The sequence below is a fragment of the Mustela putorius genome, unplaced genomic scaffold, assembly GCF_011764305.1.
Source record: "Mustela putorius furo isolate JIRA1106 unplaced genomic scaffold, ASM1176430v1.1 tig00003853_pilon_pilon_pilon, whole genome shotgun sequence".
Classification (NCBI taxonomy): domain Eukaryota; kingdom Metazoa; phylum Chordata; class Mammalia; order Carnivora; family Mustelidae; genus Mustela; species Mustela putorius.
The window spans coordinates 15,704,861-15,776,949 of record NW_025422005.1 but is presented as its reverse complement, the minus strand read 5'-3'; the positions used below and the strand labels follow the sequence as shown (position 1 = coordinate 15,776,949).

Below are 72,089 nucleotides of genomic sequence, written 5' to 3'. Positions count from 1 at the left end.
TCACTTCTTCACTATATGGAAAATCGAGGAACTCACTGTTCCTCTCTGGGACTTATTTTCTTCATTTGTAATATGGGCCTGCTCCCCCTGCCTCAAATTCAAGTGAGGCTAAATAATAACAGAACCAGTTTCTTGGGGATGTTAAATCAAATCTGTAAAGTTCAACAAATGGCAGCTACTATTATAAATATTATTCCCTTTTCAGGAATGTCAGAGGCAGTTAAGGTGGCTCTAAAATTGAGGGGGCCAGAAGAGGAGATGGAAGAGGAGGAAATCAGAGATAGTTGAGGGCTGAAGACAGGTGATCCTACTTTGGCCCCTTCCCCAAAATCAGAAACAGACAGATGTCTCAGGACAGAGATCCCAAGCCAGGAGACAAGAGAACCCATGGGGTCAGAATAACCAGGCAGCAGCAAGCAAGGCAATGGCAAGGCAGCCCAAAGCGCCAGCAGGAGAGGCCGAACCAAGTTCTCAGTATGGCTGAGAAGCAGAGCCAGGACCGGGAACAGGAGGAGGAAGGAATGTCAGAACTACAGGAAGCCTATATAGTGGGGCCCAGAGGCTCCGCCTACGAGCATGGAAGGCTTTCAGTACTCCCAAGCACTGTCAGCTCACGGAGAGCCAGTGTCCAGATCCATTCTCGACAGCTGTCTGTCTCACAACTCAGGCCTGAAGGTGTCTGGGAAAGCAGAGAGACCATGATAAAGTGGACCTCCTTCTCAGCGCCTGCTTGACAGCAGAGCTGTCTGGGGAGACCAGGGCCAGGGTGTGAGTTGGGTCTTGGGCCAAAGAAGGGCCAGAGAACACAGGCAGACAAAGGGTAGAAGGAAGTACAGGGTTTTGGGCAACTGAGAGGGGCTAAGAAAGCTGAGGAACAGAGTGAGGGAAAGCCAGAAGGTGGGAGGACAGACACAGGAACAGAAACGGAGACGGGCAAGGGAAGCACAGTGCTGAGGGACCAGAGGGCATCTCGGGCAGAGGAGCCCAGCAGCTGCCTGACAAAAGGAGAAACTGCTGAGCTTCAGAAGGCATCTGACTCCAGAAAGGGGGAGGGGGTCTAAGGGATGTGGGGGAAGGGGCGAAGTACGGCCTGGCCTGGCCTGGCCCAGGCAATGACTTCATAGGCATCTCCCCCCACTCCTTCCTGAGCCGCCAGCCCTGGTGACCCCCTGCCCACATCTCAAGGGTCTAGGCCAAGCAGGCGCTGACAGGGGAGAGAAGGGGCCCTCCTGGGCTGGGCCCCCAAGCCTGGCATAGTGCCTGCTGGGGAGGAGGGGCCTAGAGGCCCAGCCCTTGTCAGCATCCCGGCCGGCACTTCGGAGGCAATTAGCAGCCCAGCTGAGCTAATCCCCCGCCTGGCGAGGCCAACACAAACAGGCCCAGGCCGGGTGCACACTCGCCTCCCTGTTTGCTGAGGGGCCCAGTGGTCCGCCAAGAATAACACCAATAACCCGGGGCCTTCTCTAGGTTAAGAGGAGGACCAGGGCTTGCTGAAGAGCTGACAGTGCCCGACAGAGCATACTCTGGCCAGGCGCCCTGGCTGCCCCAGAAAGGCAGCCACTGTTCCCAAGCCTTGGGCCAGCCGGGAAGAGGAAGCTGGACACAAGGAGCCATATACTCTGATTCAGCACCCATCCCCACCTCAACCCATGCCACCTGTGAGGGAGAAGGGCCAGCTCAGGCCTGTGCTGCCTTGGCCAGCCTGGCAACAGAGCATGCTGGACACAGGAGCCCAGAGGCAATTCAGACTTACACCCTGCCCTCAAGGGGTTCACGGTCTAGTGAGAGACCACACTGTGTATGACCTTGGAGCAGGGCCAGTCTCTAGTCCCATAAGCAACACCCCCAGACTTATTAAGAAGGCTACGGTAGAAGCCCCACAACTGAGAAGAGCAAAGGGGACCCCAGAGAAAATAAAAACTGAGCTCCAGAAACTGATAAATGGGGGACACAGCACCAAGGGAGACAGGAGGGATCCAGAACAAACTCTGGCACAGACTGGTCCTGGACCAGGAATTACTAGACATAATTAGTTCAACCCAGCAACCACACTGGGAGAGCACAGGCCCAAGACAAGACCCTACTCCTACCCCCCACTTCCTGATTCCACCTCCCAGCCTTCAGCAGGACAGCATCGCCTTTTTGAGCCAAACCTTCTATTCTCAGTTTGGTTCCTCACCTACCCAGGTTCTTCTGGACTTTGTAGCAACATCAAGAACTGCAGCCTCCTTGGAGCTTCCACTTGGGAAAAGTGACACAGCCTCCCGAGATGAGCCAGGCCCCTCAGGACACTGTGTCAACCATCAGAAAGAACCAGCACCATCGCTCACTGAGAATCTGCTGACTACAGGGTCATGTCCACACTAACCATCACCCACCAGCATTACCCCACAGCATGATTACAAGCAAGCAATGGAACATATGTATTTCCTATTGCATAAACCAGCTGAGAGGCTGGTGTGTGACTTAACCCCATTTCACGGATAAGGAGACTGAGACCCACAGGAAGAAGAGACTTGCGTACAGCCAGGGCCCACGCCTTCAGGCTCCTAGTCAGGATGTAGTGTGTCACCAGGCCTCTTCTCTAATCCCACAACCATCTCCACCTTCCCTCACCCCACTGCTGGCCTAGATTGACCTTTGATAGTCCTGGGCCAAAGGGCCTCAGAGCCTTGAGCCCAGCACTCCCCACAAAGCAGCATTATGTCTCTGGCTGGGCTAAGGTCAAGTCTATGACTCTGCAGGAGACCTACACATTGTTCTGTAGGTTTCATGCCCCAGCTTTCCCTGGGGCAGAGAGTGAGGAAGGCTGGAGTCACACTGCCAAGGCTGACAAAGCCAGAGCCGGCAATAGCAGCCCAGCCCTGGCTGGTGTGGCAGAAGGTATAGGTCTGGTGCCCAGCCCCCCAGACAGGCTGTTGGGTTCCTAACCACATGCAGAAGGGGCTGAGAATCCACAGCCTGAACTCTCTCCGGAGTATTCCCATGCCTCCTCTAGAACACCTAACCTGGACCAAGGTATAGAAGATGGTATAGAGGGCTCCTCATCCCCTTCAGTTCAGACAAAAAGGGAGGTATTTTTCAAAAAGATCTTTGACTAAGAAACTGAAGAAAAGCAAACAGATCGTAAGCACACAAAAACCAATGGATTGGGGTGCCTGGGTGGCTCAGTGGGTTAAAGCCTCTGCCTTCAGCTCAGGTCATGATCCCAGGGTCCTGGGATCAAGCCCCACATCGGGCTCTCTGCTCAGCAGGGAGCCTGCTTCCTCCTCTCTCTGCCTGCTTCTCTGCCTACTTGTGATCTCTGTCAAATGAATAAATAAAATCTTTAAAAAAAAAAAAAAAAAAAAAAAAGCCAGCCAGCAACCAGAAGATTCCAAGGCAGAACTTAAACAGCCCCTAACCAGACCCCTGTAGGTGCCGCCTCTCTCTCCCTTCCCGCCACGTGCCGTCTCTCCCAGCCATCAGGACCCCGGGTGTCACTCTAGCTCCACTGCTGACAGCCTGGGGAATGTGAAGCAAGTTAAAACCTCTGAATCTCATCAGTTAAAGAGAGGTGAGGACAATGGCAGAGCCAAAGTGGACCCAGTTCTGATTCCAAAGCCTCTACTCTACACAGCCCTCACCGCAACCCTGTTATTCTGGAGAACCAACTGCAACACTGCATGGGGTGATACTAACGTTTGTCATCAGCCAGCACCTGGCTCTTTCTTGAAGACAGAGGGAAACTGTGTGCTAGGCTGAGAGGACAGCAGTTTCCTGGCCCCAGAAGGGTGCAGTGACACTCCAGTGTGCTGGGTCTCTCTTCTCCTGGGAGTCTTTCCATTCCCTCTCCTCCCTTCTCCTGCAGCCTGGGCCGCCTCCTCGCCGCCATCCCGGACAGCGGCGGGAGCCACCTGGGAAGCCTCAGGGACGGCTGATGGTTATCGCGGCCAGGACAGGGCGAGTCGCTGCCCCTCTGATTCATCACAGAGCTGGAATAAATCCAGAGAAGCGACCCAGAGGATGCAGGGCTGCTGCTAAGAATTCAGACTGCTTCAGTCTGGGAAGAGGGAGGCTGAGAGAGAGGGTAGCTCAGTCACTCATCAGAGGGGGTTCCGGGGAGGGAACTTTAGACTCATTCCTCAGAAGAGCAGGCACAGTGTGGTGTCAGAAGCCTGAGCACCAAAGTTGCACTGATCTGGGAATGAGTCTCCTCAGGCCTCTTGTGAGCTGGGTGACCTCAGATAAGTTAACCCCCAACAGTCCCCACTACCCCTCCCCCCATGCCATTTCTAAGGCTAGTGTGCGAAATGAAGTGTAATATAGACAGTGCCCAGTCAACAGTCGCCTGGCCCATTACCCACATGCACGTTCTCCTTCCCACCGGGCCAGGTAGCACAGCCATACGTGTGATGAGAGCAGCCCCCCCCCACACACACACCCCACCCCTGTCTGCTCTCAGGCACCCACCTGCAAGCACAGCAAGAGTCAATGGGACAGGAGGGCCCCAGTATGGTGGCGAGAGAAGCAGCTTACGCCCCTCCAACTTGCTCTCAAGCATCAGAACCCCCCTGTCTAGCCTGCCCAGCAGAAGTATCAGTTCATTAGCAAGAAAGGGGTTCTCAACGTTTAACCTACACCTCTTGCCTTTAGAAACAAAACCCTCACGTTATTACCTCCAGCTGACATTTTAAAATAAATCTGGTATCTAACATAAGCCTTTCAAATTACATGTTATTTGTTTACCCCGGGGGGGGGTTCAGTACTTAAAAGCCCTGGAGTCATGTAACCCCAGCTTTACCACATCCTAGCTGTGTACCATGGGTAAGTCATTCCACCTGCTTCCTTGGTTAGAAACTGAGCTACTGTGTAGATAAAACACGAAAAGCACTTAGCTGCCTGTCACACTGCTGGTACCAGGCTATTAAGCTAGCACTATTGCTGTGGACATCACAGAATGCTCCTGTGGCCACTCCCTCGCCCACGATTCCAAGCCTGGCCAAGCCAGATGTTTCAGGGTGGAACCCCTGACTTCCGCTGGGCAGAGGACACACTTGACAGAAAAACAGGCAGGCACCCCTTTTGCAGATCTGCACTTCCCGTGAAGTACACGGCACACAGAGCCACACACACTACTGCTTACACTTTCATATCCTCCTTCTCAGACTGGGAGCTCCCACAAGGTGGGATCCAGATCCTCTATTTTAAATGGGCAAGGAGGGGCAGGGAAGCTGTTGTCGGCCATCACTAAGTAAGTTTTCGATGAACCAATACAGAAAATTATGCAATGCAGCCATCTGCTGAGCCCCAGACAGGCTCGAGGCGGACTACCTGAGGGCAGGCTGCGCTGGAGCAGGCGCACAAGTGAACACCACAGCTCTGCAGCTGTTATTCTGCACTCCCTCTCCAGAACAAGAGAGTCAGGCAAACAGACGAAACCATCTTCATCTACCACTATGCCTGGATTGCAGGACCCCGCACCCCTTTCAAGGCCCCAGAGAAGAGCCTCAGCCGGGGTCCAGAGTCCTGGTCCCTGTGCAAGGCCTCCCCGGAGGGCCAGCCCACAAGGCCTCATTATAAATGGTGCCCTGGACAGCCATCTGACCCACTGTCTCCTGGTCCTCTCATCCCCGCGTTCCTAAGCCTCAGCCAAAGACAACAGTGTAGACTCATTTCTTTGGGGCCCAGAGCAGAAGGCTCCCCAGCACCTGGGAGCAGCTGGAAGTTGGAACTCAAGGACTCATCGCCGCTGGTCTCCCCATCACGTGCCAAGTGCATCTATAAACAACCCTTCTCAATGGCTCCATGCAGCTGTTCCCAAGGGGACACAAGGGAGAGAAAGCAGCTAGAATCAGGGAAGCCCATGGCTTACAAGTCAGATCTGAGCCAGGCAGAGCTTGGTCTGGAAGATGCTCCCTGGGTACAGCCAGACCTGCGCTGCTGGCCCTGTGCCTAGAGTCTCAGATGGTTCCATCACTGCCCAGCATTGCTGCCCCGTGCCAGGCTGCTGGGACCCCCAGAGGCATGGGGCCCATGTCACACTGCTGTAGGTCCCACTGTTTTACAAGCTGGCGGAGAAAGAGCTTGCTGGGGCGGAGATGCCTGGATGCTGGGCTGTTATGCGTGATCCTGTTTGCTATAACACAGCCAGACATTCCTAGGACCTGGAATCGCGCCGAGGCCGTGGAGCTAGCTTTCCCGGCCATATATCTCCAGGCGGGGGACAGGCCTGAGACATCTGAGATAATAAAGACATGATTGTCTCAGCCCTGGGGCTTGTCTCCCCTTTGTCCCAGGGCCCAGCAGCCAACACGAAGTTTAAAGACATCATCCCCCTTCTCCTGGGAAAGTACAAATGCACCAGATTCTATCGCCCCTGGGGTGAGCTTCCCAAGAGCTAGGCCTGGGATTCCTGCTCTCAGCTCACCAGAGCAGAAAGCAACCAAGGGTCCATCCACTGGCAGCACCCAGGAGACTACAAGTAACTCGGACGCATGAGAGCCACTCGGGGACATGCTTCTCTGTGTACGCATCTCTGACTTCCCCCCAGCCCTACAACACAGCAACTGTGCTGCTTTAGGGATGAAGACACTGAAGCTGAGAGAGGTGCATGGACTCATCAGAAGTCACAGCTGTTCGATGGCACAGATGGTCTGAAACCCAGATCTGTTCTACTCCAAAGCCTGCAACTTCCTTAGTAGCTCTAAAATTCCCCGCACACACGCTTTCACATGTTGCTGCTTCCCCAGAGTCCTACTTTTCAACTCCACTGGGAGCGGCTTAACCTTGAACATCTGAAGGGAAAACTTCAGATGACTGAAGCAAAATGCAGGCTCCTTAATCAGCAAACCAAGCCACCGCCGCTGCCAACCTGGTCCCCAGTGAATCACGCCCACCTGAGTATGACCACGGGAGAGCCAACAACCTGCCCAGCGGCCCGGAGCTTCACAGAAGGAAAATGGACGGCAGAGGTGCTAAGGAGGAACCTTATCCATTTTGTGAATTTGTGCAATGTCAGTCCTAGCTCTCCTAATCACAGAAGCCACTTGGTAGAAAAGGGGCACCATCACAATGAGGGAGGGGCTCAAGCAGAGAGGAGCACTGGCCTCCAAACCAAAGGCTCTGCTTCCATCTGTGAAATCTTATAGAAGCTGAACTCTACGCCAGTTTTCTCACTTGTAAAATAAACACCTGCTCTACTTGCCTCACAGGCTTCTTGGAAGAAGAAAATGAGATGGCATTATGACCCGTGCGTATTTCTTCCCCTGCTGGATTCTTCGGCACTCCTGACTGCCCCCTCTTCTCCCTGCCTCTCTCCTGTGCAGTCATCTGAACTCACTAAGTGCTTCACACCGTGCTGGATATACGAACAGCCTCATACACAGGTTAAGAAAAGATGACCGAAACATATGAAGATTAGACGGTAGGAGACCAGAGCCAAATGCCTGCCACTGAATGGCTGAGGCCAGGCCACAGTCTGTTTTAAGTTTCAGCCTGACCAAGTCCTCTGAGCTACAGAGCCTCAGGACCAGAGGTGTAGCCGCTCCCCACCCCCTCCTGCTGCTTCACACTTCCATCTGCCCACAGGAAAGGACATGGGCCACATGATCTTTGACGGCTACCTTCCAGCCCAGAAGCCCATCAATCTGCCTCTCTCTACTTTTTCCATCCTCTACTTAGGGGCCCTTGCAAACTGGGGAGCCTCAATTCTATTGGATATAAAAGTTCCCTCCCTGAGGGCAAAAGCGGGAGGAGGGGGGAAGAAACCAGTCAGTAGAAAATCTTTCTGAATAACCCAGGAAAAAGCTGAAGATTCCCCTTGCTCACCCTTCCTGGCCATCTAGGCTCAGAACTGTGAGAAAACGTGGAGGTCATCTGGCCTAATGGCCCAGTCCCAATGTATGCCTTTAAGAGGACTTCTCTGCTTGCATACATTCCAACCAACCTAAATCTTCTCCACAGCTCTGAAGTAAACCAATTCCCTCCAACGCCCAACCCACACATGAACATTTCACTCTTCCTTGGCAGCCTAAACTTGATTCTGATGCTTGGAGGGACAGAATGTGTCTGTCCATAACAAAAGATATCTACAAGCTCCCCAAACAGAGTCTACACCAAAGCTTGGCTCATGATCCGATTTTTTTAAATGGGGAGAATAAAGACTGATGCTTGGTGAACTGGAAATCACGATCACTGGCTCTGGAAGGTAGTAATGGTTCTAAGAACTACAGTACAGGTTAACGGTATGAGTGACAAATGACTGTGGGCAGTGGGCTCTTTTCCCAGCAATTTGAAAGTTTGTACTTTTTTCCCAGGGGCAATGAGAAAGACAGAAATTCAAGAAACCTTTCTAAGTCCCAGGCACACAACCAATCTGGTATTTCTTGCTATTTTTCTGCCATCTAGTGGCTCCTCTGGAGCATTACAAGTCTACCTCTGGCCATTTTCCTCTGTCCATCCCTCCATTATCTTCCTAAATAACAGTACCACTTAGCCAATCAAGCATTATGCTGGGTGCTTCACTTGCATTACTGCTACTCTTCCGAAGACTGCATGATGGGCATTAATTCCATTTTTCAAACAGGAAATCCAAGGCTCACAGAAGTAAAGTCACGTGTCCAGGGCTGCACTGAAGGTCAGTGGAAAATGTGCTACCTAAGTCCATCCCCATGCCCTTGCATTGTTACTGCTTGTCCTGGAGGAATGAAGGCCCCAAAACTAAAGATAATCTCAGCTTCTCCACAAATCGCTATATGCTTCAAGCTCCTCACAGTTGGCTACCCTTAAGCAGATGACAGCACAGCCTCCTCCAGCCCCAGGATACACTGGGCACAGCAGTGAGAACTTCATCTGAACACTGGAAGGCCACGCAAAATTTCTCCATCTGAATACTGGAAGGCCAATCAATTTCTCCATCTGAATACTGGAAGGCCACACAAAAAACATACACACAATTGTTCACAGAAGCACTATGCGTAATAGCAAACCCAAAGGCAGAAACAACTCAAGAATCAATCAACTGATAAATTATTTAGACAAAACAGACTGTATATCCATACAATGGAACAACAGTCATAAAAAGGAATGAAGTTCTGATATATGCTAAAATATAAAGAAACATTATGTTAAATGAAAGAAGCCAATCACAAAAGACCAAGCATTGTGTGATTCTGTTTATATGAAATTTTCCAATTTCTACAAATTTTCAAATTTTCTACAGCAAGAGAAAATAGGCCAGTAGTTGCTTAAGGATGGAGAGACTGGGGGCAGGGGAGGAGGGTTTAGGAGGTGAAAGCTAAAGGGTATAGGGAGGGTTTCTTTCTGAGGTAAAGAAGGTAAAGATGCTCCAAAATATATTGTGGTCATAGCTGCACAAGTCAGTGAATATATTTAAAAAAAAAAAAAAAAAAAATTATTATACATCTTAAGTGAATTGTACGGTATGTGGATTATATCTAAATAAAACTGTTGCACCCCACACCACCCCCAAAACAGTGAGGGCTGGGCTAAATAACCTCCAAAGGTCCTTCCAGGTTGGCCCTTCAATGGACGGAGCCATCTATCGTTGGCAGTCCCAGCACTGGTAACTTGGCCTGAACCACTCAAACTCCTATTAAGACTAGTCCCATCAAAGGCCACCTGAGAAAATTTGCTCCACGCCCTCCCCTCAAGCCCCTGGGCAGCCTCTGTCTCCAAGAGGTGGCCACTCTGTCTTCCAACCTTAAGATAGCCAAACCTCAGGCATCTACACACCCAATGACTCTAGGAAAGCAAAACAGAACAGATGTAGCCTGCCTCTAGTTCTGGTCTTTTCTCCTTTTACAGAGGTCTTCCTAAATTTAGTGTGACTCCTGCCTAAGCTCAACCTTTCTAAGAATATTCATTCACACTTGGGGGGATGGGGGGGTGCTGTGCAGCACTATGGCGGGAAGCCCATTGGCTCTGGAATCAGATGGATCTGGAGCTGAATAATGGTTTCATCTTTTTCTTTTTTTTAAGATTTTATTTATGCATTTGACAGACTGAGGTCACAAGTAGGCAGAGAGAGAGGGAAGCAGTCTCCCCGCTGAGCAGAGCCTGATGCAGGGCTCGATCCCAGGATCCTGAGACCATGACCAAGTCAAAAGCAGAGGCTTAACCCACTGAGCCACCCAGGCACCCCGGTTTCAACATTTTGAAGCTCTGGCTAGAACAAGTTCCTGAGCCTAAATTTCCTGAAAAATGGTTATAAATAAGCTCTCACTACTGTTATGGAAACAGCATGTGTTATCATTTGGGGATCATATCACAAGTCAGACCACTGTTCAAGACATCAGAAATCCACCCTCGTCCTGTGAGCCCTGGCTTAGTAACCGAGTATTCTTTGAGACAACCTACTGGAAAGCACCCCCTAACTGATTATTCCCCTCACTTTACAGTCTTCCAAGCACTTGAGTAGAGAGTATGATGGCCCTATAAGCTGTGGGGCAAAACTCCATCATGTCTGCAGATTTCCTGTTTTACTGTAACGTATTAAAAACTAAGTTTGGTACTCCTCACTAACAAGAACTGCTCATCCAGTCATTTAAAAAATGGGTATCCTCTGGGGCACCTGGATGGCTCAGTTGGTTAAGCGTCTGACTCCTGATTTCAGCTCAGGTCATGATCTCGGGGTTGTGAGATCAAGCCCTATGACCGGCTCTGAGCTGGGCATGGAGCCTGCTTAAGATTCTCTCTCTCCCTCTTATCCCCACACCACCACTCTCACTCTCTTTCTCCCTCTCAAAGAAAAAAAAATAGAAGTGAGTATCCTCTTTTGTTAAATAGAAACAAAGTCCTACATTGTATATACTGTTCCAGGTTGTTTCTGCCACTAAATGTGGTATATGTGACTTTGAGTAAGTACCCTCTATAACCTTAGATCTCTTCTAGGTATAAAAGATCCACCCTAAAAACATGTGATCCCTAATACCAATCTGTTTAACAATCAATCAAGCAATTCATCTAAGTAAGGTAGGAAAGAGGTCTGTAACCAGAAAAATGCTATCAGGTCAGACTAGCCACTCACTAAATTTTTATCCATATATATTGGTACCTTACTACCAGACCCGCTCTCTGTGCGCTCTAACTTTTCTCTTTCTACAAGACTCAAAATGGACTTGTCATCGTTCTTTTAATAAACTCCTGAGAGGCGCCTGGGTGGCTCAGTTGGTTCAGCATCTGCCATCGGCTCAGGTCATGATCCCAGGTCCTGGAATCAAGTCCCGCAAGCCAGCTTTTCCCTCTACCTGCCCCCCACATCACTTACAATCTCACCCTCTCTCTCAAATAAATAAAATCTTAAAAAAAATTAAAAATAATAATAATAAATAAACTCCTGAGGAGGTAAGTATTACTGTTATCCTCACAAGGAAAATATCAAAGTGAAATAACTCAGCCAAGATCACACAGCACATAAACAGTGGATATAAGATTCAGACACAGGCAGTCTGGCTCTAGAGTCCCTGTTCCTAATTACTCCTCTATACTGCCTGCTGCAAAATAGACAAGATATAAACAAATGTTCCCTGAAATGAGCAAACACCAATGAGCAAATCACACTCGGTGACTTATCATTTTGTAACACAATAACATAAAACTGATGCTTTTCTATGCGAATTCCCTAACAGACCAATCTTTGCCCTTTGTCTGACTGTATGTTCACTGGGGGGTTGAAGATATGTTACCCGCTAATCCTTATAACAACTCTGCAAAAGGTTAGCAGGTATTATCAGCTCAAGTTAAAGACGTGTCAATCAAGACTGAAAAGTTAAAGCAGTTTGTTCAAACACAGGCAGACTGAACCAAACTTTAGAATCTCTCAAATATATCAATGAAAGCTAATTCTTAAAGACTCAATAGTCTATTTGTATATTTCATATACAGATTTCACAGATTTTTATTAACTACCTGCCAACAATAAAAAATTCTTAAAGCTGTAGAGATGATCCTGTACCAGTGAAGTTCACATCTCTAGGCAGAGCCCTAGAAGGCCCACAGAGGGGCACAAAGCATGAGCATCTGCACTGGGGAGAAAGCAGCAGTGGGAGAGGAAAAACTGCTTGCCTGGCTTCAACCCCAGCATCTCTGTTCCACAGGACACCTTTTTATTCCCCTCACAGCGCCCTCTCTTAAGATTTTATTGGGAAGAAAAGAGGTTTACTGATAAAAAGACACAAACCAAAAAGGAATAGAAAAGCAGTTTTATCTACAAATGTGGAAACTGAGACCCAAAGACGTACAGCAACCTGTCCAAGGAAACTGCTGCCCAACTAGAACCTGGGTTTCCAACTCCTAATCCGGAGAATTATATTAGTATCATGGGAGAAACGGAGAGAACATCAAACACTGTAAAGAAAGCTAAATGCAAAAACAGGACTCCATTTGAGTCACGCTACCCTTACCAGGGGCCAAGATCCCTGCGGGCTAGGGAAAGACTGGTCTTAGAGCACACTTGCATCTAAGATGGGGAAATTTCTGCAAACTCAGCACCCCCTGAGGTGAAGTCATTCTCACATGAGGCAAGTGAAGAATTCACAGTGCCTGCCCACCCCTCACCAGCTGCTAAGGGATGCACAGAACTCCCCAACAGCAAAACAGTTGTGAAGCCCTCAAGTTATGGAGAAAATGGGGCAGCTCTTCAGGGAGTTAGAGATTCAGAATCAAGCCCAAAACCTCTCTCCCATCAGACCAATGCAGACTTTCCAAAGCTTTACAAAGGAGATCCAGGAAACTGGAAATGAGGCTCCACTGTGGGTCTGGAGCTGCAAAGGGCCAGCCCAATCACAGAGTTGGTTTAAAAGAGGAGAGGTAAGGGAGAGTAAGATAGACTCTCGCACTACCTGAAAGTCTTTTCCTGTTCCTAGCAGGGGGACTGAGGGCCCCTCACTTTATAGCAGCCTAAGACCCAGAAGCCAGCAGAGTTTTCTGGCCCTAGTTTGAAGAGAACTAATGAGGATGAGGATGACAATGGCGATGATCCCTTCAATCCATTCCACTGACCGCCTAGCACCTCCTACTTGCAAGCACTGTGCTAAGCGCTTTACACAGTGTTTCATGCAACCCTCATAACTCAGGGGTAAAGCTTGATATAGCTACTTCCATTTCACAGAGAAGAATGCAAGGCTCAGAAGGTTTAGGTTACTTGACTAAGGTCAAAAGATCAAGTTAGTGACAGAACCAGAACTCAAATCCAAAGCCAGTTATGCATTTTTTAGCACACAACGCCAAGCTTTTTAACCTCAGTCTTGCCGTCTGACAAATGGTACCATCTGTCCCACCTCCCCTACAGGGCTGTATTAAGGATCAAGTGAAATCACTAATACAAACATGCCCTGAGGTTTCTGAGTCTACCACCTAAACTCCAGTATGAAAACCCCTGACCTTTGTGGAGGAAAGATGGAGGACAGAATCCCAATCACCTCACTTTATTTGAGTCAAGCTAATGAGATTTTGTGACCTAATAATGAGGTTCCTTTCTCCTACCAATCAGGCCCATATTAAATATATGGAAAACAATGGTGCTATTCTGAAGGCCATCCTGTGGGATGGTAAGGAGAAGAAGGAAAAGGTGTCAGGTTTCAGAACCAGCACTCCCATCATTGCCACAGCCCTGGGCATTCACTAAGGTCCAGCTTTCTCATCAACAAACTCTGCCCTGTCCACTCATAGGATGCTATAATGAAAAAAAAAAAAAAAGGGCAGTTGAACAGCTGAACTTTTCTCTTTCTGTATGTAAGACTCAACATGATTTGTCATCCTATTTTTAATAAACTCTTGAGGAGTGCCTGGGTGGCTCAGTCACTTAAAGCATCTGCCTTCAGCTCAGGTCATGATCCCAGGGTTCTGGGAGCAAGTCCCACTTTGGGTTCCCTGCTCTGAATTCTTCCCATTGCAGTGAAAACCTGGTAGCTGTTAGTATTTTCATAGCACTTTTGCATTTATGAAATATGTTCACCTACATGATCTCATTTAGTCCTCACACTCAGCCCCAAGATGTAGATATTACCATTATTCCTCATTTACAGATGAAGCAAATGGAGCTTAGGGAAATTCACTGACTTATCCAAGATCACGTGGATGGTAAGGCTCGAGTCAAGACTAAGGGCAATTATTTTTCTAAAGCAGACACCATCCTGAATTTTAAATTCTGATTGACTATATAAAGCCTCTGGCTAACCCTTAAAAGCCGCTCCTAGACAATTCAGAGTCTCCCCCATCCATCAGTGTACTGACTCAGCCTCTACTCCCTTCTACCTAACCATCTTCTGCCCACACTTCTGCCATCTATAAAAACCCCATAAGGAGTGGTGTCCAGATAGTAGGTACAGTAGTGCACTATAGATTCAACTGCCAGTTTTAACTTAAATTCACCACTAGGTGGAGCTAATCTCAACAATCCAAGAAGCTCATGGATTAGCACACTGGAACAGAGCAGCGGAGCCAGAGTAAAAAGTAGCTCAATAAATAGATGGCACGGTACTGGCACAAGTTTGCCCACCTTTTTGAGGCTATGTCCCAGTAGCCCATAATCAGGGAGTTAAGAAAGAACTGTGCTTATGGCTCAAAAGCACTGAATATCTGCAAAGCCCTCTCCAACTCCTTCCCATTGAGAAGACTGGCCACGTTTACAGCTCAACCACAAACCAAGACACAGAAACTAAGACCCTATCCAATCAAGTGTTAAGTCATCAATACCAAGCCAGAACACAAAGGGCCACCACTTGTTTACTCACTCAGACTTAGATCAATCCACCCAGAACTAAATATTCACTGACCAAAGGGAGAACCTACAACCCGCCAAAAAAGGTCTGACAAAAGCGTGCACATGCATGCAGTGGCAGGGGATGACACACACAAAGGACATCTACATAATAGGAACAAAGGAACCTTGACCTTGTTTTTAAGTTAGCAAGAGACTTCATCTCCTACAGGTCTAATTTATTAGGCTGTTGGAATAACTTCAATTTTATACTCATTTCTAGTACTAACTTTACACTATTTGGTTCAGAGTACTCTCTGCAGGTCAACTGGAATATTCATGAGGGGAATGAAAAAGAGACCCACCACCAGTGAAGCTACACTTGTCTTGAAATTATCAGAGAAATATAGCTGCTTACATTCTAGGTTTGAGATAGAAAACCATAGTTCATCTCTAAACTCCGGTAACTGCTCTCTCTCACACTACTGTCTAAGAAATGTAATTACTTAGGCATCTGCCCAAACTATCTCAGTGCCAGTTCACCAATAAATTATATGACCATGAACTCTCTACATGTTCTTTCCTGGTTAAGGAGTCAAGAACTGAATGCTGGTTGGAACCACGAGTCTGGAAAATCTCATTCCTCAAAGAACAGTTAAGCTGAAGACTTGTGACACAAAATTATTCTAAAATTCATGTCAGATATAAATGAAACCTTAAGAAATCATTTAGTGACATCTTTCTCAAACCTGGAGGAACACTAAAATAATGTGATGAGATTTAAAGAAGTGATGCCCCTCAAAACATAATTTGAAAAAAATAATTTAAGTGATAAAATTAAGTGACCCTATCTCCAGAGACTGCCTAAAATGACTTCAGGCATTATTTTCATTTTTTAAAAAACTAGTTCCCGGGCGCCTGGGTGGCTCAGTGGGTTAAGCCGCTGCCTTCGGCTCAGGTCATGATCTCAGGGTCCTGGGATCGAATCCCACATCGCTCTCTGCTCAGCAGGGGGCCTGCTTCCCTTCCTCTCTCTCTCTGTGATCTCTTCCCTTCCTCTCTCCTACTGTGATCTCTCTCTGTCAAATAAATAAATAAAATCTTTAAAAAAAATAAAAATAAAAAAATAAAATAAATAAAAAACTAGTTCCCTAAGTAACATTCACACAACCAGAGTTAAGAATCACTGAGGTGGGGCATCTGTGTGGCTCAGGCAAGCTACTCAGGTCATGGTCTCTGGGTCCTGGGATGGAGCCCCCTTCACGCTCCACACGGAGCAGACAGTCTGCTTGAGATTCTCCCTCTCCTCCTCCCCCCACCATGAAGGAAGGAAGGAAGGAGAGAGTGAGCCACTAAGGTGTGCACTGGTCCCCAAACATATCTAACCAAGGTTCTAACTGGGAAGCTTTTAAAAACTGAATTGAGGGACGCCTGGGTGGCTCAGTTGGTTAAGCAGCTGCCTTCGGCTCAGGTCATGATCCCAGCGTCCTGGGATCGAGTCCCACGTCGGGCTCCTTGCTCAGCAGGGAGCCTGCTTCTCCCTCTGCCTCTGCCTGCCATTATGTCTGCCTGTGCTCTCTCTCCCCCCCCCCTCTGATAAATAAAAACTGAATTGATTCCCAGGCCCCACTCCATACCTATACATTCAAAATCTCAGAGGAATCTTTCAAGTTTCCCACTAATTACTGACCAGCCAGCCAACAGACTTGCCCTTAAGGCCCCAATAATTTAGTCAAATGCATAATTATGTTACAGATAAAGAACCTGGGAGACTGAAAGCTACCTGCAAGCTGGGTTAGGGCTGTCCTGCTGCAGTATCTCCAGTGCCCAGTATGGAAACAAGCCTTCTGACGAACGTGTGCCATGGGCAGGCACACACAGCCAATACTTTTACTTTCTTGATAGCCTTTCCAAGGGCGATGAGATCAAATGGTTATTCAAAAAAACTATCAAATTTGCAAGGAAAATTCCAAGTAGAAGACAGGATCCCCATCTATTTTATTCTCTGTTTTATCTTCAGGGCCTTATTAAGTGCTTTTTCAAAAAAAAAAAACTACTTTTGAATTGAAAGAATGAATGAATGAATGAAGTGGTACAGATTAGGCTTGACTATACGGAATCTTCTGCACAGTGAAATATGAGAAATTAAATGCGCTTGACCTTGCACCCCCTTTGGCTCACCAGACTCACCATGAGAAGTCCGCTCTTAGAGAGCTACTGCTTTCTGGACAGGCTGCAGCATGAGAAGCTTGGAGCCAACGTGAGCCAAAGCTGAAACCTGGAAGCAAAGCCCAACTGACCCATCAGTGAGAGAAAAATAAGCTTGTGGTATAAGCCAGAGGGTTGGGGTGGTTTGTAATACAGTACTAAGCAAAAGCTAAAGAAATGAGGCTTAAGAAAACGGGAGGGCATTTGGGAAAAAACTCCCAAGTAATATACTGTATAAATTTTAAAAGTATTCAAATAGTTCCAGAAAGAAAATAATAAGTTAAGGTTTTCTCTTGTTCTATGTTGTTAAAGGATCAATGTCTAAAGTTGGGGGAACTCAGGGTAAGGCCTACAGGTAACAAGGACATATGAATTAGAAATGTGATTTCAAACTACTTCCCTCACATGTCATTCAAAGTTACACTAACCAGGAAGAACTCAGCCTCTCCTCCCAAAAGATAATCAAGTTCCACTTCCCCAAAGGTTACACACTAATCTCTAACAGCGGGTCCGCTGCACCCAGGGGGACTATGTTCCAATCCTCCTCAAGAAGCAGGACCCTTGCGTACCAGAGTCTCTTAGCACTGTGTACCCAAAATACCAATAATAATATCAAAATGGGAGTAAAAAAAAAAAAAGAAAGAAAATAGTCCAAATCTAACAATGAAGAAAAAGATATACCATTATTTTTATCCATCCTATGAAGATAGCAATTACGATACTAGAGGGTTTAATGACAGCTTTTCAAAACAAAACCCAAAAAAACAAAAACAAAAAAATACTACTACATTAACTGCACAAATTTTAAGAGGTATTCAGACTACAACAGGAAGATGGAGGACAAATGCACCTTAGAATGAAGGAAATACTGCAACTAATTCTTTCACATCACCATTCTCCCTTTCCCAGTAGAATATGCTCCCCTACCAGCATATGATCCAGCTCCAAGAGGCGCCTGGGTGGCTCAATGGGATAAAGCCTCTGCCTTCAGCTCGGGTCATGATCTCAGAGTCCCGGGATCGAGCCCCACATCAGGCTCTCTGCTCAGCGGAGTGCCTGCTTCCTCCTCTCTCTCTCTCTGCCTGCCTTTCTGCCTACTTGTGATCTGTCAAATAAATAAATAAAATCTTTAAAAAAAAAAAAAAAATCCAGCTCCAAGGGTACAACTTTAACAAATTACTGAACCTATTTCGAAGACCTAAAGTAAAACACCTGGTATTTTAGAATACCAGCGATGTATTAGTATCATACTAGCCTAATTGTGTATTTTGCCACAACCCAATAAGCCTGCTGAGGACTGTTTCAGATAATCCTTTTCCAAACTCTAGATGACACTCCCTGAGTAGTATGAATCACTAAGCCAAGATAATGGACAAGTTTGTTAAGTCAAACAGAAAACAGTATTTAAATAGAAAAACAATATTAACTTCATCCATTTCCTACCCACGTTCTTCTGATACATGAAAGTCAAATTAAAAATATTTAATTAGAGGGGGCACCTGGGTGGCTCAGTGGGTTGAAGCCTCTGCCTTCGGCTCAGGTCATGATCTCAGGCCTTGGGATCGAACCCCACGTCAGGCTCTCTGCTCAGCAGGGAGCCTGCTTCCCTTCCTCTCTCTGCATGCCTCTCTGCCTACTTGTGATCTCTGCCTGTCAAACGAATAAATAAAATCTTTAAAAATAAAATATTAAAAAATAAATATATATTTAATTAGGGATGCCTGGGTGGCTCAGCTGGTTAAGCTTCTGACCCTTAATTTAGGCTCAGGTCACAATCTCAGGGTCATGAGATCGAGCCCCGTGTTGGGCTCCACACTCAGAGAGGTATCCACTTGAGATTCTCTCTCTCTCTCTCTCTCCCTCTCCCCACCCTCCTTGGCTAATGTTCTCTAAATAATTAAATACACAAACAAACAAGCAAACAACTAAAATCTTTATAAGAAAATATTTAGTTAGAACACTATTAGCTTAACTCAATCCCCTTGTCTTTGTTGCTCTTCTGATGTATGGTTATTTCGCTGACACAACCATGTGACCTTTATTTCACTCATTCACTCTTGAAATCATGTACCATCCAGTGACTACTTTTAGAACCATCTCTCATGTGTCAAACGCTACTCTAGGCCAGGGACACAGCAATAATCAGGATGGACCTATGTGCCACTATAGTAAGAACAAGGGATTTACAGTCCCTGCTCCCTAGGATCTCAGAACACAATCCCAGTACCTCTCCCTGGCATGGTCAACAAGGAATAAGAAACATTGGTTAAAACAGTAATGCTTAGGGACGCCTGCATGGCTCAGTTGGTTAAACAACTGCCTTCGGCTCAGGTCATGATCCTGGAGTCCCGGGATCGAGCCCCGCAGCAGGCTCCCACCTCCACAGCGAGTCTGCTTCTACCTCTGACCTTCTCCCCTCTCAGGCTCTCTCTCTCAAATGGATAAATAATATCTTTTAAAAAATAAAAAATAAAAAAACAGTAAAGCTTAGAGATCAGCTTCTTCTTAACACCTTCCCAACCAAGCCATGCAGCTTAGCTCCAGCATAGCACAGAATCAAGCCAAACATGATTCCACTTAGAAAAAACCACCAAAATGAGGTTATGCTGTGCCAACAGCTCTTAGTTTCTAAGACTCTCCTACAGATCAGTACAATTCCCTTAAGGTAAATGAATCATTCCTGTCACCTAAAGAAAATCTGTCCCATATTCAGATTCACAGCACAGAATCTGGAATCTGATGGAAGCAGTCTGGGTAACAAACTAGGAGCAATCCTTCTCCAACTTGGCCGTGTTCTGGAAATACATGGAAAGCCTTTAAAAACCCATTGCTCAGTAAGCAACAAAGCCTGAAAAGCACGAATACAGAAAACTTGAGGGAAAAACTGGTTGTTTTCCAACTAACCAATGGATGAGAGAGATATGCTGTCACTGCTTCCCAACATGAGCAGTGAGCTTCCTGGGCATCACCTTCACTAAGGACTGCTATGAACCCACTTTGGTCTTTTTTTTTTTTTTTTAAAGATTTTACTTATTTATTTGACAGACAGAGATCACAAGTAGGCAGAGAGGCAGGCAGAGAGAGAGAGTGAGAGGAGGAAGCAGGCTCCCTGCTGAGCAGAGAGCCCGATGCGGGGCTCGATCCCAAGGACCCTGGGATCATGACCAGAGCCGAAGGCAGAGGCTTTAACCTACTGAGCCACCCAGGCACCCCGAACCCACTTTGGTCTTAAAGAAGGGGTCTTTGCGGGCTACCTGCCAATCTTAGGGAAGAAGGCACAAACCTGAACATACTGAGGGGAAACCATCACCTCAAACGGAAGGCCAGAAAAGGAAATACATTAAAAAAAAAATAAAGCTTTATCCCAAAATGTGTTAGATTAAGAGTCAACTTCCCACTCCTAAGTATCTAAAAAGAGGCGGAGGGAAAAGAACAACCCCCAGGCTGGCTTGTGAAGGGTTTTGTTTGTTTGTTTAATACATCTGAAAAGAATGCATATACAAAGAACTGAGACATGAGAAAGCATTGGTTCGACACTAATGAATCTACAAGAATTAGGATTTGGGGAAGGTGGAGAAAATTATCTAAACATTTTTAAAAATTGGAAACTGCAACGAAGGTAAGTGAATAAAATCCCTATTAACACTTATGAAGAGTCTTCATAAGACTCTATGATTTTTTTATTAAACTAGAGAGCCTTAACGAGCTACTCCAGGGTTCCTCATATGTAAAACAGAAATAAGGGGATTCCCCTGACTGGTCCCCATGTTGTTAAATGTTCTCCCCACCCCCACCCACACCCCCAGCTTCTTCATGAAGCAGGTCTCCATCCTCCCCACTTGAAAGAGGATGTGCATCATTCCAGACATCTGTCTCCTAGCGCCACCCCTCAAATTTCCTCAATTTACCAGGTCTTCAGCTGTGTTCTAGGAACACTACATCATACACTATTAGGCTGGACATTTCTATGCTAAGCATATAAGACAATGACTGACAGGGGGAAAAAAAGTTTTTTAATTACGTACTCAATCCATTTGGTGTATTTCAAAAGGTGCAATACTTTTCTTCATTTATCAGTGAAAGAAGTTAGAAATTAACTTCAAAAAAAAAAATCAGCACATGGCAAACAAATTTCCTTGAAAGTCACAGTCACATATATAGTGCATCCTAGAAAAGAGGAGGGGCAAGACAGGTTCCACCCACTTTCATGAGTTTCATCAAATACTGGACCTACTCAAGGGTGGAGAGAAAAGGCAACTTTCAAAAAGGAGTATGTTATTAAATGAGGCATTTACTATACTCCTTCCTAAGAGCACCAGGTGGGGAACAAGTTTTCTAAACTAGATCTAGGAAGTGGAATGTGGAATCAATCAGTCCTCCTCCCCTTAAGGGCTATCCAATGGTTAATGAATTTAAAAAACATAACTAAATAAAAACAAACCCCACACACACTCCCCGCACCCCACCCCACCCCCGCAAAAACAAAAACAAAAACAAAAAACCCTAAATGTCCCAGATCATTCTCCAGAGTGGATGGAGCCCGGGAGCAGCTTCAACAACCCAAATTAGTCTGTTACAGAGTCATCACAAGCATGCCTTGCTTTTAAACAAAAAAAAAAAAAAAAAAAATTGAAACAACAAAACAAAAACTAGTACTAATCACTTTTCTGACAATACACAATTACTCAAATTAACTAGTACTGAGAGGGGGAAGGGGACCATACCTACGGGCCTTGTCTCACACGAGTGCATGTGGGTAGGTGCAGGGCATTTGTCATTATTGCAAAAACGAATTTTAATCTTTAATCTTTAGTTTGATTTAACATTGCTTTTAGTATGATGCTGACACCAGCTGTGCGGAAAGGGCTCTGGAGACACGTTCATAGCAGCACACACCTGCGGCTCTTCTTCGGTTCGGGAGGCTCCAGGGCAGCCAATATTGCTTCGTCAAATACATTCTTTAGGCCTTTCTGAAAAGGGGTAGAAAGAAAAAAATGGGCAGTCTGATTTTCAGTATAATAAAGCTGAAGATCAAATTAAAAACATTCAAGCCCCCAAGAGCCGGCAAAGAACGAAATGCTAAAAACAACTCTGAATCTCGACACAATCATCACACTTCACCAAGTTTTGTCCAGGCAGGACACTGGAAGGATCCAGCAATTCAGGAGCAGAGGAGTGGATATTCATGAATGAAACAGTGGTCCTTTGAGAAAGCTTTTTGCAGACCAATGTATGTCACAAGAAGCGAACAAGCCACATGTGTCACTTGCTCATTCAATGAGTTGTGTAATATGCTGCTGAAACATTTTACATAAACACAAGGGCAGCAGCTCTGCATTCCAATGAAACAGCGGAGTATGGAACAGGACCAAGAGCGCCGGCAGCGGGCAGTGGCATCCTTGTTACATGGAAGGCGCAGGCAAGGATGGAGAGCACGGCTACCGCAGCTGAGTCAAAGACCTTCACTCTGAACTCCCTGCATCCCACCAATCAGACAGAGCCAGGGGGCTCAAGGAAGCAACATGTGGGCACCTGATACATAGGTAAAACTAGAACCAGTCAGTGCAACAGGAATAAAGTTTCATCAGGCATTTATACAAACAATTGTATATTTTTAATTTCAAAATTCGAAGGTAACCACAATTGTATGTTTCCCTCACAACAATAAAATCAGAAGCAGGAAAATATAAAGGTGGCAGCTTTACATCTCAACATTAACAAACCTTGAGTCAACTGTTAAAAATGGATGCTGTTCTTAAAAGATAGTGTGACAAATGATTTCATAGAGCAGTAGCAGATACATTAATACCTTTCCCACCCCAGACTGACAAATACTCCACCACAGCACAGACAGCCAAAGCAATAGCAACACAAAGTTTCACTGCACAAAAGAAAACCAAAGAAGAATCCTCCCTTCCCCGTTACACTCTACTAGCAGGTCACCCTTCTTCCATAAAGTTTGTCATGCAATTACAATTACAATTGATCATAAGAGTAAAATGATGTTCATGTTATTTTCTCCATCTAGAGCTAGGAAGTGTTAAAACTCTTGCTTTTTTCCAAGAGAACATTCTTAATGCCACACCAAGTTCCCTTTTGCAATAGTAATCCAAACCAAAAGCTCTGAGCATCAGGCAACTCAAGAAGCAGAAAGTTAAACAAGTCCAACTTGACTACTGATCACAAAAAATATTCTATAAGATATTGCATTCTTGATCAAAAACTAATACAGAGGTTGCTCTTAGGTGGTGAGTAAAAAGACGCAGAGGCTTTCAAACAGGATGGTTTTATTCCTTTGTTTTTAAATGCTCTTTCTACAGTAGTGGGACAGGAAGCAGCAGCAAAGAGGGGAAGGAGAAAACAGTTTAGAATATACAGCACTTCCTTTTGGGTTGAGTTTCCGGAGGCTCGAGGGCAGCTAGGATAGCCTCATCAAACACATTCTTCAGACCTCTCTACAAGACAGAGGGGAGGAGAGAGAATAGCAGCCAGGTTAGAGGATTAGAAAGACGAGCAGATATAACAGCAGTCCGGATTAAATGGGCTGAATTCACAGAAGCAACGTACCTTCAGAAAAATAAGGGCCAGAAAGCTAGATCTTAAGCCCATTATCAGGACAGTACATAGCTGAACAGAAACTTCCTACATAAAAAAGCTTAACTAAGCAAGAAAGCAATTTTTATGAAAATGCTGTACACTGACTCCTAAAATAATAGCATTTTGAAAAAACAGTATTTTAATGAAAGTAATGCCAGAAGAAAAAAATGGATATGTAAACAAAACAGATGCACTGGATAGAGCCTTGTAGAACTCGCCAGTATCTCCAATGAGAAGAATGGCACACACATTCTGGAACTAAATCAATTACAATTTCAAGCTTCTGTGAATTCAGCCCCTGAATAACTGAAGGACACAAATAGCAGACTAACAGGCATGCTACATGTTTCTAGATTCAATGACATATCTGGATGGGATTAATCAGGATTTAGAGCAAATCAGTTTCCCGGAACAAAATGGTTCAGACATTTAGAAAGAGTGTTAATTGTTCAACATTACCACCTGGGAGAAGTTTAAGGAACAGACTCTAGAAACAGCATACGCTTCAGTTATTCAGTAATGTTATTAGAGCAAGTAACCACCACCCAAGTCATAGGAAAACAAAGAATGGGGTCCTAGAATGACTTTTAGCAAGCAGTCCAATGCTTTAAGATGTCTTCATGGATATCAGAGCATAAAGCATGGGGTGAAAATAAAGAATATTCTCAGATCTACAGGAATTAAGATGCAGAAACACACTTACACCTCAGGCAGAACTCCGACGTGACAGTGTGACTCAGTAGCACTGGTACCTTGGGCCCAGGTCTATAGACTCACCTAACCTCACCTAAATCTGAAGCCACAGGTTTACCACCCAAAGAGGTTTCACGTGTTCTTTACGTTAGTTTGATCCCAAGTAAAAATCTCCCATTAAGTCCCAGAACACAGCTCCAGTAACAAGCACCAGCCCCAGACTACCCCAGGTATTCCCACCCAACCCTGTACATATCCCAGAAGATGGGTACCCACACATCCCTTGAGATAGAAAATAAATGAGAAATAACATTAAGTACTTAAGAAGAAGCAAAGAGGTTAAAAAGTTTTCTTCTAGGACTTTTACAAAGTAGAAATGCTAAACAAAAGCAAAGTTCCTAGAAATTATTTCTACACATCTCAGAGCAAATTCTGGTAGTCAAATACAAAAGAAAAAGGGGACAATGGATAGGGAAATGCATTTTATAAGGGAAAAAAAGAGGATGACCATGAGAAACTAGGGCACCCCTTCATAAAAAGCAAATCCCTTCTTGCTTACTGACAAAAATAACCAATCCCCTATATAACAAAACTAATCTTTGCTTTACCTATACTATCTGATCATAAAAAGAGTTCAGTTTTAGAGGAACCAATAATGGAATCTGGAGTCCTAAAATTTCTATCTCCCAAACACAACCAGACACCCCATTTTCTATCTTCTCTTTTGACTTCTCCAAACATCAAAATCGGGTAAGAAAAATATAGTTGCTAAGACCTTTTCAAATTCCTACTATCTGCCAAGTGACTTATTGTATAAACGTATTTACCTTGTAAAAAATCTTAAATGGAAGCATCCAATTCTTTAAATTTTACCAGTGACCTAGAATTGGGTCCACATGGTCTATTTGCCTCCATTTCCCCCAAAAGCAACCCATACTTGGAGGAGAAGGGTACAGAAGGATGCCTACCAGAGTTAGTTATAATCTGACACACGCATTTCACATATATCCTTCACACACACACACACACCCCTTCTGACTCTTCTGATGGTATCAAAACACAGAACCATCAGGCATTTTTTTAAAATCTCAGTCAGTGCTGTGGATAAGAGGATATAAAATCTTCTGAACTTTAAAATATCTGCTTTTACAACAGGACTGAACTGCCAAGGAAAACTGGGTCTGGGAGTATGATTTTAGACCTGAAGCCATCCTGCAGAATATACCCAGTTAAGCATAAAAATTTTATCTTTAAATATCCAACTTGGCACTGAGTTAGAGATTACTAAATTAAGTCTAGGCCACACATACTAAGCACCTAGTACATGCATACTAGGTTAATTATATATGCCATTTGCCTTAGTATACATACAATCAAGAATACAATAGTGTTTAAAAAAAAAAAAAACTTAATAAAAAGAACAATTACCTAAACAAGTAAGCATGATAAATGTAAGCATAGTTAATGTAATTATTGGAAACCTCTTTAGCTCTGCCCTATTTTTTTTAATTTTATTTATTTTTTATTTGATAGAGATCACACGTAGGCAGAGAGGCAGACAGAGAGAGAGGAAGGGAAGCAGGCTCCCTGCCGAGCAGGGAGCCCAATGTGGGGCTCGATCCCAGGACTCTGAGATCATGACCTGAGCCAAAGGCAGAGGCTTTAACCCACTGAGCCACCCAGGCGCCCTAGCCCTGCCCTATTTTAACTAGACATGCTTGCTCAATGTTCAAACCTCAGAGCTCCAGTACCAATAGAATAAAATAGTTCTGTGCTGTTCTGTTCCCATAATGTTTTCTTTTGCCCCCAGAACAGTACTCAAAGGGAGAATCAGTCAGTAATACCATGAAGGTGGAAAAGATAAAACCACAAAGGTCAGTTATAGCTCCCACTCGAAATATTCTAACACTGTTCCCTCAGAATCTGGTGTTTCCCATCAAACTAGAAGAGCCCAGTTAAATTATCCAGAAAGGGACAGGACAGAGAGGACCACATGGGGAAGGAATGTCTCTAAAAACACAAGCATTGATGCCCTTTTATAAAGCATGCTAGAGAAATAGCCAAGGGAGCTTTCTCTGACATGCGGGTCTCAATCATTATGACTAATTCCCGATGTCAGTTGAATTACCCCAGAAACTATAGCATCAGTGATCAGAATTGACAGGAAAAGATTAGATACATTTAGATAAAAATTTAAGTGTCGGGGGCGGGGGGGCAGTGGGGGCATCACTCACCTCCTCTCTTGCAAATGAGTGCTATCTGGAACCCACCCATAAAAAAATTTTAACACAATCCCTGACCACTACAAATGAGTCAATACAATACGGGAGTTCACCAACACAAGAGTTTTACTCAGAGCTTAGTAATTTTCTCCACAAACACAGAACCTCTACCAAAAGAATACATACTATGAAGCTGGTCCTAGTCTTCCCCGCTTTCTTGAGCACTGCAGGCCACTGTTAAAAATAGCCCCCAAACCCGAATACTCTTAAGAAACAACCCAACTGTAAGTAAACAAGGGGCTACTCTCTCCTCACCTGTGTGAGTGCAGAACACTCCACATACTTGACCGCCTTCAGGTCACGGGCCAGCTTTTCAGCAGTCTCTGGAGTGATAGGCTTCTGTTTGTTCTTGGCAAGTTTCTCAATCGTAGAGGGGTCATCTCGGAGATCAATTTGGGTCCCAACAAGCAAGAAAGGAGTCTTTGGACAATGGTGAGTTATCTCAGGAACCCACTAGAGAAAAGTATTTTTAAAAATATACCTGCATTAATCCACAAGCCTCTAAAGCTTTACACAACAACTCAACAAAGGTCTGTAACCACCTTTTTCAGTGCAAGAGTATCTGACCAACTCACCTTTTCCTTCACATTTTCAAATGAGGATGGAGAGACGACTGAAAAACAGACTAGAAATACATCTGTTTGTGGATAACTCAGCGGTCGTAATCTGTCATAATCCTCTTGCCCTGGAGAAAAAAAATTGGATAAGTCAGCTACTGAATCTTGGCATCCTCATAGTATCAAAATCACAAGTCAGTCAACAGATTAAGCATGCAGCTAACAGCATGCTGACCGTTACTGAGAAAGCAACTTACTATTCTAATAAAATGTATGGCTTTTCTAATATAACACTTGATGAACGTTCTTACTCAGCTAATTCAGTATTTCAATCCCTGAAAACAGCAATAAATCCATTGTGCTTTAGTTGTTTACCATATTACCAGTCTGTAGCTTCCAATCTTTGTGTCCATCAGCAACCCAATGATAACGTAATAAAAACAGTAAGCTGTTGCTACAGAAATGGTTAAAATAAATCCTACTCAAATCTGGTTAAGAAATAACCACAGTGAGGGGCGCCTGTGGGTTAAAGTGGGTTAAAGCCTCTGCCTTTGGCTCAAGTCATAATCTCAGGGTCCTAGAATCGAGACCCACATCAGGGCTCTCTGCTCAACAGGGAGACTGCTTCCTCCTCTCTCTTTCTCTATCACTCTCTGCCTGCCTCTCTGCCTACTTGTGATCTCTGTCAAGTAAATAAATAAAATGCTAGGGCGCCTGGGTGGCTCAGTGGGTTAAGCCTCTGCCTTCGGCTCAGGTCATGATCTCACGGTCATGGGATCGAGTCCCGCATCAGGCTCTCTGCTCAGCAGGGAGCCTGCTTCCTCCTCTCTCTCTCTGCCTGCCTCTCTGCCTACTTGTGATCTCTCTCTCTGTCAAATAAATAAATAAAATCTTTAAAAACAAATAAATAAAATGTTAAATAAATTAATTTGTTTCTTTCTTTTTTTTTTTTTTTAAAGAAATAATCACAGTGAAACCATCTAAGGAGACAAAAATCTCAGTGAAACCGCACTGACACAATCCACTGCTCATCATGATTACCAAAGCATATGCACAGGCTTAGTTACTGTGTGCATTAACACCAGTATATGAAAATAAAACTACCTACAAAAAAATAACTTGGCAAGAATCAATGGATGCCACATCTGTGTGGGGATTATCCTAGGGAAAATAAGAATATTTGTATGGTCTTAAAGACTGCCAATAAACCTGCAAGGGGAAGAATGGCACTATACTGCCAGGAAACTGGACATGACCTTGACTTACCATCATCAGTTGAGTGGCAGATGAATATCGTGTGCCCCTAGATTTATATCCTGAGAAAGACACATCCCCAATGTACTGTTTCATACATAATCTGAACCTAATCTGAGGAAACACAGACCAAATCCAACGGGAGGATAGGGAGAAGACCTGCCTGTATTCTACAAAAATAATGTCATGAAAGACCAAAAAAAGGCTAAAGAACTGATCCAAATTAAGAGACTAAAAAGACATGACAACTAAATGCTATACATGATCCTGTACTGAAAGCAGAAAATACTGGGCTTGGCTCAGCTGACAAAGCTAGAACAGAGACAGAGATGTTAGATTCAAGTTCTGTATCAATGTTAAATTTCCGTAAGTTGTTTATTATTACACAAGAATGTCTCCATTCTTAGGAAATACATATTTATTCAAGACTAAATGGCTATGTGATCAACTCACTCTCAAACAGCTCAGGGAAAAACAATTCATGTGCATATTACATTGAAATAGAATAATAAAGCAAATAAGGCAAAATGTAAATTGGTAAATCTGGTTAAACGGTGTATGGAGGCTCCTGGTACAATTCTCCCAACTGTTCTGTAGACCTGAAAATTATTTCCAGATAAAAAGTTTTTAAAAATATCTATACACATTTCTAAAACCATGAGGGGAGGGGAGGAGTTGCCAGGACAGGGTTTAACACTTCAATTTCGAAAATAAACTATAGCAATCCTATGTTTTAAAAGAATAGTTAAGTACTTAGTGCTACTCAACTGTACACTAAAAACAGTTAAAATGGGGCACCCAGGTGGCTCAGTGGGTTAAAGCCTCTGCCTTCAGCTCAGGTCATGATCCCAGAGTCCTGGGATTGAGCCCCACATGAGGCGCTCTTGCTCAGCAGGGAGCCGGTTACCCTTCCTTTCTCTCTCTCTGCCGACTTGTGATCTCTGTCTGTCAATTAAATAAAATCTTAAAAAAAAAAAAAAAGTTAAAATGACAAATTCTACATTATATCTATTTTACCACAATAAAGAACTTTTAAAGGGGAGGAAAAAGGAAAGTTAAATATTTTGTATGCCAGTGAAATTTTTTTTTCCAGCATTGAGAGAAAATACAAGAATTGAGGGTAGCTATCAAAACATGATAATTAAAGACATCATTGTTACTGCCACTTGGAATGAGCAATACATTGTGAGCAGACAAAAAAGGTATCTACCTTCAGGACAATACAGAGATTAAAATACAGATTAAAACGAAAAGGGAAAAAGGAAGGAGGTTACAAAAAATAAAAATAAAAATAAAAATGGTCATCACCACCTCTCGTACTGATTGCATACTTACTCTAACAATATGATAGGGTCAGAGTCAAAGGCTTTAAAGGTATGCTCTTAGAAGTGGAACTTTCACTTCTTAAAATTACCATGCAGAATGTATTATTATAGACATGGAAGAGATTTAAGAAAAGAATGGGCTTAAAGAAAATAAAATCAGCCAAGCTCCTTAATTCTCTCAATCTGAACAGCCTGAGCTCTAACACTGGCTGGAAATTTGACACATTGCCTGTCAAAGCTCCAATAAAACAAAACAAAAATAAATTTAAAAAATAAGAAGGACATGGGGCACTGGATGGCTCAGTGGGTTAAGCCTCTGCCTTCGGCTCAGGGTCCTGGGACTGAGCCCCACATCGAGATCTCTGCTCAGCGGGGAGCCTGCTTCCTCCTCTCTCTCTGCCTGCCTCTCTGCCTACTTGTGATCTCTCTCTCTGTCAAATAAATAAACAAAATCTTTTTAAAAAATAAATAAATAAATAAGAAGGACACCGGCTGCCTTCAGCTCAAGTCATGATCTCAGAGTCCTGGGATCCAGCCCTGCATTGGGCTCCCTGCTCAGCGGGGAGTCTGTTTCTCCCTCTGCCCCTCCCCCTGCTCATGTGTTCTCTCTCTCTCTCTCAAATAAATAAAAATAAAATCTTTTTTAAAAATAAGTGAATACGGTGTCTAGGTGGTTCAGTCGGGTAAGCGGCTGCCTTTAGCTGAGGTCATGATCTCAGAGTCCTGGAATCAAGCCCTTCATCCAGCTCCCTGCTCAGCAAAAAGCCTGCTTCTCCTTGTCCCTTCTGCCTGCAGCTCTGCCTACTTGAGTGCTCTCTCTCTAATAAGGAAAAAAAATCTTAAGAAAAAGTAAATAAAAAAATAAAAAATAAGACAGAACTAACCAACCCTTATTTTTACAAAAATTAGTACACTCACACAACCTTTTCTTAGCTTTATTCTCTATTCAAATGGAATGAATGTACTTCAAAAAAATTAAGCCTGACACAGACTAGAAAATGGCTTCATTTCTAGTCATTCGGTCACTGCAATCAACCCATGTTAGTGCACATCAAAAACAGATCCAACTCTATATTCCTGAGCACCAGTAAGAGCATCTAAATGAATGTCCAATGTGTTACATGCAATGAACCTTCTACTCAGATGAAGACAGAAAACAAATAGCCGTTCTTTTTTTAATACTATGTCCAAAGCAGTATTGGTCCAGTCATACATTTGTGAATAACGAACCCCCAAAGCTATAAATATCTTTCTTTTCCTTTCCCAAGAAGAAAGAAATCAGAAAGGAAATTGTTCAATAAATAGGATGCAGGCTACCTTACCTCTAGTTCTGCTTCAAGGACTACATTTAAGGAAGAATGAATGCAGTCCCTTAAGAGGAGCAAGATTCTTCATTATCCAAGCATTATTTATCCAGGTAAAATGTATCCTCTAAGAATGTCACAAATAGCTATTACTCACTTGATAGCGTTAATGTCATCACTGAGCATCCTTTACAGTAAACAACATGATCAAGAAAATTTCACTCTACGTGCAAGTCAGGTTTTGACCACAAGTCTTAAATTATACCTACTCTAACAGCACATAAGCTCACTGCTCAACTTCCAACATTTGCCAAAAGGCAGGGATACATCTCATGGGTTGCTGACCTTTCCCTTACTTAGAATCTCGTATTTAAAACTGAAATTCAAGAGGAACTAAGTCGTTTGAACTGAGGACTCCAGCCCATATAAAGTCTGAAAGAATCTCATGGCATGAAAAATAAATTTACTGCCAAAAGCCACATTTTTAGTTATTTCCAATAGGGTACTGTAAATACAAAAAGAAAACAAATTAAGCATTTCACAGTATTTACCACTACAGACTCAAACCTAATCATTTTTTTCTACAACCAATCATTCAAAATTCAATGGCACCTAGTGATCCTGCTTCCGATGTGACATGCATGTTTCTTTCTGTTTCAGAAAGAAATTTTGCTGTAAAGGACATTATAGGCACTGACTATAGATTAAAATTTAAAATATTACATATAATGTTGTATTTCCTGAATTTGAGAGGAATACTGTAACAGAATATCCTTGCTCTTAAGAAATTCATACATTGGGGGCACCTGGGTGGCTCAGTGGGTTAAGCCGCTGCCTTCGGCTCAGGTCATGATCTCAGGGTTCTGGGATCGAGTCCCGCATCAGGCTCTCTGCTCAGCAGGGAGCCTGCTTCCCTCTCTCTCTCTGCCTGCCTCTCCATCTACTTGTGATTTCTCTCTGTCAAATACATACATAAAACCTTTAAAAAAAAAAAAAGAAATACATAGACTGAAGCATTAAAAAGCAAAAGAGCATGATGTATGCAACTTACTTTCAAATGGTTAAGAAATTAAACAACATGCATACAGAGCAAGAGAAAGTCTATCATTAAGAACCAGTAAATCTGGTAAGGAGCTCTTCGTACTAGCAACTTTTCTTCAAATCTGAAATTGAATCAGGACAGAAACTGACAAAAAAGGGGCACCTGGGGGGCTCAGTTGGTTTAGGGTCTGACTCCTAATCTCAGCTCAGGTCCTGATCTCAGGATGGTAAATTCAAACCCCACATGGGTTTTATGCTAGGTGTCCACTTTAAAAAAAAAAAAAAAGACAAAAAGGAATGTGTGTCAAAATGTAAAAATGTCTGACCCAGAAAAGGTCTTAATATAAAATACTGTGAACAGATCCCAAACATTAACAAAAGAAACTAAACTGTGGTGTGATCTGCCATACATAAGACTACCATGTTACTACCAGGACTATGACACACAAGTACAACCTTGAGAGACATCACCATGTTGTTTTAAGAGGAAAGGGAAGGTCGGGGGGGTGGGGGGTAATAATATCCCCTTTCCCTAAGAATAAATACAAGCGTATAGGAAGAGCTCTGTTTAGGATATACACTAAGACATCTCTGAATACAGATGCTTTTTCATTATTTTATTTATCTACATTTTTATTATTTTTCCCTATAAGTAAAACCCACATCTTTGTAATAAAGAATAACATTTAAAAGTCTGACACAGGAAGGAACTGACAGTGGAGCAATGATTATAAACAATACAACAATTACAGAACAACTTAACATGATAAACATGTTAAGTAAAAAAAAAAAAAAAAAAGCTAAATACAGAAGGAAATACACAATAGTACAACATGTGAAGGGGAAAAAAGAAGAAAATAGCTGTGGGGGGAATCTCATGAGCAAAAATTTACTGTTGTGACCACAGAGACAGAAATAAAAGCTGTGACAGAGACAGCCCTGTGATCCCTTTTTTTTTTTTTTTTTTTTTTTTTTTTTTAAAGTAAGCTCTAGGGACACGTGGGTGGCTCAGTCAGTTAAGTATCTGCCTTTGGCTCAGGTCATGATCCCAGGGTGCTAGGAATGAGTCCTGCATCAGGACCCCTGCTTGGTGGGAAATCTGCTTCCTCTGCCAGCTACTCCCCTGGTTGCTCAGTCTTAATCTTTCTCTCACTCTCTCTGATAAATAAATAAATAAAATCTTTTTTTAAAATGTTTTACAAAATAGGGGACGCCTGGATGGCTTAGTTGGTTAAGTGTCTGCCTTCAGCTCAAGTCACAATCTCCTGGGATCAAGTCCTATGCAGAGCTCCATGCCCAACAGGGAGTCTGCTTCTCTCTCTTTCTCTCTCCCTCTGCCCCTCTTCCCTGCTCATTCTCTCTCTCTCTCAAAAAAATAAAAATAATTAAAAATGAATGAATGAATGAATGAATACATAAATAAAATAAAAATTAAAAAATAAGTAGGCTCTGCCCCCAATCTGGGGCTTAAACTACCTTGAGGCTTAAATGACCCTGAGATCAAGAGTCGCATGCTTCACTGAGTGACCCAGCCAGGTGTTTCCACCTATCTCTGATCTTCAATGGTATTAAATGTATCGATAAGAGTTGCAGCCAGAACCTCCTAAACCCCTTATACATAAGCCATTAGCTTGGTTTAGAGACTGTATGAGAAGTACAGTCCTCCCTTGTCCGTTTTTGTTTCACACTTCAAAAAAAAAAAAGACAGAGAATTGTAGCCAGAGGTGAGACAGGAATGCTATAAAAAGAATTCAGAACAAAATTACAAAAAGTCAGCAGATTAAACGCAAATAGTCCAAGGCCATCTCAATGGGGATGAAAGCTTTAGCAGAAAAAAAAACTGAGTTAATGGCATGACTTGAACCAGGGACAGGGACTCTGAAATTAAGGCCTCTGCAGAAGATACAAGTCTCCCCTTAAGTCTGTCAAAGACAGAGAGTCACTATGGATGCCTACTGCCCCAATTCTCCAATGTTTGTCAAACCCCCCAACTTGCTGGGCTAGTAAAATCATTTCCTTAATGTTTTTTAACACCCAGAAAGATTCAGAATCTAACAGATGAAATAAATCAAATACTATTGTTAATTTTTCATTACATTTAGGAATAATCTATCCTTATTTAGCACGCCGTGCCTATAATATTTATAATAATCTGCCACATTAAAGAACATGATAAGATTTGTTCTCTGATTCCAATTTAAAATGTGTAACTGATCTTAACCTTGGAACTTTTTTGTTGAAAAGCTTAAGAAGGGGCGCCTGGGTGGAACTTTTTTCATGTCTGAAATAGCATTAAGAATTTTATAAAGGTTATAAAAATACTCTCTCTGTCAAATAAATAAATAAAATATTAAAAAAAAAAAAAAAAAAAAAAAAAAAAGAAAAGCATTAAGAATTTTATAAAGGTTATAAAAATACTGTTTGTGATAAATTAAAACATAAACAGAGGAAATCTAAGTTATCAGGCTAATTGAAGCTTTGTATATAAAAGCCTGGGGTTGCTTCACTTGTCAGGTCAAGCAAATTGAATTGATTAAAACAGAAAACTGAATATATTAAATTTATAAATGCAGATTAAAGTACCAGAAGATATTTAACACAGTTGTAAATGAGGTTGACTGGGATTAAAGTCTTGTCAACATAAGTTAAATAAACCAGTATTAATCAAGGGACCCTTGGCCACCTTGAGAATGATTTATTCGTAAAAGTGACTATTTTAATTTAAAAAATTTATTAAGTTATACAACTAAATTTAAAGCTTTACCCACGCCAAAACTAAATATTGAAGAGAAATAAAATATGTCCATACAAAGATCTGTGTACAAATGTACACAGCACCACTATTCACACACTTAAAAACTGGAACCCAAACATCCATCAACTTGTAGAGAGAGAACCAAATTGTGCTATAGTCACAATATGGACTACTACTCAGCAATTAGGAAAAACTACTGATACATACAAATAGATCAATCTCAAAACCATGATGCTAAGTAAAAGAAACCAAGCACAAAAGACTACTAGGTTCCATTTATATGAAATTCTAAAAAAGCAAAACCACAATGACAGAAAGCAAAGCTGTGGCTGCCTGGGAAAGAACACAAGAAAATTTTTTAGGTGACAGACCTTGATAATGGTGGAGGTTACATGACTATATAGTCAGTAAAACTCAAACTGACACATAAAATGACTGAATTCTATTGTATTATACTTCACTTCAGCTAAAAAGCAAAATACTGATTAAATACTGATTTGAAATTTTAAAATAAAATATAAAATTAATTTTCAACCCCAAGAGGCCATAAGTTATCTTTTTTCTGCATACAGATTGCCTCCAAGGGCACACACAAACACAGAAAAATCCCTCACCTATAATGAAGTACAGGTCATTGTTTTTTCTATTTTCCAAATTTCCTTCCGTACACCATTACTCTTGTAAATTTTAATTCATGAACATTTCAGGGCCTAAACCAACATTAGAAAGCCACTGATCTCTAAAATGAACTGCTTACCACTGTCCCACTGTCTCTCCATTTCACCCTCCCAACTAAATCTAGACAGTCCCTAAAGGTGAGCAGTACACCACACTCCATCAGGGCAGTATGGCAGCTGGCAGAGAGGGAGAGGAGCACACATAAGATGTGAAGCACTTAGAATTCCTAAATATGAAAAGATTACCTTTCTGAAATTTTCCTTTGCATAATTAAGCTGATAATAACCGAGACTACAGAGAGAAGTCAGAAATTAAGCTGTGCAGCCACTGTTAAAACAACGAGGAAATAACACTGAGAAACTGGGTATACTTAAGGAAGAAAGCAATTTATTCCTTCAATTTCAAAAACTGACCTCAAAGGTCAATAATATGAGCTAGGTACTGGTTCATGTTCAAAGCAGTTTCAGATATAGTTAAAATAACAAACTATCTAAGAAGCTATCCGCACATGTACTTTATTTCACCCTACTTAATTTCCTTCCACACCATGCACCCAAGGAACTCCAAACTCCTATTGTGATTCCAGCTCTGGGACTGCCTCTTGAGTCAAGTATCGGCCATCACGATATCCAATCCTACTAAAGTATTAACAAAAGGCAAGTGGTTTACTAATATGCTAGTTTCCCAAAATGTCCGCAAAAAAAAGACAGACAACCAGCAACTGTTAATACTTATAGACTAAAACATAAAAGATACCAAGTTTTCACCTGCAGTATCAAAAAGTCCAAGAGTATATGGCTCTCCACCAATCATAACTGTGACTGCATAGTTGTCAAAAACCTAAAAACACAAAAATACAACATCATTAGTATGCAAGGGGATGGTCAAATTGGGATAGAACAACTCTTAAGTAAAGGCAATATTTCCTTCCTAAGACTTAAACCTCTCTTAGCCCAAATGGTTCTTATATAACAAACCTTGCCAACTAAACCCTTGCATGAACTAAATGATTCTTGGGAAAAAGGGACAGGGAATGTACTCTGGGAGGTCTGCTCTACCCCAGCAGCCTGGATTAAAAGCCACAGAAAAGCTAGAGGTGTCACAGAAGCAGAGTCCCGAGCTACCCAAAACAATCCTCTTCAAGTTTAAAACTTTGAGACAGTAAGCTTACAGTTTACCTTAATGCTCAATCTGATTTCTAAGAAATTAATTCTTCACAGACCCTTTCATTTTAATCTACAATTTAAATATCCTAGATCCATGAAAATCTTCTTCCTTTCAGGGTTCAAGACAAGAAGCGCCTTGTTACAAACAAGCCCATCAGAAAGAAATTAAGGTTCCCTCAAGTCAAGGAAAGTGTCCAAGAAAAGGCTGGCAGATTATTTGTTGAGATTTCATGATTAAAACTTATGTTACTGAATACAAACCACATGACTGAAGAGACCTTCATGGTTCTTATATAAGAGACCTTCTGTGACTAGATGCTTTTATTTTCGAATACTCTAAAACCCATGACAAACTCTGTATATACTAATATTGGTTGTGCTAAATTATTTGTGAAAATGGGAGGTAATGGTGCTAAATGAAAAAAGACCCAACGATAATTCATGGATTTTTCCGAACTGACAAATGAAAATCTTTCCAACTGACAAATGAAAATCTTTCCAACTAGAAGGATGTTATATTTTCAGATCAGCCCTGCTTCATCTAACTCTAACTTTCTGGTTCAAGCTTTAATGAATTGTTTGTAAACAAGAGTGAAAGCAAGGGCACCGGGCAGGTGGTAGTTAAAGGAAAGTCAGTTCTTGATAACAAGAACAAGAAAGAGGCACCTGAGTGGCTCCATCAGTTAAGTGTCTGCCTTTAGCTCAGGTCATAATCCCTGGGTCCTGGGATGGAACCCTTCGGCCTACTCCCTGCTCAGCAGGGAGTCTGCTTCTCCCTCTCCCCCTCTGCCCCTGCTCATGCTCTCTCTCTTGCTTATCTCAAATAAATAAATATTTAATTTAAAAAAAAAAAACAAGGAAAACTATAATGAATGTGGTTAAGCTCTCAACCATATAGATTATTTTTTAAGTCATACCTAACCCGTCTTTCAGATACCCACATACAAACACATGTATGAGACACCTGCTAGACCCCTTAAACAGAACACCTCATGACAGAAATCATAACACAGACTCAGAAATCATGTTTACAAGAAAATAATTTTAATGGAGACTGAAACGCCAAAATTCCAATAGCTGTCCTCACTCTGAAACAAGATTCCTGTATCTCTGAAAATCCCCTACAAGTCCCTCTTAACCTCAGAACTTTCCACTTACCATGTCCCAGTCACAAATGGGTCAATCCCAAAATATGATCTTATATTTAATTATACCTCAAATTCTCCCCCTCCAAGAAACTTAACCTTTCTGCTTCCTACAGCCTTGGCCCACTCACTTAATCTGCTTCGGGATATTATAAACTGTCAATTCTAATTAAACAAAATCACCAAGCCTTTAACCTGTATTCATTCTCTTAACAATGTTCATGTCTCTTAAGATTAACCTGAAGTGGGGCGCCTGGGTGGCTCAGTGGTTTGGGCTGCTGCCTTCGGCTCCGGTCATGATCTCAGGGTCCTGGGATCAAGCCCCGCATCGGGCTCTCTGCTCCGCAGGAAGCCTGCTTCCCTCTCTTTCTCTCTCTCTGCCTGCCTCTCTGCCTACTTGTGATCTCTGTCTGTTAAATAAATAAATAAAATCTTAAAAAAAAAAAAAAAAAAGATTAACCTGAAGTATTCAGACATTTTCTTCCTTTTTACATCCAAACAATACTAATTTCATATTAATCATATATAGGTTCTTCATAACCCCTAAAATAACTCACTTAACATAGGTGCTTACTGAAAGCCAGGCCAACCCTAGCTCAGCGTGCATACTGAAGGAACGCCTGTGTTTAACAACATTATACCACTGGATTGGGTCACCCAACCTGGAACAAACAGTGGATCCTTCCAAACACATTCCTTTACAAGTCAGTGTCACTCCAAAGAACTCTTCTCTTTCACTTCATTGTCTTTGTTATTCCCATTTTCCCCCTACTCTTCTAAGGAGCTGATAAAAAGCATTTGTGGGGGGCACCTGGGTGGCTCTGTGGGTTAAGCCTCTGCCTTCGGCTCAAGTCACGATCTCAGGGTCCTAGATCGAGACCTGCATCAAGCTCTCTGATCAGTGGGGAGCCTGCTTCCCCCACCTCTCTCTCTGCCTGCCTCTCTGCCTACTTGTGATCTCTGTCTGTCGAATAAATGGATAAAATCTTTAAAAAAAAAAAAAAAAAGAAAGAAAGAAAGAAAGAAAGCATAGCATTTGTGGGAGAGAATGCCCAAAGGCTTCTGCTAGTGTTCTCCTAACAAAAACAGGTCTCTGCCCTTTAAAAGCAATTTGGAGCTCCATTTACTGCTAAGACAACAGCTCCATGAGATCCTCTTCTACCCCCTACAGAAAATAAACGGAGACACATACTACTTTCTCTGAAGTTACAAGACCCCAAAAAGCATCCTAGACCTCCAAGCACTGATTCCTCACTGGCCAAGTTATCCACCCACCTCCCCCAAAGTCATCTCATTCCAAGACACTGAGCATACTTCTCCAAACTGAGACCATCACTCTTTGAAGAATCTTGTCTATTGGAGTTTGGTCTCCCAGCACTTCTTGCAAACCCTTGTTATCACCCCTCTGACTCTTTACTGATTTTTCAGCTGTTAATTTTAAAGTGAATATAATTTACCCATGACAGATCTTTAAAAAGAGGACACAAAGGCAGACAAAAGAAAAATTTCAGTACACAGAGTTTTCAAAAGATCCAAACAGAAAACATTTCACTAGCAAATGGAAGCCTTTATACTTACAGTCGGTACATACTCAGATGGAAATTTGTTTGTTGTGTAGGATATCAGGAGACATGTTTTACCAACAGCACCATCACCCACAACAACACACTTAATTGTCTGCATTGCTGGAACAGTTTTGTATCCACTTAAAATACTTCAAAATTCAGTGATGACCTACAAAAAAGATGAAGGACATTTGTTTCATTTGTAGTGATATATTTATTTTTATTTCTTCTACTAGCAAAAGATTCATTCAGAGCAAGAACAGAACTAGCACCCCAACTACTGTGGCTGAAAGAACCTTAAAGGAAAAATTGTGACTAGTTTAAAGTCATAATAACAAATTAGAGTCAATTTTCTTAAGTTTCTGATCCCTGTTGTTTTCAACGTCTTTAAAAGTCCAAAGTAGGGTAAGGGACAGCATATTTATTTCTATAATGAAAGAGAAGGAAGCATCTGTGTAATTCAGTTAAGTGTCCCACTTCTGATTTTGGATCAGGTCATGATCTCAAGAAGTTATGAGATCAAGCCCTGTGCTCTGCACTGGGTGTGGAGCCTGCATGGGCTTCTCTCTCTCCCTCCCTCTCTCTGCCCCTCCCCCATTGCCAATGTGCTCTCTCTAATAACAAAATTAAAAAAAAAAAAAAAAAAGAAAGAGAAGAGGCCATTTCAGAATGAATCCCATGTAGTGTGCCACGTGACTGTGTGAAACTCTTTCTTCAGTTGTGTGTACATGTGCACGCATATATTTGTCCTAGACTGCAATACAGAAGTCACTGATTTAAAGGCTGGTCCATTTATCCACTCTTAGAGCTACAGTTACTCAGGCTGTAACCCACAGGCTACAGAGCACCACCACCAACCCCTTGTAACAGAGGAACTGGAAAAAGATCAGGGTGATCCCTGGTCTCAGCAGCTCTTTTGACACCAGGTTGCCTAGTTACTAACTCAATATTCATGGCACGAAGAGGCCAAAACCCACACATTTATAATAAAGAGATCACTCTAAAGCACACTGACTTATGAACAGATAAAATTAAGTTTACCTTACTATAGTTCTCCACTGTAAGAAGCTACTGATTACAAATGCACTGAAGATTTATTATATTTCATCAGTTCATAGATGCTTGCTTTCACATTTAAACATCTCTAAAATCAGGTGCCTGACTCAGTTGGTTAAGCATCTACCTTCTCCTCAGGTCATGATCCCAGGATCCTGGGATGGAGCCCCACACTGGGCTCCCTGCTCTGAGGGGAGTCTGCTTCTCCCTCTCCCTCAGCTCATCCCCCCAACTTGGGCTCCCCCATAAATAAAATCTCTTATAAATAAATAAACATCTCTAAAATCAGAACATGTCTTTACTGAAGGATTCTTAAAATCATTACCAGTCATCCCCCCCTCCACATTCTGACATCTAAGAAATCAGGATAAATGGCATCTTAAAGCTAACGAAAAAAAAAAATTTTTTTAAGACTTATTTATCTTAGAGAGAAAAAGCATGCACGCAGGGGAGGGGCAGAAGAAGGGGGAGAATCCTCAAAGCAGGCTCCCCACTGAGCATGATGCCCAACATGGGGCTCAATCCCAGGACCCTGAGATCATGACCTGAGCTAAAACCAAGGCCAGCCACCCACCAAGCCATCAATGAAAACTTTAAAATTTTTCTGGGAGAATAAAAAAGAAACATCATGCCCTGTATTCCTACCTTTTAAGATAAAGTCCTAGTTCAATTACAATCCTGAAGGGGTTGCCAAAACCACCACCTTACTAAACATAAAAATGTCAGAACCACCTAACTGGGCTGACTGCCATGCCTACTTTGTCCTACAGTATCCATCACAACTCTTAATCATGATGAGTTACAAATTGTTAACATCTCTGTAGATACAGTAGGAGTAACTTACAGGAAATATACACTCTCCCATTCCTCATCAAAATCATCCTGATTGTATTTCTCTTTATTTAACCTCCTTTTATCTTGTTCTTTCCCTTCTGCTTATAATGCACTGAAGAAGCACTCATACTAATATAATATTAAAGGTTAAAGATCTTAAACCCTAAACTAAATCAAAATTATTTATCAAAATAATTTAGCACACTGAGTACAAATTATAGAGAATTACTCCTAAAGAATGTCTTTTATATAATAATAAAGAAGAGAAAAGAAGAATAGCTGTCTTCTCACGCTCCTCAATCTACTGCTGAAAAAAAACGTAATGTTCTGGTTAAAAAAAAATAATAATAAGGTCTTCTGTAGAATTTCTTTTCAATTCACAGTGAAGAAAAGAAAGGTAAGCAGAGAATATTCTACAGAATATTTTCCAGGTGCCTACAAATCTATTTCAAGTTCAGTCCTTCTATCTTCTATTTCTCCTGATTATTGTTACCAGGTGATTTTTTTAAGTAGAGTTTAATCAACAATACTGGGCAGAAAGTAATCATCGACCACTGTGGCAGAGACTGCTAGCGGTCTGCCAGTTCTTCCTTTCTTCTTTAGTAACAGAATTTTCACTTAAGCATGTGGTCCCCAATAAAGAGAGACTACATTTCCTAAATTCCTTTGCAGCTGGATGTGACCACTGTGATTAAGGGGAGTGGAAATTACAGATGAAACAACCTTCAAGAGTCGCCTTAATAGCAAAGGGAACAGTCTCCCTGCTCCAGCCTGTAGGCTGGAATGCAGACGTGATGATGAGAGCTGACGCAGTCATACTGAACCACAAGACACAAATTACATGTTAAGGATGAGTAACATAATAGGAAGGGCCAGCCCTGGACCGCCTCCAGGACTCTTAAAGAAGAAAGAAAGAAATTTCTCTTCCATTAAGTCCCTAGTATTTTGGATTTCTCTGTTAAAACAGCAGAATTGATATCCTAATTACGATCTTTCACAGACTCTAAGAAGCCAATGATTTTTAAATATATCCTAAATTTAGAAGTGTTAAATGCAGAAGAAAACTGTATTAGCACCACAGAAATTCTAGTAAATTACAGTAAAACTGACCACTTTTGAGGGCTCTTTCAAAAACATCTAAGGTAAATAAAATGCTTCTTCTAAAATTTTAATCATGGTTGAAATCAAATTGTCATCCCTACCTATGAAGCTCCTTATTTTCATTCTGTATACCATACTAACAAGAAAATACAAAATCAACAGGCCACTTATAAGCTTCAAAATTCTAATGGGGGGAAAAGCCACCGTTTCTTGAAATTTTTGTAAGATTCCCTAGGGAATAAGAAAGCCGACACTGAGAACAAGAAGTTCCCATGATCAGAACTATGAATATGACTGCCTCATGTGCTAAAATCACAACTACCACAAGCTGTGATGGACAAGGCTGGAGCTAGTCTAAAACACTCCAGAGAAGTGCTTTCATTCATAACTGATTTAAAAAGAATAATTTACATCAGATTCACACTGAATTCCCTTTTTTATATATTAAAAATATATTTGGAAATTCCACCAAAATTAGCAGTCTTCAGCAGCCCATCACAAACAGCAGTCTTAGAATACCGGTTCTGTCTGTGCAAACTTTAAACTTAGTATCTCTCTCTGACACCAGTGAAGAATAAGAATATGTTAATGAGATCACTCTTGGGGTGTCTGGGTGGCTCAGTTGGTTAAGTGCCCACCTCCTTGGGTTTCTGCTCAGGCCACGATCCCATGGATTGTGAGATCCAGCTCTGAGTCAGGATCCGTGCTCCACTGGGAGTCCACTTGAAGATTCTCTCCTTCTGCCCCTTCCACCACTCTCTTTCTTTCTCTCTCTCTCTCTCTCAAATAAATTAATCTTTAAAAAGAGAGGGGAAATCATTCTGGCCACCAGGAAACTTCCAACTGTGAAGTAAAACATATGGATACAACACAATTTGTACTAGAAGAAATCTACAATCTAAGTTTGGGAACAAAGGTAACACTATTTCAAATGGGCTCATAATCTTTCAGCATTTTTTTTTTTAAATTAGGTTCTACTCCCAGCATACACAGGTCTTGAACTCATGACCGAGAGATCAAGACTCAACCCTAGATAAAGAGTCAAGACACAAAACCAACTGAGTCACCCAGGTGTCTCTCCTCTCTGTATTCTTAAGCACAAATTCATTAAAACTAAATGACAAACTTTCTGAGGGCAATCTTTAAGGTTTTCCAATGGAAGGTAATAGATTGTGTAACGGAGATGTGTTCTGAATTAGTCTGGCTAGATCACTGAACAAACATTACTATTTTCAGAACTTTCAGAAGTCTGTTATCTTTTCCTGTACCAGAAGAATAAACAGCCCCCCAAGTCACCTGGGTCCTTCTTTGTGTGTCCTGCCTAAAAAGCTGGAAAAGAATATCCAAAGTACATGAACTTCATTTATAAGTAACAGTAATGTTCTTAACTTTGAAGTCAGGAAAACTGGGGTTTTTTTTGTTTTTGTTTTTTTTAATATTTTATTTATTTATTTGACAGGCAGAGATCACAAGTAGGCAGAGAGGCAGGCAGAGAGAGAGGGGAGGAAGCAGGCTCCCTGCGGAGCAGAGAGCCCGATGCGGGGCTCTATCCCAGGACCCTGGGATCATGACCTGAGCCGAAGGCAGAGGCTTTAACCCACTGAGCCACCCAGGCGCCCCAGGAAAACTGGGCTTTAATCTCTGCTCAGCACTTACTAGTGACCTGGGCAAGGTTCTTAACCTCTTTTTGCCTAAGTGTTTTCATTTGTAAAACAGAACTAATTACATCAACACCCTGCACGGCTGTTATAAAGATTAAATAAAAAGACCTCACAGCTCATAGCACATATCCAATATACAAAAATTCATCTACCAAGTGTGCTAGTTAAATCGATCCTATTTCACATCATATTTTCATCCTGTGGGTCAAAACTTAAACTGGTGGATTATTACCGAATCAAAACTTTTCACAGTTTGCACATAATAGGTATACCAAAAATGTAAGTTAAAATGAACCGAATATATTTGCTATTTAGCTAATGACGCACACACAAAAATAAATGAAACAAGAAATCCACCCAAATATTTCTTCCCCTGAAGACTTCTGAACTTTTCTTTTGTTATTTCCTGTAACTTATTTCTGTATTTTACAGAGTAGTTCCTAAAAATAAGTTACCTAACAGGTGTTAACAAAATAATTTATTATGAAAATACAGCCAATCACTACTGTTAAATGACTAATTATTTAAATGTTTTTAGTCTATAAATCATCACTACCTACATGTTTGAATTCAGCCTCTAAATCAGTAATTCCAAAATTATCAGACAACCAGAATTACCTGGAATGGGTTTATTAACAATTCAGATTCCTAGATCCTCACCCCAAATCTTAAATCAGAACTCAACACTCCTGGGGCACCAGGGTGGTTCAGTGGGTTAAAGCCTCTGCCTTCAGCTCAGGTCTTAATCCCAGGGTCTTGGGATGGAGCCCCCTGCATTGGGCTCTATGCTCAGCAGGGAGCATGCTTCCTCCTCTCTCTGCCTGCCACTCCGCCTACTTGTGATCTCTGTCAAATAAATAAATAAAATCTTTAAAAAAGAAAAAAAAAAACTCAACACTCCCTACATAATCCTAATGTACAGTGAAGCTTGAGAACTACTACTTCACATGATAGCAAGACAAGGAATACCAGCAACATGAGAACATTTTAGATCATCTAGAAGTGAACTTCTAAAAGTAGAATCAAAATTACCTACATGAATTAGGGGTATCAACAAGGCATTTTACATATTTAGTAAGGAAAAACTCATGTTAGATACTGAGAGCGCATGAATCAAGATACTTCAGAGCTGCTTCAATTACTGGCTTAACCTAATAGTGTTCTCAACTAATAATAATAGGAGCAAATACTTAAATAGTTCTTACTATGTGCTATATACTGTTCTAAACATATTACACACTTTTGTACATTTTGCAGGTAAGAAAAGTGTGAAGCTCGGTAAAGTTAAGTCGGCCAAGATTACTCAACCAGTTAATGGCAGAACTGGAATTTAAATCCAAGTGGTATGACTGCCAAGCCCCTGCTCTAAACACTATACTAGTCACTACCTCTCCTGAGAAGTGACAGTGATTAAAACAAACATGATTACTGCAAATGGAGTGGCAAGTATATACCTATGACAGCTGCCAGCACTGGGAAGAGGGAGAGAGAGGAGGAAGCAACAAACAGAAGCTAAGTTCATTTCCTATTTATTTCTTCACCCTGTAGACAACTACTAGTTTTTATTGGGAGACGAGAACAGGAATTAGTAAGACAGGGTTTGCTCTTCCCCTTTCTATATTCCCATAAATCTTCCATTTCTTTGTCTTCCTGACCTAAACTCAGCAATGTGTCAGAAACTGGTTTTGGGTCCCCTGCTAAAAGCATTGGTTCAAGAGTCAGACTGGGTCTACCACTCTAGCTATATGACCTTAATCAAGTTACTTGTCTGTGACTGTTTTCCCTTCTCTAAAAATGAAAATAGTTAAGACCTTCTTCATAAACTATGTTGATTAATACATGTAAAGAATTTAGAACAGTGCCAGGCATACAGTAAATGCTTACTAAATGTTAGCTATTACTCCTGAATAATTAAAGGCACTTTTAAGCCAATATAAATTTTTAAAATACCAACAATTCCAACCCACTTAGAAAAGAACACGTAGGGGCGCCTGGGTGGCTCAGTGGGTTAAGCCTCTGCCTTCAGCTCAGGTCGTGATCCCAGGGGCCTGGGATGGAGTCCCGCATTGGGCTCTCTGCTCAGCAGGGAGCCTGCTTCTCCTCATCTCTCTCTCTGTCTCTCTGCCTATTTGTGATCTCTCTCTCTGTCAAATAAATAAAATCTTTAAAAAAAAAAAAAAAGAAAGAAAAGAAAAGAACACGTAAATTTTTTTATTTCCAAAATATAGTACTCATTGTTCTTATTACAAATGTAGTAAATTTAGCTGCAACTACAAAGTGGTCAAGCCACAATTTAATTAAGACAATTCTACCAAAAATTTGACATGTATTAAGAAGTCACCAGACGAGCCACAGATGGGGAAGGAGCAGGCAACCAGGGAAAAGACTGTGGCTTTGCAATACATAAAACGCCAGCTTCAGCAACATGGAAGTAACTAGGACAGACATGTCTGTGTCCTATGTTAGCTTCCTTTTCAAAACATGTCCAATCACTACAGCAGCAAAGAAGCTATGTAGTACCAATTACCATTTTGCTATCTAGAGCATCTAGAAAAGTTATTTTACATCAATAACTAAACACTCTTTAATACTGAAGTTCAGTTATACCAGCACTTAGAACTGGGGCTGGGCAACTTTTAGCATAAAAAGTGATTCTGCCAATCACAAGCAAAATAAATTATGAAATAAGGAGTATCTACCATATTCCTTCCCAGTACCCACCATTCCACCACAGAGCCACAATAAAACCTCTATCTCTTAGGTTCTTAAATGCTTGAGAAGTCCAATTACCTGTTGAGAATATCAGAACTCAGCCCTTTTAAGTTTTCTAGAGTCCTGGAGCTCTAAATTTGAAGTCATGGAACCCTCTCTGTAGTATCATTATTACTGGCTAGCTGCCCACTAAACTCCACCAGACAATCCAGTCCCTAGGGAAAAGATCTGTATGGGGAAAAAGGAGGCTTCCTAGCTACAGATGCCCCATGCCCAGTGGTTCATTCTAGGCACATACCATAAACAGTGCATGAAAAGATTTGAAGATTAAGTTTTGCTAATAACAAGCATCTTTTGCAAAAGATGTATTTCTCAATTAGATTATAAAACTCGTGTCAAATATTAACAGTAAACAAACTGAATGAAAAGCAAGTTTAAAAAAGTAGAAAAGAAAAATAAACATATAAATAAACAAATAAAGCAAGTAAAATTTTTGGCACTTTCACTGTAGTAAATATAAGTTTTTGGTCTTTCTCCTGAGTTCCTGGTACAGAGCTACTAAAATCCCTGGAATTTCCAAAAGACAGGAGTGTAGTGTCTTTTGTCTTTCATAATGCCCCTTCCTTCACAGAAGAGTTTATGCTAAAGTAACTTAGGGTGACAGTACGATGGGGCCCCCAACAGTTTCAGGAAGGGACTGCTCACCAGAAAGATCGAGTGATTAAAGGGCTGGAACTTTACCAACCTCAGCAAGGGGCACTGGGAAGCCCACTGGAGACTGAGCTCCGTGAAAACTCCTGAACAGAGATCTAGAACAAGTTGGTGAACACAAGCATGTGGAGGAGTGTGCCATGCAGAGGAAGGACAAAGTAGCTTTGTGCCCTACCCCCTCCCCACACCTTGTCTATACATCTCTTCCGTTTGACTACTGAGTTTTTCCTTAACAATAAATGAGTAAATGTATTTCGAGTTCTGTGAGTCATTTTAGTGAACTGTCAAACCTGAGGGGGTTCAGGGGAACAGGCTAGGCAAAAGGCCAGACAGAGTGAGCACCCCATTTACAACTGGTGCCTGAAATGGAAGCAGTCTTGTGGGATAAGCTCTTAAAACCATGGAGTCTATACTCACTCTTAGAGTCAGTGTCAGAATTGAAGAGACATAAGTGGTATCAGAAAAAAAAGACAGTTTTCACACCAAGGTGAAATACACCAAAAATAATACTGTTTTCATCCTAAATATATTTCACCCTGAAGTAACCCATTTCATACCGAAGATACAGGAAAGAAGAGGCACTACACAAATCAAGACAATAGTGATCCTGAACTTCACAAGCCTTCCTTACCTATCCAATGGTGTGGCTGCAGGATTAGACAAAACAAATAAAATCAGCATCACCCGTCTCTCCTCAATCAAATCAGTCATGTCAGAGAGTATATTATATAACCTTTTGCTGTAAATTATAGTAGCACATGCAAAGCGTAATATTTTAAACATTTGCCCATGTGACTGTTAAGTAACCCAAAACAAAGTACTCAAACTACAGAGATGTATCCCATGCATTCACATGTATACAGGTCTTCTAACACATCATCTTGTTTGGTTTTCCTATTATACCTCCATTATAATTACCTTCCTCCCCCAAAACAAACAATATACTATAAAAGGAATATTTCTAACTTTGAAATAAATGTTAAGCTTCAAACAAAATTTAAGAGAGGTCAATTATGAGTTCACCCGATATTACATAAAGGAACCAAAATAAATAATAAGAACTTTTTTTTAGAATTGAAATACCCTCTCATGAACTAACTTAATCCCATCATTTTGCAGTTAGTCTGGCCTAAAAGCAAAGGGCTTATCCCAAAGCCAGATTGTTAACACCCAGGTATCTTGATACTCTTTTCCAACTCTTCAGACTTCAAGCAAATAAAGAACAAACCACATAAACATCATTCTTTTCCAACTTTATAATTTGTTTTCAGAGTCCTCAGTAAACAGCAAATAATCTTAGAAATCTTTGGCATGCATTCAAAAAGCCAAAGCAATACAGCTACTGCTCCAAGTGATTTGCCCTAATTAAAATACAAAAGAAGCTTAATATGATCAAGTTTGCCTTAGTTTTCAATAGTAAGCATATCCACTCCAATTTGGAAAATAAAATTAGAATTTTGTAAAATATTTTTCAATTACTAAAAAGCAGACAACCCTGTGTTGGTAAAGATAGTCCCCCACCTCCCCCACTCCCACCTGGGGGGTCCCTTAGGTCCCTTACACATCTGGCTGGGCATACTAAGAAATGCAAGGTCCTGACCACCCCACCCAGGCCATGCTGTATGGGTTATGTTCGCAGCGAACGATCTTGAAGAATATAGTAATGTCTCCCTCTAGGACAAAGAGCAGTGTTACTTCCTGCTTGCCATTAAACAGTGGGTTCCCCAAGCTCAACTTGAGCTCCTAAGCTGTGACACAAACCCACTGCATCTCCCCATGGAAGTCTTAGGGGCAAAGAGAAGCAATACAGACACTGATCTGCTGCTGGCTGTGCATTTAGTAATTAAATTCTTTGCCTCTGACCCAGAAGTCTCATGTCTTTAGCCAGCATCCATAGAACAATACCAGGCTAATCTATTAGCTTTAAGGAGAGTAAAATAAAATCCCAAACCTATTTACTTGATTGAACTTTGTGAGACATCATCATTTTGTTGTGAATGTTAAGTTTTGTATGTAAATAATAAAGCTTAGTTTCTTATACTAACTACCAGATACATGGTTTTAAATATGTTATTCATTACTTAAATTTTTTCTTTATAGAAAATCCTCTGGAAATAATCTTAAAGTTTTCTTTCTACACCTCTCCTCCACACTCCCAAGCCAGCTAGCACATCTTCTCTAGAAATTGGTTATTTTAGTTTGCTTATGTTTCCATCTTCTAGGTGTCTATTTTAACAGGAAGAAATTAGTGAAGGCCAGAATCCTATCATCAGGAAAGGGGGTGAGCATATAAAAATGACAGAAATTATGTATTATTGTTTTGCTTTAAGGTAGTAAAGCTAATAAAATTTTTAACTTAAAAAAAACCTTATTTTGTTCTCTCCTATCCTTGAAAAGCTGTGAATAAATTATTTTGCCCCCAAACTCCACTTAATCACTCCTAGCATTAAGTCATTACAGAAATTTAAAGGACAAAGTCTTCATGGTACATGTCCAAAAGCCCTGTTGCTTTTCTCATGTTGATTTTCGAAAAAAGACTGGTAGATATTTTACCAAAAAAAGGTCAAAAAAAAATCAAGAGAAGTAGACCCAGTCAGAATATAAGTGATAACAGCACTACTACAGCTTTTCACTGCTATAAGATACTGGGGCTTCTCCTCTAAATGTACTTTTCAGATGCTGCATAAAACAAAAGTACCTTTGGGTTTCTGACAAATACATAGCATCTCGAGTTCTTTGAGCAAACGTCTCTCACAGAATGGCTGCAAAACTCCCAGTTATCTCCAGCTGCCGATTAAATGCATCAGTATAGGGGCACCTGTATGGCTCCACTGGTTAAGCATCCAACTCTTGATTTTGGCGCAGATCATGATCTCATCAGATCTGAGCGTGGAACCTGCTTGGGATTCTTGCTCTCCCTTTCCCTCTGCTCCACCTCCTACCACCCTCCCGCCCTCCCCCTCCACCACCGCTTCCCTATACATGCACACTCCCTCAAAAAAAAAATTTTTTTTTAAAAAGGCATTAATAAATGCAGAGTGTCAGATGGCAAATATTAACCACTCATTAAAGCAATTATTCAAATTCCTCCATTTTCTGCCACTTGTGAAAGAAACTGATACATGTGAAATTACAAACTACATTAAGAGAGAAGGGTTCTATGGGTCCTGGGGTAGACAAAACTGAAGCAGCACTCATAAAGATCTTGAGTCTACATGGGAAAAGATGATGTCTTCAGTGCTAGAAGTTTGCTGTGTCAGCTTCATTTATGAAAATGACTTCATTCTAAAATGTCTGATCCAGTAAGAACTCAAGTCCTTATTTTTATGATAAAGTTGAGTTTGCCTCAAATTGGCAAAAACCAAGGGATACTAGCCAGAGTCATCATTTTATATTATACTTGTGACCCAAAAAAAAAAAAGCTTAAAAATTCAAGTAGTAAAGATTTAAATAAGATCATTTTTAAGGGGCGCCTAGGTGGCTCAGTGGGTTAAAGCCTCTGCCTTCAGCTCGGGTCATGATACCAGGGCCCTGGCATCGAGCCCCACATCAGGCTTTCTGCTCAGCAGGGAACCTGCTTCCTCCTCTCTCTCTGCCTACTTGCAATCTCTGTCAAATAAATAAATAAAATCTTAAAAAAAAAAGATAATTTTTAAATTTAACATTTCCAGGGCACCTGGGTGGCTCAGTCGTTAAGCGTCTGCCTCCGGCTCAGCTCATTATCCCAGGGTCCTGGGATCAAGCCCCACATCGGGCTCTGTTCGGCAGGAAGCCTGTTTCTCCCTCTCCTACACCCCCTGCTTGTGTTCCCTCTCTCCCTGTGTCTCTCTCTGTCAAATAAATAAATAAAATATTTTAAAATTAATTAATTAGTTGATTGATTAATTTAACATTTCCAAAAAATTTGGTATAACTGAAGAGTATATAATAATGTATAAGAATATTATTTAATTAGAAGAAAACTTTTTCCTCAAAATATTCAAGACCTGTAAATTAGGGAGGAGAGGAGAGGGACATCCAAAATATATTCTCCAACAAGACAAACAGCGTCAACAGATGAAACTATAGGAGTTACTCCATAGATCATACATTTACAAGACAGTATGTGCTTAACAGTGAGAAAGCCTCTGGGTGTGTTCTCTGTAACAAGAACCACTTCACAGTGTAAACAGGTACTAGTAGTATTGTGTTCAAATTACAATTCCAGGAGGAAAGGCACAACTTGACAAAAAAAATTTTTTTAGATCCTAAGGTCATGTGCAATAATACCAACAAACTTTTTTTTTTTTAAGATTATTTATTTATTTATTTGACAGACAGAGATCACAAGTAGGCAGAGAGGCAGGCAAAGAGAGAGAGAGGAGGAAGCAGGCTCCCGGCTGAACAGAGAGCCCGATGTGGGGCTCGATCCCAGGACCCTGGGATCATGACCTGAGCCGAAGGCAGAGGCTTTTAACCCACTGAGCCACCCAGACGTCCCACCAACAAACTTTTGATAACAGTCTTGATCTACTTTTCCACATAGAAGGGGACTTATGCACTTAACCATCTAATAAGTACCATCATTATCCTATACCTAGCCTTATCCCTCCTGTGCCTGGAACAAAGTTCAGGTCTCCTTAGAGCAACAACCCTAAGTGGAGTAGCCAGAAAATAAACAAGTAAGTTAACACCTACACCACTCTGTAACATTACTGACACCCTCATATGCAATTTTTCCACTCTGGTCTCTTAATTAAGGGCAGTATCCTTCTATACTCTTGAGAAAAGGCAAGGAGATATTAAACATATTCAAAGTTCCCCTTAGTTTCATGAAAAAGAACAGATAACTATAGGCGCCCGACTGACTCAGTCAGTAGAGTATGAGACTCTTGGTATCAAGGATGTGGAGTTTAAGCCCCACATTGGGTGTAGAGATTACTTAAAATCAAAATCTTTAAAAAACAACAACAACAGGGCGCCTGGGTGGCTCAGTGGGTTAAGCTGCTGCCTTCGGCTCAGGTCATGATCTCAGGGTCCTGGGATCAAGTCCCGCATCAGGCTCTCTGCTCAGCAGGGGGCCTGCTTCCCTTCCTCTCTCTCTGCCTGCCTCTCTGCCTACTTGTGACCTCTCTCTGTCAAATGAATAAATAAAATGCTTAAAAAAAAAAAAAAAAGAACAGATAACTAAAGACACCAGCATTTTTGCTTATCCCAAATCTCAAATCTGAATTTGCCACAGCTCTGAGGTCTAGACAGAGAGAAAGAACAGGGAAAAAACAGGACCAAAATTGTTCCACCAGATTCCAGGCATCTTATTCTGCCCTTCCAATCAACTGCTGACTGCCTGGTACTATTTGAATTATCCAATATGGTGTGTACTTGTTTCAAAGTCTAAGCCTTTATTCACATCATCTCTCTAAACCCTGGATGTCAGGCCTTACAACTCCTCCTATTTCTATTCTAGCTTTCCACCCCCAATTCCCACCTTTTCTGAGACACCTTCGCTAACTATTACAGCTATCAAAAACTGCCCTGCCCCAATTCTCTGAACCCCCATAGCAAGACCCTTCTTAGTCCTTAGATCTCATTTCATACCCCTCTCCCCTTCGCTTCCCATGCTCTAACTACATATGGGCTTCTTTCTATTCCTCCAATATGCCTTGTCCGTCCTGCAGGTTATCATTGATACTTGCTGGTACTGGTCCCCTGCTCTGAAAGCTGCTGACTTCTTTGGATCTCGGCTCAAATCATCCTCTTCTCAGAAAAGCCTCCCCTGAGCACATTATCCCCAGTAATATCCAGCTTCTGCCCTCCTTACTTCTCTCATATTACCCTGTTTATTTCCTTTACAGTATGGTCATAATCTATAATTATCTTGTTTATTATACTGCAATAAAGGAGACATAAAAAATAAGGAAATCTCTATAAAGGCAGGGCCTCTGCTGTGTTGCCAGAAAACAGTTCAATACTGAACACACAACAGGCCCTTGCTGAACCAATGACTCACAAAACTCCGTACTTGATCATGCTAGTTTTTTTCACGTGTCTATTCTAATAGATTTTAAGCTCCGAAAAACTAGGCTTGCACTTCCCAAGGGACCTAATGCAGTACTGACTTTATATTAAGGAGAAATTTTTTTTAATTAAATTCAAAATAAAAAACTTTTTAAAAACCTTGCTGACTGAAGTTAATAACATGAAAAAAGCACGGGATTTCTGAAGAGAAGCAAATATGGGTTCAAATCTTAGCTCCATTTCAACGTTCAAGTTCCATTTCAAGTTACTTCACTTCTACACCTTAAATTTCTCATGTAGGCAGTAACATCTAACTTATAAAACCGCCATAAAGAGAAACAATGTATATAAAGCAACTAAATAGATCACTTGGCACAGAATAAACACCTAATATGCCATTCTCATCCCCAACTAAATTTGCAAAACCAAAATGGCCCTACAATAAAGATCAGAACTACAATTGTTCAATGAAATCATCGAAACACTATAAATAAGAGGAAATTCAGAAAAATCCTCACTTCTACTTGACAGGCTTATTTGCTAAATTAATCCTTTCTAAAATCCTCACACTCTGATCTTGAAGAGCAGTTTAAACTAAATGTCATGTTCGTAGTGAGAGGATTCAGAGTGTTACAGAAAGGGTTGTAATCCAACTCTATTTTAAGAAGAGATAAACTAACAAAACTCTACAAGTATTTACTGTAGAATAATGTGCTCAAGGAAGACAATCTAAGAGTAGTAATCAAGCACAGAGGCTTTCAAGTCAGCAGCCCTGAACTCATATCCTCTTCTTGTGCAACTTTGGGCAAGCTAGTCAACCCCTCTAAGGGGTGCCTGGATGGCTCAGTCAGTTGAGCGTCTGCCTTCACTCAGGTCATGATACTGGGGTTCCAGGACTGAGCCCCATATCAGGCTCTCTGCTCTGCAGGGAGTCTGCTTCTCCCTCTGCCCCTCACCCCTCTCCTCTGCTCTCTCTCTCTCAAATAAACATTAAATTAATTTAGTTAATTAAATTAAATCTTTAAAAAGACTGTTTCTCGGGGCGCCTGGGTGGCTCAGTGGGTTAAAGCCTCTGCCTTCGGCTCAGGTCATGATCCCAGGGTCCTGGGATCGAGCCCCGCATCGGGCTCTCTGCTCCGCAGGGAGCCTGCTTCCTCCTCTCTCTCTCTGCCTGCCTCTCTGCCTACTTGTGATCTCTCTGTCAAATAAATAAATAAAATCTTTAAAAAAAAAAAAAATAAGACTGTTTCTCTATCCATAAGATAAATAGTATTAACATCACAGGCTGTAAGAATTAACTGGGTTACTCTTCTGTACAGCACTTTACACTCAAATATGAACTCTTTTTTATCATCATAAAGCAACCCAAATAACCAATCAATTTAGAATCTGATTATCTAGACAATCTTGTATAGGGGATTGTGTTTATACTACATCTAAAATCTGGTTTTAGATTAGGACATAATACACAAGGCAAATTTCTGCTTTCAAAACAAGAGAAAAATAAGAAACAAGGCTTCCCCATCTGGGCCAACACCTACCAAAAAAAAAATTTTTTTTTTTAAGATTTTATTGTTTATTTGACAGAGAGAGAGATCACAAGCAGGCAGGGAGGCAGGCAGAGAGAGGAGGAAGCAGGCTCTCCACAGAGCAGAGAGCCCGATGCGGGGCTCGATCCCAGGACCCCGAGATCATGACCTGAGCCGAAGGCAGCGGCTTAACCCACTGAGCCACCCAGGCGCCCAACACCTACCAAAATTTAACATGTACATTCTATGACCAGTAACTCCACTTCTCCAAGTATGCAAAGAGGTAAGCATAGGGATGTTTACCACAGCCTTGCTTACAGGAACAAAAACAGGAGACTACCTACGTGTAAACTAACAAGAGAATGGTACGTTATATCACAAAGAAATATTACACAACTATTAAAAAGAATGAGCCACAGTGCCTGATATAGACAAAACTGTGCCCCCCCCCAATTTTTGTTGTTGAAGTTCTAACCCCCAGTACCTCAGAATACGACTGACAGTATTTGGAGACAGAGCCTTTAAAGAAGTAATTAAGGTAAAAAATGAGGTCATACTGGTGGGCCCTAACCCAGTATGGCTGGTGTGCTTATAAAGAGATTAGCACACAGACAAAGAGGGAAGACCAGATGAAGACACTAAACGTGTCAGCTACCTACAGCCAAGAAAGAAGTCCTCAAAGGACCTCTGGGGGGTCAGTTAAAGAACAAGACCCAAGGGGTGCCTGGGTGGCTCAGCGGGTTAAAAGCCTCTGCCTTCAGCTCAGGTCATGCACGGTCTCAGGGTTCTGGGATCGAGCCCCGCATCAGGCTCTCTGCTCAGTAGGGAGCCTGCTTACCCTCTGTCTCTTCCTGCCTCTCTGCCTACTTGTGATATCTCTCTCTGTCAAATAAATAAATAAAACATTTTTTTAAAAAATGAAAGAAAGAACGACCAATACCCTAGCACCTAACAGATCTTATCCAATCAGGACACAAGTTGGGACTTAGAGCATGTTACAATAGGCTTCTGTTCTTCCAAGAAACAGCTCTATTAACTGTTAAGTCAGCAAGACATTTAAGCGCTTGTTATAGCACTACACTGGGTAAGACAGAAACCCTGCCTTTAAAGGCCTTCAAAACATTTAAATAATTTACTGAATGCCTACTCTGTGCCAAACACTATGCTAAATAGCTTTACACACATCATATATCACATCATGTATTTTACTGGTTATAAGCATTACAGAGGAACACAGCTATAGCAGTATGACTGCTACAAAATTACACTATAAACTACAAGTGCCACAGATTTTCAAGTGAGTAATGATAAATATGGGAGAGTGGTCTAGAAGAATGTAAGAATAAATCTCTTGCTAAATGGAGTATGGGCAGAAAGAGTACAAGCAGTGCCAACGTGCAAAGTGGAAGAAACAAAAAAACTGGGGAAGTCCAAGTCATACAGACTCTGAAAACTAAGCAGAGGAGTTTTCATTTAACCCGGGTGGGAAATTCATGAAGAACACCTTTGTTTTAGACAATCAATCCCGTACCTGTATTCCAAGGTGGACGGCCAAAGGTAACCAGATAAAGCAAAAGAACTCAGCTAAGAAACTACTTTAATAATGAAGGATCTGCATGAGGGGAGAAGCATGGAAAACGAGTAGAAATAGTTGATGGGTTTGGGACTGGAAGATGGGTTTAAGGAGATGGCAAATTATGAGGAAGTTTTTTAGTTTAGGAAATTAGAGGACTGGTTTATACCACAAATGGAGAAGTTAGAAGAAGAAACCTTACTGTCAGGCTGTCTGTTCTTAAAGCCCTCTTGTAAGAAAACACATAATAGCCTTTTCACAATCAGTACACAGTAATTTGGTCCTAAGTCTATCAAGGATGAAATCATGTGCCAGCCTGTATCAGAAATCCCACATACAAGCATACACTGGCTGCAAAAAATAAGTCACTCTATTATCAAGGCAACAACACACACTATAAAATGAATGACAAAATGAGAATCTTTCTCTCAAGAAATCACCAAATGAGATGCCAACTACAAAACTGACCATGACTTCCTTTGTTACATCTGATGTGGCAGAGTTACCTTCATTCAGATTCTCAGACAATCTGTCTTATAAACCACAAGCCGCACTTTAAAAGAACAATAATACCAAGACTCTAAATCAAAAAAGTCTACCAATTTTGATGTAGATTTATTGTTAATGGGGTGAACTTCGACAGACGCATTCAACCATATACTTCAAGGCATAGTCTGACAAACATTAGGCACCGCTGTAACATCCGCACCAAAATCCAGGACGGAGCAGGGCTCCTGGCATGAGCGCAGGCATTTCAGTTTGGTTGTACAGAAGATTAAGTGTATTTTATCCACTCTCAGCATGAGAAATAAAAACAACAAAGAGAGAGTTGCGAATACTCTGAAAAATAACCAGTATAAGTTGGCAACAAATCTGCCTTTTCAAGAGCACTTGAAACCAAAAGCAACACCATCAAAGCACAAACTTCTATTTTAACCATCAACTACTTCTATGGTTAATATACACATACACCGTATCTTGGAAAACTAAGCTACTAAAACAATACTCCAAACGCATTACGAAATACACTTGCTTCATGTTCATTTTTAAAGATTTCCTATAAACTTAAGCACAGTAGTACTTGTTGCGGATTGAAAGTGGTTACAATTGCTCCCTCTAGAATGTTCTTGCCTGGAAAGCTCATTTAGTCATCCCCACAGGTCTCTGCTTGAAAGTCATTTTGGAGAACTCCTTATTTTTTAAGATTTTATTTATTTGGGGGCGCCCGGGTGACTCGGTTAAGCGGCTGCCTTCGGCTCGGGTCATGATTCCAGGGTCCTGGGATCGAGCCCCACATCGGGCTCCCTGCTCAGCAGAGCCTGCTTCTCTCTCTCTCCCTCTCCCTCTCTCCCTCTCCCTGCCGCTCTGCTTACTTGTGCTATCACTCTAGCTCTCTGTCAAATAAACAAATATAATATTAAAAAAAAAAAAGATTTTATTTGACAGAGAACACAAGGAGGGGGAGGGGGCAAGGGAGCAGCAGGATCTTGGCTCATGCCTCTGGTGGGGCATGACCCCAGGATCATGACCTGAGGCAAAATCAGATGCTTAAGCCACTGAGACACCCAGGTACCCCTTGTCTATCTTATTTCAAATTGCAACCCAAGTTATACCAAACTCTGAAGCATTCCACTGCACCCGACCACCAGCTCCCCCACAATTATCCTCCCCTTCATTTTTTTTTTTTCCAAACAAGAATGTCCAACTCACACATTATGACGTAAATCATGAGGGCACAATTTTGTTTGGACCTATTTTATTCACTGCTTTATCCCCAATCCCTGAACAGTGACTGATAGAGCAGGCACTCAAAGAATTGTTGAATCCATAAATTTAATAAGATACTATGGGTGAGCAATGCAGCAGATCAAAAAACTTGTTCTTTGTACTCAGAATATCCCCCTTTAATGGGTCCTCTAGGCTCCTAAACCCTTTTCTGTTACTATCTGGATAAAGAACCAAAAACAAAGAAAAATTTAGTTGCTATCCTTCTGAAGAGAAAACTTTTTTTTTTTTTTTTTAAGATTTTCTTTCTTTATTTGGCAGAGAGAGCACGTGAGCACAAGTAGGGAGAGCGGCAGGCGGAGGGAGGGAGAAGCAGGCTTCCCACTGAGCAGGGAGCCCACATACTGGATCCCAGGACCCACAGATCACAACCTGAGCCAAAGGCAGCCACTTAACCAACTGAGCCACCCAGGTGCCCTAGAAAACCCATATTCCCAAGGCATAAGTCAAGTCCACAACCTGAACTAGCTGAAGTAGTTAACACAAAGTGTCTGAAGGCACCCAGTATTATTTCCAGGGAATGCCATGTCCTGTTCCAAGAATGCCTAATTCTACCAACTTTTAAACTAGAAAACAAACAAACAAAAAATTCCTAAAAAAGCAGCATCCCTAAGAATTATGTATATCACATTGTGACTGCAACTGTAGCACAGTAAAATAGTTAATGTACATCTTACACTCAGTAGTTTTAGATAACAAAAATGTCCAGTCTAATTTTGGAACAATTCACTTACATTTAAATTAATTGAAAGTGTGGGGCACCTGGGTTGGCTCAGCAGGTTAAGCCTCTGCCTTCAGCTCAGGTCATGATCTCAGGGTCCTGGGATCAAGCCCCATATTGGGCTCCCTGCTCAGCAGAGATAATAAACTAAATAATTAATAAATAAATAAATAAACTGTAAGTATATAATGAACTTAAGGAATCACAAGACTGCCAAAAAAATTATGTCCATAATTTAGGTCTTCATAAAAATCTTTACTACTGATTAGTTCTATTTTAAAAGCTGTTTCTATGTATTGTTTCTTTTTTTAGATAGATTTTTACTTTTTTAATATTTGTAAAGAATCATCTCATTTTCGGGGCACCTGGGTGGCTCAGTGGGTTAAGCCGCTGCCTTCGGCTCAGGCCGTGATCTCAGGGTCCTGGGATCGAGTTCCGCGTCGGGCTCTCTGCTCAGCGGGGAGCCTGCTTCCTTCTCTCTCTCTGCCTGCCTCTCTGACTACTTGTGATCTCTCTCTGTCAAATAAATAAATAAAATATTTTAAAAATAAATAAATAAATAAATAAATAAGAATCATCTCATTTTCATATTAAAAATAGAGACTGAGGGGCGCCTGGGTGGCTCAGTGAGTTAAGCCTCCGCCTTAGGCTCAGGTCAAGATCCCAGGGTCCTGGGATGGAGCCCCACATCCGGCTCTCTGCTCAGTAGGGAGCCTGCTTCCCCCTCTCTCTCTGCCTGCCTCTCTGCCTACTTGTGATCTCTCTCTGTCAAATAAATAAATAAAATATTTTAAAAATTTAATTAAAAATAAATAGATAGATAAATAAAAGAGAGACTGAAATCAAGAAAGAAAGATTTGTATTTTATAGGAGCAAAAATGATACTAATTTCTCCAAATGAAAGTAGCAAAGGTAAAGAATCTGGTTTCAACAGAAAACAAACTTTTTTTTAAAAGATTTTATTTATTTGGCAGAGAGAGAGAGATCACAATTAGGCAGAGAGACAGGCAGAGAGAGAGGGGGAAGCAGGCTCCCCACCAAGCCAAGAGCCCATTGCGGGGCTCAATCCCAGAACCCTAAGATCATGACCAGGGCCGAAGGCAGAGGCTTAACCCACTGAGCCACCCAGGCACCCAGAAAACAAACTTTTTCCTCTTTAACACATGTCACATCCAGGACATGAATTAATTTTGCCCCTGAAGAAAATGTACTCAATTACTAAAAACATAGTAATTTTTTTTTAAGAAAGAAGACAGCCAACCTAAGTACCTAACCCTTACGTGGACATGTAAAGTTCTATCTAGCTACATCTTTCCCCTCTCTCCCATTTCTGGGGTGACTAGCAACACAGTTTTAAGTGAAATGATTTTTCTTGACTCTGATTTAACTAGAGCCAAGGACAAGTTTTTAGGAAAATACACCTTCACTCCCACATAATAGATATAACCCGGGAGAAAAAAGAAAACATTCATCTAAAAGATAGGATCCCAGGTAGGGGTTTTTCTTGGGGGCAGGGATGGGCAGCATATGTGAAAAGGGAGAGAAAGCGAAAGAAATGCCAAACAGTAAAATACAAAGACTTTGCAGATTATTGTACAAACTCCTAAAAAAACTTAACTTCTCACATATGTGAACAATTTTTTTTTAAAAAGTCAGAGAGAAAGTCTTCGAACCATAAATAAAATAGTTATGAATTCCAGGACTTTCAGGGGGCACCTGGGTAGCCCAGACAGTTAGGCCTCTGCTTTCAGCTCAGACGGAGCCCCACATCAAGCTCCCTGCTTGGCCAGGAGCAGGCTTCTCCCTCTCTCTCTGCCCCTCCCGCTGCTCATGCTCTCTGTCTCAGTTCCTCTCTCTCAAATAAATAAAATCTTTTAAAAAATAAAAGTTATGAATTCTATGACTTTCAGAATATTAAAATGTTGGCTTGAAACTACTGCAAGCTTTTCAGAATATTGGACAACAGTCAAATACAGTTAAGTAGGATCACTGATCCAAGAAGAGAAGAAACTGGAGATCATGACCCCCGTTTCAGAGTATTCCCTCGCAGCCATTGGACAATCACTTCCCCAGTTCCTAATACTGGTCCGCTTCTCCCTTCCAATACCTTGCCCCAATTTTAAGTTGAGATGGAGCTACTTGCCCAGAGACCCCCCCAAGATGTGTTTTAAATATAACATACTCCGTTCAATCCCAAGAATGCAACACCTCTTGAGTGGGGCTTCATACACACCAAGAACAGATCATCCATGGCCTCTGCTGAAGTTTCTACCATTCATGTGTCTCAGGAACTTGAGAAAACTGTTCCCATTTTTCTATCCACAGCAAGCATTGTTTGGCCACACCAACAGTCCCTGAATCTAATGGAAATTAATAAACTACCAGATACCACATCTCCCAGTCCATTTTCTCAAAATGGGGTGAGGGGATGTCCATCAAACAAGTTTCCAGGAATTTCCAAGATGGGGCTATAGTAACTACAGTTTCCTACTTGATGCCACTCTCCTGGAAATATCCCTCAGGTATTCCAAAACACACTAGAAAAACACAGGTATTACTCTTAAAATTAAAATTATCCCCTACCCCCATTTCTACTGGTTTATGAACTCTCAGAATCATCTAACATTCCCTTTGGCCCTGTGGTGACCAGAGCAAAAAATAATATGACCTAAAATAGTCAAACATTTCCATAGCTTATATTTTGTAATATTTATTCTACTTGGACACTTTCTTAAATACATGAGGGCATTAGATATTGATTTAAACCCTAGTACTCCAGTATGCACAGGAACTATTCTTTTTTTTTCTTAGTTATCTGCTAAATGAAAATCTACATTCTAAAATCTAACAGTCTAAGGCATCTGGGTGGCTCAGTCAACTGAACGTTGGAACTCTTCATTTTGGTTCAGGTCATGATCTCAGGGCAGTGAGACTGAGCTCTCCATCAGGCTCCATGCTCAGCATGGATTCTGCTGGAGAGCCCCTCGCTCCTCCTCTGCCGCTGCCCCTCCCCCCGGGGTCACGTGCATGCTCTCTCCATAAAAAAATATATATAATCTACTACTTTATTTAAAACCTGTTAATCTCGGGGTGCCTGGGTGGCTCAGTGGGTTAAAGCCTCTGCCTTTGGCTCAGGTCATGATCCCAGGGTCCTGGGATCAAGCCCCACATTGGGCTCTCTGCTCAGCAGGGAGCCTGCTTCCTCCTCTCTCTGCCTGCCTCTCTGCCTACTTGTAATCCCTGTCTGTCAAATAAATAAATAAAATCTTAAAAAAAATAATAATAATAATAATAAAACCTGTTAATCTCAAATTCCAAAATAAATATATAGTTTTCTGGGAATCAGTGATATATAGATGGTTTAAATCCACTTCAAAAGATTATAAAATTAAACTCCTCTCAAGCAGCATTCAGTTAGTAAATACTACAGTGAGGCTGTATAATAAAAATCCCACAAATACCAACAATTACTTGTTAAGAAAGTTTATTGAATTACTTCCCATTCCTCTTCATCTGCTTTTTTGAAAGACTTTATTTACTAGAGCATGAGAGAGAGAGAGAGATCGTGGGGAGTGGGGAGGGGAAGCAGGCTCCCTGGAACCATGGGGCCACAACCTGAGCCACCCAGGCGCCCCAGCTCTTCATCTGCTTTTAAACAGATTTCGAAGCAAACCAAAATTACAAATACCCTCAAACTGCTTATCAACAAAACAAATGGATTTTGCTGAAACCTCACGTATGCTTTCTTCTATGAGAAATTTTCTCATACTCCTTAACAAGAACTAACACAGTCTTCTTGTATTCTACCTCCCAGTTCTCCCCCTGGTTTCATTTTCTCTTCATTTGGTCTGTTCTCGATCTCTTCTGCTCCCATAAGGAGCAGCAAACAGTGATAATCTTTTTACCTGAAAAGGATGGCTGTGCCTTAATATCCAACACTAGATGGCTTCATACTGCCACCTGAAGCAGAATGGACACAGATGCACCTGAGACACTGGTCCCAGCTCTCCTGGGGTCTCAACTTGTCCAGCCAGCCAAGAGGAGCCTCATCCATTCACTTCAGTGTGGCATTATGAATAATTTTCTATGTATGCCTTGATTTGAAAAGGATTAGGAAACACTTCTCTAAAGCATATACTACACAAGAATAGTACTGGGGGATTTCTCCTACACCAAACAGTTTAAGAAAAAGTTATTAGAAAAAAAAATTCAATCTAGTCCTTTAAAGAAAAGGATGGTAGCTAAATAGGACTAAATTTTAGTTATTAGTATTTTCCCTTGGGATTAGAAATATGGTTAATTTCAAGAAAGAGAACAGAAAATATTTGTTACATTTCACCAGCTAAACTCGAGCTTTGTAGCCCACCTGTTTTCATAACCAACTATTAAAGGAATCATCCTGATCATATGCTCTTCCAAACAATGCTTTCAATAAAACATCATTTGAGTTCAAATGTGTAACTCATATTCTAAACTAGAACTTATGATTACTTAGTACTAAGCGGGCAAAGGTACTTTTAACAACTTTACACTCCTCACAGTGAGCACAGACATGAGGCGATTCTACACAACAGGTAAGACACTGTAACTCACTTTTTTTTTTTTAAAGATTTTATTTATTTGTCAGAGGGGGAGGGGAGAGAGCACAAGCAGGAGGAGCGGCAGGCAGACAGATAGCAAGCTCCTCGCTGAGCAAGGAGCCCCCACGTGGAACTTGATCCAGGGACCTCAGGATCACAACCCAACCCAAAGGCAGATGCTCAACCAACTGAGCCACCCAGGCCCCTATAACTCACTTCTTTACAAGCCAAACCAGTTTCGCCTACTCTCAGGTTAGGATCCTTGCAATAAATTCTGGTACACTGCCTAAAAGAAAGCAGTTCATACTTAAGTAGGAGGAAAAATAAAAATAAAAATAAAGTCCCCAACGCTGTTTCTGAAATCCCTTAAGACATCCTGCTAGCAGTCCTAAAGAGGATGCTTCAAACTTTAACGTGCATAAAAATCATGTGGGTATCTTGTTAAAATGCAGATCCTGATTCAGTGGGACTGGGATGGATCTCCAAGGAGATCTTGTGTTGCTGGTCCACAGTCCACACACTGTATTTGACTTTACAACCTCGTTTATGTAACCCTGGTTAAGAGAGTGGACAAAAACTTAAGGCAGGCAACAATCTCCACTTCATTTAATAATTTTTATGGTTTCATGACATTAATCTGGGGGATGGTGGTTACTAAACTTTTGATTTGGGGGAAAACCCAGCTTCTCACACATGAGGGCCTGAGAGAGGCTGCAGTAATCAAAGAACACACACCTAGTATGTCCCAGGGAATTGTCTTAAGTACTCCACACAGATTAACTGATCTGACTCTCAAAACAACACTGTCAGATCGGGACTACTGCTGCCCCTGTTTTACTGAAGGTAAACCTAAGTCACGAAGACATTACTCAAACTGCACATAGATAATATATGGTAGGATTTGAATCCAGGCAGTCTGGTTCTAGAGTCTACACCTTTAATTATGATACCAGCAGTAGAGCTCCCAAGACAGCAAAATTAAGATGGCAAACCAAAATGGCTTACTTTTGGAGAACATGAGGCAGGAGTTAAAGAACTGAGTGGGCAACAGAGGTGACAGAAGACCAATCATTGGTGAATCCCAGGACTTAACAATACAGTTTTTTCCTGTATTAGAAACTACTGTGGACTTCAGCATAATAGCTAAGTATTTCAGAAATATTCTCTACAGTATTTTTTGGTAATGTTTTATTTTTCTGGGAGAGAGCACGCACTCAAGTGGGAGAGAGAAGGGATAGAAAGAAACAAAATCTGAAGCAGACTACGCATTGACCGTAGGGCCCCCTGTGCAGCTCAATCTCACCACCCTGATACCTTGACCTGAGACAAAATCGAGTCAGATGCTTAACAAACTGAGCCACCCAGGCGTCCCTACAATATTTTTTTAAAAGAAGGAAAACACCTGGTTTCAGGGGTCCTTGGCTGGCTCAATCAGTACAGCATGCAGCTCTTGATTTTGGAGTTGTGAGTTCGAGCCCCACACTGGGTGTAGACATTACTTAAAAATAAAATCCTGAGAAAATTAAAAAATTAAAAACAAAAGACACCTGGTTTAACCTCATGCAATAAGCATTCTAAGACCAATGTCCCAGGGGCAACTAGTTAAGAAAGAGTTTTAACATCCAGGAATTTCACAGCAGCAGCAGCAAACATAACTGAAATAACAAGTAATGAAAATTGCTTTAGCAAAAATATTTTGGACTAAAAGGATGAGTAACTGAAAGCAGAAACTGGTAAGGGACAAAGCCTAGCATGACCAGAAATGTGATACTGTTAAGCAGAGTGAAGTAAGTGGCAAAAATAAGCAGCTAAAGCAAACAAAGAGAAGAAAAAAGCAAACATCAAAGTCTAAATAATTTTTAGGAGAATAAGAACGGGTCATCAGAAAAACTTTCTAAGCGATGGTGAACAGTCCAGACAGTACAGCTGTGGAAGGCACTGGACTAAACAGAGGGCTAACATCAAGCAGAGTAGATTAGTAATCCTCACTTCAAGGAGCCTCCATATGGATATGGCTGACCAAGCACAAGTCTCAGGAAACACAGTAAACACGCCTATGGAATATGCAGAAAGAAAATGTTAACCCTCAGACACCATTAAATTCATTCATTTGACAAACATTTCTTGAGGCCTACTATGTATCAGGCACTATTCTAGGTGCTAGAGATACAGGGGTGTCCATGGCAGGTCAAAGTCCTGCTCTCATATCACTTACATCCCGGTGGGGGACACTAACAGATTTGAAAGAGAACACTGAATAAGACACTATCATAAAAGCCTAGAATGAAGTCCTCTGATATAGGAGGATACATGAAAGAACTATTTATGGGACATAAGTTAACAAAATAGTAATCCCTCCTTCCCCTGCAGAGGAAGCCCTTACAGACTGACGTGTTCCTTATCCTCTCAGAAAGACCCCCAAAACACTAAAGAAATACATCTAAAATGTATCTGTAAATAAAAGGACAATCTGACTTTTACTCCCAGGAATGCCTATAAATACTACTTCTAGAAAGGCAGAATAAACTGTACTTCAAACTTTTCTAAATGTGACACTCTTGAATCAAAACATTTTATTAGGGGCGCCTGGGTGGCTCAGTGGGTTAAAACATCTGCCTTCAGCTCGGGTCATGATCCCAGGGTCCTGGGATCGAGCCTGGCGGGGGACCTGCTTCTCCCTCTCTCTCTGCCTGCCTCTCTGCCTACTTGTGATCTCTCTCTCTATTGAATAAATAATTTAAAAAAAAAAAACATTTTATTAGTGTAACCATCTTAAAAATAACCTAGAAATGTTTTTCTAATAAACCATAAAGTTCTAAGCAGAAAAAGTATCTGAATAAAGGAAAACCAATCTTGAAATTACAGAAAATGTCAAGATTCGGTCTTGTTGGGTTTTGGTTTTTTTTTTTTTTTCCTTGACAGAGACAGAGAGTCACAAGTAAGCAGAGAGGCAGGCAGAGAGAGAGTGGGAAGCAGGCTTCCTGCTGATCCCAGGACCCTGAGACCATGATCTGAGCCAAATGCAGAGGCTTAACCCACTGAGCCACCCAGGTGCCCCAGTTGCAATGGTCTTGTTGGGCTTTAAGAATTTCACAGATGTTTAAGCCCTAACCTCCACTACTCTAACATCGGTCTTAGACTCCCGAAAAACTAAGTTTAACTGAATACACATTTTGGTCAGAAACACTTTAAATGGATGTGATACCTCCCAGGTCTTGAAGAAATGACTAGAAAACCGCTCATTTTTAGTGGAACTATCCATCCCTTTCCTTGCCTCAGTTTAAATATTGTAAGTTTAAACATTCTGCTATATTTTAAAAGGAATGATGCAAATTGGTGTATGTATATTTAAACGTCTTTAATGTAGAAGTCTCAAGAAATAATGCAACAGGAAGTGTTTTAAAACAAAATACCACATTATGACAGATGTATTTCAGAAGATCCAAGCCCAATACCTATCCAATCATCTACAACACCTACACAACACAGAAAAGTTGATTTAAACCTACTTTAAAGTGTTTCTTAACAAGCCATGTTCTATCTACACACAAGAGAAACAATGGGAAAGTACTTGTTCCAACATGAACTACCCTTATTACAATACCATTACACAATGGGCTCTCATTTGCTTTACAATGCTAACATTTTTCTGTGCTATATCCCCAGAATCAATGAAGGATATACAACTGGGGATGTACCTAATATTCTGAGGAACAAATACTGTGATCCAAAAGTCTGAAAATAGATACTGATGTGTTTTTGGTTAAAAATCCCAAATTCGTTTTTAATTACAAAATTAAATTGTCTAGCAAACAAAGGTAAAGTGTAAAACTGATTGTCTTTCCACCACACCCTTGCCACAAAAAGCGCACGTGAGCCAACTTAGGTCTGTACTGTGCATCGCTAAGTCATAAGGGAGAAGTTAAAACAGTCTGGAAAAGTCATTTTGGACCAAAGAAATTCTCCCACAAATCACTTCATTCAACTGCAAAGGGATCTTTCAAGTTACTGCCTACACAAGTGGCTGTAGATGTTGTCTTACGCTATACTCCCGGGCACAAGCTAATCTTGAGATTTTAAACCTTCTTTCTAGATGCCTTTGAGACAGCCAAAAGATTTCAAAGGATCGTCTATGAACACGATGCGCTGGGAAGCAGGCAGGATGTGCCACTGAGTGCCCGAGGCTGCAAAACGCTGTCTTCATTCGGTTGAGTCCCTGACTTGTAGGAGTTAAAACTCTCACCCCTTATACTGCGATGACGTAATCCTCCACACTGCATTTCTCTTGGACTTAAAGGGGAGGAAAAAAACAAATGAACAAAGAAAATTTCACCCTTATAAGAGGAATTAAGCAAGCGGCAGAACGACAGTTTCGAGAGGTGGTTAGGTAACTCCCTGAAAGGGAAGCTTCAGCTGAATAAGCAGGGAGAACTGGAGAAGCAAACGGAAATGGTGCTAGAAACTCAATCTAAGGGCCGGAATAAGAGCCTGGAGAAACAGAGACCCGGCCCACCCGACCGGGCGCCGCCGGGCGAGGAGGGAAGCGCGTCGCAGGCACAGCCCAGGGCAGTACGCGAGCCGCCCCCTCCCCGGACGCCACTTCCCCGCGGCGCTGGCGATTCCGCTCCCCTCCCCCAGCCCGCCTCAAAATGTCCGCGGCGGCGCCGGGAGAAGCAGGAAGTCCAAGCCGGGGCGCAGGGGGCAGACCCGGCCCGGGAGCCCGAGCCACCCGCGAGCGGCTCCGCGGCCCCCGCCCTCCGCGCCCCGGCCCGTCGCCCGTCCTCGGAGCCTGCTGGGCCGGGCCGAGGGGGAGAGGGCCCCAGACCGCCGGGATGGGTGTGACCCCTTCCTTCCGCCGCTGTCCGGTGACAGCCCGTCCCTGACCGCGCCCTCAGGCCGGCACCCTGCGCTCGGGCCGCGCACCTCTCGGCGGCCGAGCGCCCCCGCCTGCCCCGCCGCCACCCTCTCCCCTCCGCTCCCCGACAGAACCCGGACCTGTGCTCGCCCGGACGGCGCCGCGCGAGCCGGGCACCCCTCCCCGCGCCCCGCGCTCCCAGGGTTCCCGGGATCCCAGAGGCGGGGAGTCCCCGCGGACGGGGAGACGGCGCGGGCCGCGCGGCGGGGACGGGACGATGGGGGACCCGCTCCCGCGGGGAGCCTCGGGCCCCGCACTCACCTCAGCTTCTCCGCCGGGGCGTTGGCAGCACTGCGCGGGGTCTCCTCGGCTGCCGGACAGGGGCACGCGCCTGACGTCAGCACGCAGGGGACGCAGGGTTGGGTGCCCGCGGAAGAGGGCGGGGCCCGGAGGCGAGTCCAGGCAGAGCGGTTGGAGGCGGGGCCTGAGTTCATTCCCTCCCCCCACGCCCGGGTCTGGCCCGTTACCGCGCACGCGCCGACCAGCAAGGCTCGCTAGTTCGCTACTAAGCTCCGCCCCTCTTTCTCCGACGGTTATGTTTGTAATGATGCTACAAACTATCATTTGCAGAGCGCTGCCACTAACAATGCTTTTGTTCCTTTCAGCCTTGTGAAGCAAAATATTATCATCCCTATTTTGCAAAAAAAGACGGAGTTTAAAAAAAAAAAAAAGACGGAAGCTTTAACTTGCCTGGGGGTGATGACTTGCCTGAGACCACCTCCCTACCCCCAGGCCTGCATGGGTCCTCCCTGGCGAGCTGTTTCTCATCTCCCTACAACACACTGTCCCTCGTTCCAGGCACTTTGGCAGCCTTTTGGTTCTGGGACTTCCTCCCTGCTACAAGGCCTTGCACTCTCTGTTTCCCCTGGCTTCCTCTTCAGCAGCCTTTGGTTGGCTCTCGGCCCTCACATGTCACTGCCTTTCTGATCACCCTATCCTTACAGCACCTGTTTATCATCTGTCTTCCCTGCTAGTGTGCAGGCTTCAGGAGAATAGGAACTCTCAATCCTAGTCTCAGATGTTTCCCAGTGTTACAGGAAAATCACTTATCTTAATAATACTTCATTTGCTGGTGACTACCTCAGCTACTTGGCCAATAAAGACACCTATTTCCAAAACATCTGATACAATAGTCATATTTCCTTCTGGGCTTTTCAATTACACAAGAAGAATAATTACATTTTTTAGTGTTTACTATAGGCATGTTGCTAACAGCTTTGCATGTAATAGTAGATAATGTAATGCTCACAACTACTCTATCAGTTAAGAACCATTATTGTTCTTTTTTGATGAATGAACTGAGGCTCAGAAACATTAAGGAAGTTGCCCAAGGTTGCCAAGCCAGGCAGTGGCACATTTTGAACTTGGACCCAAGGGGCTGGCTCTTATTGATCAACTACCCAGAAGGTGATTACAGAGAAATCAGAATATAAGCTTCAGCTGTGGTTCTACCCCTACTGACACAAAATAGTAACAATGTGGTGTACATCTTCCCAGATACAGATGGAGAGAGGTGTATATACATTTATTGCACAAAAACTGATTGTACTCTGTTTTTGTCTTTCAAAACTACACTATGAATATCTTTCCATCTCAAACGAAACATCGTTTTTAAAGGTCATATTCTACTGTGTGGACATTACAATCTATCTAATCAATCTACTATTGGAATTTATGTTGTTTTCAGCTATTGTAACTTTTTGACTACTGTAAAATACATCAGCTTGGTTTTTTTTAACTTGAGGAAATCTGGTTGTGTTTTCTCCTTCTGCAAGCCAGTTGGCAGTGACCTTTCCTTCATCCCCTCTCACAATCCCATGAATGTCCCCAGACAATGTCTGCAGCAATATCTTGATGGGGTGTCACCCAACCACTTGGCCTTTCCTGCCTTTATTCTGAGAACAAGGGCTCACTTAGTACTTTGTCTTCTCTCTTGTCAGGTCTTTGTCAAAATGGCCCTCCCCAATCTTTTCACAGCCCCAAGAGACAGTAGCATTACTACTAGACCCCAGTCTACCCCTTCCCTTGCTGCCAGCCTAGACCCCAGACTCCTAGGGCCTCCTCCCCACTGCTCCTCTGGCTGCAGCTACCTCATACTAAGGGGAGGAGCACCCCGTGGGTCTCCAGCGCCCCTTCCCCCATGGTTACCAGCCCGGAATCCAATCCTCCTGCTGATGAAGGCTGAGGAAGGCTGCAGCAACCCCTCCCCGCCAATTCTCAATCCCCAGGCCTCTAGAGGAGATGTCGCCACTACTAAGTGCCGTGTGGACACGTGACCCAGGTTTAGCCAATCAGAGAATTTTAGCAGCATTTCTGTGATGAGCGTATGACCCAAAGAGAACCAGTGAGACTCAATTCTGGAACTTTGGTCAGAACTGTCCACTTGATGAATCTCTCTGCTGAGGGCAGGATGTCACCTTGGCTTTGATGGCAGCCATCTTCCCACTGCAAGGAGAGAAACTGCCTGGGAAGGGGACTGTAACAGAGGGCAAAAAGAGAGCAGAAAGAGACAGTCAAACCAAGTCCCACTGGCATTGTTTGAGCCCTTGGATCTAGTCTTACTTAAATTTTCAGGCACACTAGCTGAGCCACATTGAGTCGGTTCCTGTGACAATTGCAAGATTCTGCTACCCCGTCCCTCTGTGGCCACGTGGTGTAGCACTTGACACCACCTTCTAGATGATTCCCAAATCTCTACCTCCTTCAGCCCCGATTCCCACCCCATTTACAAATTCCAAGTTACTCACAAGTCCCATCAGCACCACTAACGACATCTCCAGTTCCCACCTGCTTCGGGTTCTGTTGTGCCTCTATCTACTTCTGGCCCCTGCACCCTTGTACTACTTCCAGGGTCTTCCAACCTCTCTGCATCAGAGGTCCCATCTCTAGAGGCTTCCTCTGATTATCTCTGTTTCAATTCATTTTATACACCACAACCTTTGCCTACCTAGACCTCAGCTCCTATTAAGTGACTTTCTGGCTCAGGAACCTCAGTGTTTTTCCCTTTGCCTTCAAAATAAAATTCAAAGTCCTTTAGCCAGGCATCCTGTGTCCTCTGTGCCCTGATACCAACTTGCCTTTCCAAAGTTATTTCCCTTTCCCTTCTGTGCTAGTCAGAGTTGTCCAGAAGAACAGAGGCAACAGGAGGAACAGGGCAGGGAGAGAAGGAATGGGAGAGAGAGATTGATTTGTATTGCTTTGCATCTATCTATCTAAAAAGATTTATTCTTGGATGCCTAGCTGGCTCAGTCAGTTAAGCATTTGCCATTGGCTTGGGTCATGCTCCCAAGGTCCTGGGATCGAGTCCTACATCGGGCTCCTTGCTCAGCAGGGAACCTACTTCTCCCTCTGCCTGCTCTCTCTTTCTCTCTCTGACAAATAAATAATTTTTTTAATCTGAAAAGGTGTATTCAAAGGCATTCACTCTCACAATTATAGATGTTGATAGGTTCCAGGAGCTGTACGGTGAGTTGACAAGTTGAAACTTAAGAGAACTGATGGTATGGGTCTAGTCCAAGTCCTCAAGCTTGAGAACAAGAACCAACATTTCAGTCGCAGTCCAACAGTCAGCAATCTCAAAACCCAGGAAGAGTCCGTGTTTGAGTCCCAAGCCAGGAAAAAATCTCTGTTACTCATGGGAGAG

General features: G+C 42.2%; 1 protein-coding gene across 2 annotated transcripts; it reads right to left on the bottom strand.

The window, feature by feature from the left end:
- Positions 1-20,361: 20,361 nt before the first annotated feature.
- CDC42 (cell division cycle 42) lies at positions 20,362-68,818 on the bottom strand. 2 transcript variants are annotated; one of them, XM_004741240.3, is made up of 6 exons: positions 68,708-68,817; positions 39,285-39,440; positions 36,163-36,235; positions 27,057-27,166; positions 26,737-26,934; positions 20,362-21,879 (listed from the first exon to the last, which is right to left on the bottom strand). In XM_004741240.3, the coding sequence occupies exons 2-6, from the start codon at positions 39,387-39,389 to the stop codon at positions 21,790-21,792; spliced, it is 576 nt and encodes a 191-aa protein (XP_004741297.1). In that variant the 5' UTR covers positions 39,390-39,440; positions 68,708-68,817; the 3' UTR covers positions 20,362-21,789. The 2 variants fall into 2 exon arrangements, with proteins under 2 accessions (XP_004741297.1, XP_004741298.1); XM_004741241.3 differs by lacking the exon at positions 20,362-21,879 and adding an exon at positions 23,177-23,364 and having other exon boundaries at positions 68,708-68,818.
- Between the last annotated feature and the right edge of the window lie 3,271 nt (positions 68,819-72,089).

Bases quoted from the DNA above. Each gene is read 5' to 3' on its own strand.
- CDC42 (XM_004741241.3), bottom strand. From the start codon at position 39,389: ATGCAGACAATTAAGTGTGTTGTTGTGGGTGATGGTGCTGTTGGTAAA. The intron at 26,935-27,056 runs GTGAGTTGGTCA...ACTTTTCTCTAG, and splicing joins TTGAAAATGTGAAGGAAAAG to TGGGTTCCTGAGATAACTCA. The intron at 23,365-26,736 runs GTGAGGAGAGAG...TCTGTCTTGTAG, and splicing joins AGTGTTCTGCACTCACACAG to AGAGGTCTGAAGAATGTGTT.